This window comes from Perna viridis, chromosome 10, assembly GCF_037379345.1.
Source record: "Perna viridis isolate PV_CMFRI_1.1 ecotype Kerala chromosome 10, ASM3737934v1, whole genome shotgun sequence".
In the NCBI taxonomy this organism is placed as follows: Eukaryota; Metazoa; Mollusca; class Bivalvia; order Mytilida; family Mytilidae; genus Perna; species Perna viridis.
The window spans coordinates 5,088,444-5,160,532 of NC_142454.1; the positions used below are offsets into that span (position 1 = coordinate 5,088,444).

Below are 72,089 nucleotides of genomic sequence, written 5' to 3' on the forward strand. Positions count from 1 at the left end.
GCATTTCAAGTCCCATTCTTTTAGAATTGGAGGTGCAAGTGAGGCCAAAAGATTAGGCATTGATGATGAAACACTAAACATTTGGGGCCGCTGGTCTTCAGATGCCTATACAAAATACATTCGATCGAACTTATGAATTATACCTTTTAAATATGACTCACTAATGGTCTTAGAATTTTCTCTTATATTTTATAATTATGGTTTGCAGGTTCTAAGAATATTTGGTTTGTTGTTTCCTCTATCATCCATTGCACTGAATAAGAAGCTGCAGCGTGAATTGGAGGATCCAATCGTGGCCTTCAAAGACAAGGATTAAGAGTCACTTCGCTTGGTGAAAAGAGTATGACGTGGCCCATCTTAGGAAAGTTATGGAGAAATATCTATAGACCGGCACCCTCCTCTAGGTTACTTTCTTATACAGTTAGGATTCAATGATTTAGGTGTTATAATGTCTGAGAAGTTATTGAAAGACATTGAATGTGACTTATTTCGATTTCATGCACTTTACCCAAATATGGTTATGATATGGTCTGATATACTTATGAAAAGGTACTGGCATCATGCAGAGGTAGATGGGGGTGTTTTAGTAGAAAAAAAAACTAGAAAAAGACTTAATCTTATAGTTAAGAACTTAGTAATGAGTATAAAATTTAGAGTAGTAAGGCGTTGTAATATTAGAGCAAAAGAAATATCTTTGTACTGTTTTGACGGAACCCACTTGTCACAGAGTAATCAAGGGAACCAAGGTTATAGCAGTAATCAAAAGAATGCTATCCAGGGACAAAGACCAGACATAGAAAACAGACGTACACAACAAAGAGCACTAAGTAACTAAAAGCATACACAAAAAGCAACAAAAGCAAATGAGCAACTCGGACTCCACTAAAAAGCATGGACCAGCTGCACTGGTAGGGTAAGCGTCCTCTGCTTTTCTAGAAACACCCACCGAGCCAAGTCCGGGGTAGACGAAAGAAGAAAGGAAAACCATGACATGTTGAACAAATCAGTTTTAATGGCGCAGATGGATACACCATAACGACCCACGAGTTCATGATAACGACCATAAAACTTCTGTAGTGATGACTTCAATCTTGTAGCAACATAACCTTGTTCCAGAAGCCCATTTGTTCGAATTCTAGAGCGATACAAAAAGTCTGCGTAGTTTTGGCAAGCTCTGGCATAACGTATGAGTTGTGATATGAACACTCCATACGCAGGTGCGGAAGGGATGTTGCCACAGATGAATGGAAAGTTGACAATTCTGAAGAGTCATCACGTTTGTCGTAAAGTTCGGTGAATAATTTTTCTTTACTATCGATTTCTAAGTGTAGGTCAAAATATGAGGCTGACTTCACAGTGTCTGTAGTATTCTTTATCTCAAGTTCTTTGGGGGTAGATGCGATGTATCGAACCCCCAAAATTGGGATTGTTTAAAGATAATACGTCATCTATATAGCGGAAACTGAGATTAAAGGATCTAGCTAAACGATATTCTTTCCTTCGGATCAGATCAGCTATATAAAGGTCAGCCTCATAAGAGTGAAGGAATAGGTCAGCAAGTAAAGGAGCACATTTGTTCCCATTGGAATGCCGACCGTTTGTTGAAAAACGCGTCCACCACACTGAACAAATATGTTGTCGATTAAAAAATTCCAGCATTTTGTAAACATCTTCTTCTGTATGTTTGGAAGATGATTTGGAATTATTTTTTTAGAAAGTATGAGGAATCTCTACCACGAACTATATACTTGAATCTAGGTGTACTGTCTTTTTCGGAGAAAAACATCGATGTACAATGTTTTTAAGTCGAGTTTTAACTGAATATGGGGAAGGGAAGTATATAGTGTATAGTGTATAAATCATAGGTTTTAATGCTATTATAATCTGATAATAGTCTTGAACTGATTGTCTCCAAAAGATCTTTCGAAGTTTTCAAAGCTGAGTAATGAAATTCATCGAAATGATTTACAAGGTGCACTTGAAAGGTTTATTTTACCAGGAGGTCCTCTGGTTTTTCCAGCTTTGTAATCCTATTGATACATATATGCTTTGAGGCACGGATATGAATGTTGTTTTTTTTAGTGAGAGAATTGAAATCATTCATTTGGCGGTATGAGTCAAGATGAAGGGGTGGATCAATGTCCCTACATCGTAGGTTAGCAAACATAAATTATGATAGGGTACTTCTGTGTTTTCCCACTGAGTATTGCGGTCTCATCTGAATGTACCAGGTGGACTGGGTTCCTGAATTGCTCCAAATTCGGAGCGTAGACGTTATTCTTTGTTAAAAAGTGTATAGCATACCAAAGAGTTCTTGGGGGGAAAATTTGAGGTCGATGGTCTATTACGTCTCTCTATTGTGTGTAGAGGATTTTGGTTTTTACTGACGCCCAGTAATACACGGGCCAGCCACTGTTTGCACGGCGGTCCGTTACCTTCACCTTACCTTATCCTGCTTCCACAAAAAATAAGAACTGTCACCATTATTATATCATATTAATTTATATAATTATATCACGTCAAGAAAGTGAAATATAATATAACATTCACAATTGTATTTATGATGTACCTAGAAGTACATGTATATATATATATATATGCACAAGTAAGCTGCAGACAGGTTAGTAATCAGCTGCATAGTTTTGGCCTTGCTGGTTCATGTGTGGAGTTTTTGATTAATAGGGTTTATCAGCTAATAGATAAAGCGATTTAATCGAAGTGACAATAATGTGTGTTAAGTTTTAATTAAACGAAAAATGATTCCGTAACTGTTCCTGCCTTAATTAGTTTAATTTTTCATCCGGGTATTCAGTTACAATTTAAGCGATTTTTTAACTGAGCGAATGGGGTACCCCTGGTGTGTTACATGCTGGGGTTTGCAGGCTATAATATGGAAAACCTGACCGCAAACCATAGTGGTGCAGCGTGTTGGGAAAGATGCCACGTTCCTCGCACGTTAAAGAACCATACTGTGGTATTCTCCCGGAGTAGGAACCATAGGGCTCCGCCACAGGAGGCTAAATTGCCCAACCCTACCCACCTCTCCCTATTCCCAGTGGCAATCAAAATTTGTCGACCCCATTGTCCTTGTGTCCCATCCCTTCTTTTTCATTTCATCATCATTTCATGTTCATCGTCTGAATATAGCTGAAATATTGCTGCTCGGACGTTAAACTCAAACAAACAAACAAACAACTGAGCTCTCAATTTTGATCAGTGTGCACACGTGTAACTTGTTCAAACCACCCTCTCCCCTTTTTTTATCTCCTCCTACCTAATTTTGTGGGTTTTCTTTGTTAGAGCATTTGCTGCTGTTGTTCCTAATTATGTATTTCAGAAACGCAAGTTGATTATCTAACAACTGGAGTCTTTTATTGGATACACATCAGTCCATGTACAAGCCTGAGACTTGCACGGACCCAATGAGATCGGGAAAGCTCATGAAAGAGAAAGAATACTCAAAAAGGACCTTAATTTTACTGAATATACAATAAAACAGTCTAATACTCCTTTCTAATACATAGAACGATCATTGGTTTGTGCAACTCTTTCATTTTCAAATAAAACTTGTATATTAATACGTAAATCAGACAGATGGATTCTACATCTTTCAAGCTATAAAGTAACTTTTCCAGATAATCACTCGGGGAACTTTTTATTTTCATGTATACAGCTGTATTGAAGAGACTTATATCCAAATAATTGTTATTCATTCATTCATTTTGTTCTGATATTGTTAATGTTAAAAAATATTTTATATTAAATAGGTGTCATAGTAAAGGCGGGATGAGACAAGATGAAGGGGTGGATCATGTCCCTACATCGTACGTTAGCAAATATAAATACTATAAATATATATAAAAAGGAAGGTACTACTGTGTTTTCCCACTGAGTAGTGTGGTCTCATCTGAATGTACCAGGTGGACCATGTTCCTGAATTGTTTCCAGTTCGGAGCTCAGGCGTACTTTGTTGATTACTGTATAGCATACCAAAGAGTTCTTGGGGAATACTATTTGAAACGTATTTAGGTCGATGGTCTACTACATCTCTCTATTGTGTGTTTTACGTTGAGGATTTTGTTTTTTTCTGACGCCCAGTAATACACGGGCAAGCCACTGTATGCATGGAGGTCCGTTACCTCCACATTACTTCATCCAGTCTGCACAAAAAATTTGTATTGTATATTTAAGAAATAATTCGTGGAGGGGGTAGATTTGTACTCATTTTAACATGGGTACGGCATTTATTCGACTATTTAACACCGAGCGTTAAAATGAGTGCAAATCTACCTCCGGAAGGAAGTATTTCTTTTCTAATATGACAAATACGGTAATTTTTGTGACAAAAATTTCCTTAAGCATAGCCAAAATAACAGCTGTACCGTTTAACCTCCCCGTATGGAAGTTGGATTAAATTTGTATATTTATGTCGTCGTATGTGCTACATGTGTGTAACTATTTATATAATTGATTTCAACTAGATCACCTCTCAGCCGTGAGCGTTTTGTGTCGAAATGACAGCGAAAGAAAAGAGACAGTGCGCAGGTGCTAAACGTGGGGTTGTACCGACATATACTGATCGATGATATGAAGACGTCATTTTAGAATATTCATTAAATAGCTCTAGTTTAAATAGAACATCAAGTAACGCAACCAATGATAGAAACTGTTTTATGAACATAAATTTCCCGGAGCAGAATGCATGCAATATGGTTGAAGTGGTTCAATATCAAATCAGGAGATGAAACGTATGACTATTGACAAGTTATGTCAAGTTATTTTGAAATTATCGATTTATTGATATGTGATAAGGACAAATCAACCAGAGGCTCACACGAGTGGTGAATCGTTGACCAGGTTCATTTTCTCTAACAAAGACTTATGTCGGCCTTATCATAAGGGTCATTGAATAATTGAGTTATTTTATTTCTATCATGATTTTCTTGATGTTAGCTAAAAACTTAAATATATCGCCTTTAAGGAGTTGTCCTACAACTTTGTCTTGATAGGGATTATAGTATCCTTTTCATAAGTACGTTTAATCAATTGAACGCTTTTTATTATCTATACTGGTTACAAAATATTGGCAAACAACTGCAATACGTCATTGACCGCCTTACAGTTGCACAAAAACATAGCAAGGAATCCTTCAACAATTCCAACTTTATAGTGACTTTTGCAAAGTTATTCTACTGAAGAAGAGTGATCATCTATATTTTTCTATTTTTTTTTAGATTTAAATTGAAATGAGTGGCTTTAACCCTACAAAAAGACATAGCAGCCATGTTTTAACAGATTAAATATCTTTACTTAGATGTTGTGCAGGTTCACCTTAGAAACATCCGTGCCATCTCTCATTAAAATCTGTCATGTAGTTTCAGTTAATTAGATCTTTTAAGAAAAGTAAACAGACGACAACGACGGACACCAAGTGATTGCAATAGCTTACATTGCCTCTGGGTCGTGTGAAATATGGGACCAAAACAAAGAAAATACTATGAAAAAAGACATAATTAAGTATAAATAAATAAGCCAAACTTGAAGAGGTACGGGCCAAATATAGAAACTTTCTCTTTATGTATTTTTGATATTATGTTGATTAAGACCAACACCGTTAACCATTTGGAAACTATCGATACGTCAAAAATTAGTACTACTCGAGTACCTAGTAAAAATATTATTTGTGGATTTGTAATCCGATAGTAGTTTCATATAGCTTTATCCACCAAGCTAGGCTTTCAATCAATCATTATATCCGTTGAATTTTGACAGCACTTTCATACAACTTTCTTTAATAAGGTTTAATAGAGTCGGGGTCACTTTTCTATCTCTTTAATGATGCCACTTGCTTTTAGTACAATACAAATTATCGATCATATAAGTTTCTTTAAAGGGAAATGCAAAACAATTAAAAACAAAAACAAAAACAAAAACATAACTAAAAGCAAAACATAATAAAATAACAAAAATTATAAAAACAAAAGGCATAAGCAAAAGGAGTTCCCTATTAGCAAACAAAGTTACAATTAACATTTATGTATAAGTGCACATCCTGTATTACTTCCAATGCTTTGAAGTACTTTTATATCCATATCAGGTTCAAATGTTCAAGTACTTCAATACTTAATGCAGACTTTATTTTGTTCACTTTTTCGGTACTTATGTACCACTCCAGCATAGAATCATTCAAAATGTGAAACATTGTTGGAAAGCTGACATTCTTTTATTTTTGATAATTTGTTTTACATGTTATAGTAAACAGAAAACCCTTGGTCTTAGGCCAAATGAATTATATAGAAAGTACTGTAGATTTCTGTAAATGACACTGAAATACAATAGACATTATTTCGATGAATTATTTTCTGAGCCCAAACAGATGGGAATGAAAAATTATACACTTCATCATAATGACCCTTTAAACAACTTAACATCAACAATAAAAATCTATAGCCTTTTATGGCGTGTATCATGTATTGCAGAATTTGCAAGATTCTTACAAAGACTGCTAATGAAGATGATGAATATAGACAATAATGCCCACATGTACAATTTCTATGTTCCCATTGAAAAGGATATAATTCAAGTTGGCATGGCTGTTTTGAATGTAAGTAATCAAATTTATTTGATATATTTAATATTTTTTGTTTTCATTTAACATGTTACCACTTCATCATCATCGCTTGAAATGGATAGACCAATTCATGTTATAACTGAAACAAGTATCTTTACATTGTGGCCCCGTGCAGGTCCGGGTGATAAAAGAATAGGCCTGCAGCGCTCAGCTTGTCGTAAAAGGCGACTAAATAGTGCTCAGAACCCTAGCCGGGGGCTAGGGCGCTCTGCCCACAGAGCAACTGGGATGTGTGCCCCAGGTGGTTGAATGGGGTACCCCTGGTGTGTTACATGCTGGGGTTGTCAGGCTATAATACGGAAAACCTGACTGCAAACCATAGTGATGCACCGTGTTGGGAAATATGCCATGTTCCTCGCACGTTAAAGAATCCTACTGTGGTATTCTCCCGGAGTAGGAACCATAGGGCTCCGCCACAGGAGGCTAAATTGCCCGACCCTACCCACCTCTCCCTATTTCCAGTGGCAATCAAAATTTGTCGACCTCATTGTCCTTGTGGCCCATCCCTTTTTCATTTCATCATCATTTCATGTTCATTGTTTCATCAATTTCATGTTCATTGTCTGAATATAGCTGAAATATTGCTGCTCGGACGTTAAACCCAAACAAACAAACAAACTTTGCATTGTGGATATGAACTTTATAATGTTTATATAGTTATTTTGATCCGACTGTTTTAATTCTATCTATTTATTACATAAACCTTACGAATGAAAAGAAAGCTAGACCCAAATCAGTCCCAAAGCACATTTGTGGTAACATTCCAACACCGACAAAGTACATGTACCTCTATTGTTCACGCATTTTGTGGAGTTGATACTTTTTTTGGAAATTACAATTTAAAATATATTTGTAAGTGACATCTATTATAAGTTTTGTAATCACAGCTCTCTTAGTAGATCATGTGATTGAAGATCAAGTCAAGAGATAAAATACACGAATAACAGGTCATTTCCGATACGATTGTAATTTTCAATTCAATAATGCATGTTTAGAGCTATACCAATCAAAACAGGAAACAGAATATGACAATATGGTAAACAATGCTTAGGTACGGTATGAAAAATTTGGATACATAAATTAAAGCGACACTTTTGCAGTTGAAATTACAATCTTTACACTACCATTTTGTGTTGTCTTTTCATAATGAAGTATAACTATTAAAATGAGACGAACATTGACCTAATCTACAAAAGAAACATAAAACGAATATCATTGAACACACACACACACACACACACACACACACACACACACACACACACACAAAAACGACAACTACTGGACTACATGTTTCAGGCTTGGGACAGGCACATACAATATGTGGCGCGGTTGAACATATTTGTGAGTGCTCCTCCCCATAAATAGAGACAGCAGTTAGAAATTACTACAATAAAAACTATAAAAATTTGCTTAAATCGGATTTAACTCTTAAGATCGATACAGAATACAAACATTTTAACAAATAGGACAAAAGACAACGAGCTGAATCTTCCTCAATTAGTTGATTAAAGATGGTAAACAGACCTGCCTGGATGACTTATAATGTATAAATTTTCCAAATTAAAAAACGCCAAGTATTTTAAAAATACTTGGCGTGTTTTCAATTTGGAAAATTTATACAAACAAGTCGTCTTGTCAAAATAAAAAGTGGTTATTTGGTCGTAAAACACCGACAATACTATTCGTTTAGGGTTTTTTCACTTTTTTTGCGTAGTTAAGGGTTTCCATGTTATTGTTTTGTTTTATTTTGTCTAACCACGATATTCATACTTTTCCCTAGAATTTTCGTGATTTTTTTCCTCTCAAGAGTCAGCAAATAAACAAAACTGGTGAATCACCTCACAGGAATCATCGGAAGGAAGCTGCCAACCAATGAACTTAATGGGTATCGGATTGTCGGGTCATGTCGATGCTGCACAAACAAATAAACGTATTATATAAGTCTGAATGATTGCACAACGATATCGATAAAGATGTTTATACACTATAATAAAACATATAATGAGCACAATTGTCATTATGATTATTTTACATAGTCCATCCAAATATTTTCACACGAGTTTGTAATAATTGTCGAATAATGTCTAGGAAAGGGCCATTTAGTGTTAAATATTTATAAGCGTTCATACTGAAATTTCTTTATCAGTGACAACATAAATTTTCTTGAATTTTTTCCAAGGTCGAAAATGGCACTTTGTGAGCGATCGAAATTGTTCTCTCTATATCACTTTCTTAGACTAGATTAAGTAACAAAATTTTCGAAATGGATATGGGTAGTAAATTTTAAAAGTTGCAACATTCACCAAGGCATAAAGCGTAATCCGTTTTGATTTTCGTTGCAATCTACGAAATTGACATATTATCGTCTGTTTCACCTCAAAACTGTGAATGAAAACGTCCTCTTATGCTTTTTGTAAGAGGGCAATATGTTTTCTTTCGTCACCTAAAACCTCTGATAGCATTTCCTTCGACATTTTCAGATTTTGTTCCAGACACCGACTCGATCATACAGAATTTTAGTTTTTACGTCCTTTTAGCATTTTGATTGGTCATATTACATACTATATATACATTTTAGAATCGCCATTTTTGGTTCATTTTCGGTGCTATTAAATCTGATTTGGTAAGGACTGTGCTACATACATAACTTAAATTATGTTATCTCGCATGGAATTTCTGCTTAATGTTGTTGTTTTTGATTACTTGTAGGGTTTGATGAGGCGAAGGACGCGTCGAACATTCATTATAGTAATAGTCTCCTTTACAGTCATTGGTCTTCTCATTAAGTCTATAGAACACATGTTGCTTTTTAGGGACCAAGGAAGTTTCAATGGCATTTTTCTTGTTGATACCCCAGGTTGCAAAATTCCACAGATTGATCCATGGGATCCGTCACTTTTCTGGTATCTATATAGCGGTAGTGATTTGCGATGCGAAGTTAAGGAGGATATTGTTATTTCTAAAGGAAATAAAGTTATAATAAAATGGGAAGTAGTGCAGCGGGAGATACCTTCTCTAAAGTACTGTAAATATGATGTGATTTGGCGACCCCCAAATAAATTTACCAATAACAATTTTTTTTTATTAAGAATGAAAGTAAACATTTTACTTACAGCGCTGAAATTACAGATGAATTTATTAGAGTACAATGTTACGATCATGAGGATAGGGCCATATACATTAACGCATTTTCGTTCATAAACCCTAAGGCGGAAGTTGAGAAAAGATGCAAAGATAGTTTTAAACCTTTAGGTGCAAATCTTAACCACCTGAGCGTTTTAATGGTAGGAGTTGATTCTGTTTCTCGTAGTAATATGATTCGATATATGCCAAAAACAAGAGAATATTTATTACATGAAATGGCAGCATTGGAGTTTCAGGGCTATAACAAAGTAGCTGATAATATATTTTTGAATTTAATTCCAATGACAACGGGTAAATTTGTCCATGAACTTCCATAGAATGCTAGTATGGTCAATGTATCGTTCGACAAATTCGACTTTCTATGGAATAAATACTCAAGGAGAGGATATCGCACTCTGTATAGCGAGGACTCACCTTATGGTCAATTATTTGATTATCAAAAGGCAGGATTCAGGAAGCCGTCAGCAGATTATTTTGACCGTCCATTTTCTCTCGTTTTCGAAGAACTGAGATATGCTTGGAATGCAAATCATCATTGTGTACATGCTCGACCGGAAACTAACATTGTACTTGCTTATTCTAGACAGTTTGTGACATTGTTTAAATCATTGCCGTATTTTGACTTTTCTTTCATTACGCGGCTCACTCATGACGAAATATCTGCAGCTCGGAAAGCTGATAAACTGTATTTCGAGTTTCTGAGTAGATTAAACAAAGATAATATATTGAACAACACAATATTTATGTTCTATAGCGATCATGGTATAAGATTTGGTAAAATAAGACAAACGTTTGTAGGTAAAATGGAAGAAAGACTGCCATTTTTATTTTTCATTTTTCCTAAATGGTTCAAAACCAAGTACAGTAAAGTTTATCAGAATTTCAAAACTAATACAAAACGTCTTGTGACACCGTTTGATATCCACGAAACGATAGTAAATATTTTACACTTTCCAAAATATCACGCGAAGAGCAATCATAGAAGCTACAGCCTTTTCGAAAAAATACCACGTGACAGAACATGTGAAGATGCAGATATACTACTTCATTGGTGCACATGTTCCAGGCAAACTGTTCTATCTACAGACGACTCTACTGTCATCAAAGTAGCAAACAAATTCGTGAATAAACTGAACAAACAAACATCGCAATACAACCAGTGTGAAATTATGAAACTAAAAAAAGTAATCGTAGCTTCCAAACTAAAGACCTCGGATATATTGCTCAAATACATTAAAACTGAACATCATACAGAAAAGTCTAAGATAAAATATGGTGAAAAGGTTAAAACAAGTATTGACTATCAGCTAATGGTAGAAACTTATCCAGGAGAGGGAATATTTGAAGGCACTTTGCGATATGATGAAACGAAAAACGACATAATCATGCTTGGAGATTTCAGTCGTGTTCGTATGGGAAAACCTCACACTGTGTTCAAGGAATTGACCTTAAAAAGATATGTTACTGCAAAGTACAATTAACAGATTGACTTTAAAAATCCATCTCATGCAAATAGTACACCCCTTGAGTTGTTTAGGTTTCCTCACATACATTAAAGAACATGAAATGAATAAAATAACAAGTACATAGGAACAAAAATAAATGAGCCACCCGGACTCCAATAAAAACCAAAAACTGTCATTTTGGACCAAGTGCACCGGTACACAGTGTAGTAAGCGTCATATGCTTTTCTAGAAACAACCCCGAGTTCTAATATAACACCCCATTAATTTTGATTTGGGTGGTGATTTATCATTTGTTGTTTTCATTTGTTGATTTTACAGTTTTCTACAACATTTAACAAGTAAAGAGAAAATGCAGTAATACACCGGAGGCACTTTGTTGGTAACAAAAACTGTAATATATGCGGGAAGAACTTAAACGTTTTGTTTATTGCATAATTAAAAAAAAAACCACTGTTACATAAGGAGTCCGAGTTGCTCATTTACTTTTGTTACTTTGTATGTATGATTTTAGTTACTTTATGTTCTTTGGTGTGTATGTCTGTCTTCCATGTCTGGTCTTTGTACCTGGATTACATTCGTTTGATTACTGCTAGTGTCTGTAGTATCCTTTATCTCAAATTCTTTGAGGTTGATGTGATGTATCAAATCCCTAAAATTAGGAATGTTTAAAGACAATACGTCATCTACATAACTGAAATTAAAGGATCTAGCTAAACGATATTCTTTCTTTCGGATCAGATCAGCCATAAACGCAGCCTCATAAAAGTGAAGGAATAGTCAGCAAGTAGTGGAGCACAATTTGTCCCCACTGGAATACCGACCTTTTGTTGATAAACGACCCCACCACAATAGACAAACATGTTCTCAATTAAAAATTCCAGCATTTTGTAAACATCTTCTGTATATTTTGAAAATGATTTGGAGTTATTTCTTACAAAGTATGAGGAATCTCTACCAAGAACTATATATTTGTATCTAGTCTAGGTGTACCATCTTCTTTGGAAAAACAACGATGTATAATGTCTTGTTTTTAATTTTAACTGAGTATTCGTAATAGAAGTATACAGTAAAGTCATAGGTTTTAATGCTATTATATTCTAATAATAGTCTTGCACTAATTGTCTCCAAAAGATCTTTCGAATTTTTCAGGATCCACATTGAATTAATACCACTACGAGAGTAACAAGTGTTGTGGTAGGACTGCAAAACCTCTTTGACAGCAGTGAGTATAGAAGTTAAAAGTTTTGAAAGAGGTTTGGTGGTACATTTTGCAGATCCAGTTATGACACGTTATTTGTTTGGATTATTGTGGAGTTTAGGAATCCAGTACATAGACGGTAAATCATAGTCATCGTCCTTGGTAGAGATACCAAAAGAGGATAGTGCAGATTTATGGTTTTCCACAATTTCTTCTTTGGACAGTGTGATAGCAGTATAGGTTTTGTCATTGCTATTATTTTATACGTCTACCTCTGATAATAAACATTTGACGTAAAACGTTTTGCAGACAAAAACAATGTTGCTTTGGGCGTTGTCTGCTGGTACGACAAAATATTTGTCATGTATAGTAGACAATGTTTTTGCTACATCGGGGTCTTTGAACGCTGATGTAGCATTGGCACTCACTGACCTACATAAAACTTTCATTCGTTTCAAAATCAAAGACCTCACGGTCTTCAACCACTCTGACTGAGAATCAATGTCTTCTCGTTCTCGATTTATCCATTTTCTTGCGTAGTCCTCCACGACATCCATAAGAACTTTAAAGTTATAATTCCAATTTATGGAGCGCGGTTCACGGTACTTGGGACCTTTAGAAAGGATATTACGCAGAGAATCGTTTTCGATGATGGACAATTCTCCCGTAACGACGTGACCGGAAGGACAATATTTGAATGGAGAGTTTTGGCAAGAAAATTCAGGTGGTTTAGTCTTGAAGTCCTAAATCGCAAGGTTCTGCAATAGCTTTTTATAATTGAAAATTTTGGATGCAATGGGTGAAGTATAGGAATATGTTTGTTTGTTTGTTTGTTGGGGCTTAACGTCCGAGCAGCAATATTTCAGCTATATTCAGAAGATGAACATGAAATTGATGATACAATGAACATGAAATGATGATGAAATGAAAACAAGATGGGACACAAGGACAATGGGGTCGACAAATTTTGATAGCCACTGGGAATAGGGAGAGGTGGGTAGGATCGGGCAATTTGGCCTCCTGTGGCGGAGCCCTATGGTTCCTACTCCGGGAGAATACCACAGTATGGTTCTTTAACGTGCGAGGAACGTGACATCTTTCCCAACACGCTGCACCACTGTGGTTTGCAGTCAGGTTTTCCGTATTATAGCCTGACAACCCCAGCATGTAACACGCCAGGGGTACCCCATTCAACCTCCTGGGACACACATCCCAGTTGCTCTGTGGGCAGAGCGCCCTAGCCCCCGGCTAGGGTTCTGAGCACTATTTAGTCGCCTTTTACGACAAGCTGAGCGCTGCTGCAGGCCTATTCTTTTAACACCCGGACCTGCACGGGGCCACAATGTAAATATACTTGTTTCAGTTATAACATGAATTGGTCTATCCGTATTATAGCCTGACAACCCCAGCATGTAACACGCCAGGGGTACCCCATTCCAACACCTGGGGCACACATCCCAGTTGCTCTGTAGGGTTCTGAGCACTATTTGGTCCTTTTTTACGACAAGCTTAGCGCTGCTGCAGGCCTATTCTTATAACACCAGGACCTGCACGGGTCTATAGCAATATGAAATACTTGGTATGGATTTGTCTTTGAAATATTGAGGAATTTTGTTGGTAACGTTTTTGGTGAGAGAGTAATCAAAGGAACCAAGGTTATAGCGGTAATCAAAAGAATTTAATCCAGGGACAAAGACATGGAAAACAGACATACACAACAAAGAACATAAAGTAAATAAAATCATACATATAAAGTAATAAAAGTAAATGAGCAACTCGGACTCCATTAAAACTGGGAGCATGGATGGATGTGATGAAGGATGTCAGCCAAACTAATTGCTATATATCTTTGTTGACAAACGGTAGGGGAAGAAATTGACTTTCACACAAACTGGTTTAAAGAGTCTGTGGAAACCAATATCTAAAATGACGGCAACAAGTCTGTATAATGATGAGGTAGGGTCAGAAACAGGAGTGTCAAGACTTGTTTTGTAAAGAGAGTGTAATAGAGTGTAACAGAGTGAGAGGTATAGAATAGAGTTTGGTTCTAATGTGATGAAGTCCAAGAGGTTTTTGTAAAAAGATTCAGACAACAAGAGACAAATTACAATTTCATTAACTTTGATTAAACTAAATAAATAATGTGTTACAATTTACAGTAGTTATAATTACAAAAGTTACTTTTCAATATAAAGTCTGGAAAGTTTGCTAATCCGTCCAACTTTTGAATTCTGTTATAAAGCAGGAACCCCAAAGTTAATTTAAATAGTATTAGTCTGGCACAGAATAATTTCAAGCACTTAATCTAATCTGCAAAGGTGTCCTCAGACGTCCATTGTTAAAGAATGAATGTACTCACAAAACAGCATTCAGTCATTCATCAGTCAATTAGATTAAATCTAGAAAATCTAGAAATACTAAGAAAGTTCTAGAGCAATTTAGAAAACAATTAATCATTAATGAGTCAAATAAGCAATACTTGTTTGTTTAGAAAATCTAGAAAATTCTATTATTGAAATAATATGTTTACAAATGTGCCATCTTTATATTAAGTAATAAAGGTCAAATAGATCAGGCCAAGCAATATTATAATTATTACACATATACATAGTTTACAATTAATTTTTGGATTTAGATCTTCATATATATTTGATTCTAATGCTTATGTTAAAGGGTTGCTTCTAGAAACACGTTTACAGCATATCGAAATTTTCAATTTGTATGATTGGTACTTTTGCATTCCATATAAGTTTGCCCATAATCAGTTCATTTATCTTGATCTGATAACAAAGAAATTAGTTTTACCATAGTGATACCGCTTGAAGTTTTTTATGGAAACCAAAGTGAACAAGTTTTTGTAAGGATATAATAAAAGTATTTAATACTTATCACATCTTGTGCACACTTTTTGAATCAAGTAATGTGAAAGAGTAATCAAGGGAACCAAGGTTATAGCTGTAATCAAAAGAATGTAATCCAGGGACAAAGACCAGACATTGAAAACAGACATACACAACAAAGAACATAAAGTAACTAAAATCATACATACAAAGTAACAAAAGTAAATAAGCAACTCGGACTCCACTAAAACAGGGAGCATGGACCAGGTGCACCGGTAGGGTAAGCGTCCTCTGCTTTTCTAGAAACACCCGCCAAGTTGCTCATAAAAAGTCGTCCGGGGTAGACAAATGAGGAAAGGAAAACTATGACCCGTTGAATAAATCAGTTTTCATGGTGCTGATGGATACACCATAACGATCCACGAGTTCATGATGACGACCATAAAACTTCTGTAGTAATAACGTCAATTTTGTAGCAACATAACCCTGTTCCAGAAGCCTATTTGTTAGAGTTCTAGCGCGATACAAAACGTCTGCGTAGTTTTGGCAAGCTCTGGCATAACGTATGAGTTGTGATGTGAACACTCCATACGCAGGAGCCGAAGAAAATTAAGGGTCAATACAGCTTAATAACAATGTAGTTACAGTGTGCATGTGATGTTTATCTACAACTTTAAAAAAAAATATGCATTATTATTTTTCTTTCGTTGCCTTTGCAAAAATGTTATTTTGTCAGGCATACATTTTATTTAACACACAAAATATATTTTAAGAAGAAAAACTGTTTTAATTGTTCGAATTCCCAAAACGTTAGGTTGCTCTATTGGAACAAGGAAAGTAGGTATTACAAGTATGTGCAGTTCCCTTATTCTGCTGTACGAGTTACAGATCATTGATGCTTTGATTTCTTAATAAACCTTCAATTTTTATTGCAATCCATGTTATCTTGTTATTGTGAATGCTACTGTGTGTTATATTGTGTTTTAGCTAATTGAGGGACCCGACAAACGGCGAAATATCATTGTGTTTTGAATATGCATCTTGACTGTCGATATTATGTTATTTCGCATATGAAAATGTAGTAAATCGCGAAATCAATACACACTGAAAATAAACACTTTATACATGTCGAAACATATGAAATTGTTTCCACAATAAACTTGTGCAATTCTAATTAAAAAAAATTTTTTTTTATATTATTACTTACAGTTATACAAAGGCCATTCATGTTGGGATGGAGTGGTGTCACTGGCATAATGAACATGTCGTTTGTGAGCCTTTGACTACCTATCATACGTGTGTATACATGTCATACTCATTATCTCATGAAGATTGTCGTACATATTTTGATAATTCGAGTTAATTCTTTTACATTATCTATTGCATATCAGTATTTCCATGTGCATGTACCTAGTTCGAACGTTTGGTTATAGACGAATTACCATTTATTGATGTAACCCACGCATTTTAAGATAGAAATGTTTGCCGGATTAATCTCTCTTGTACATACGGTATTAACTATTAAGGTTACTTTTTGTAGCATAAGATCATAAATGGTTATGTCCTGATACTGGGAGAAGAAACCCCTTATATGGATTATTATTTTATTTCATCATTAATCAGAGTTACAAAAATAAACACTCAAATGTATTTACATTTTTAAAATGTCTATTGTCAATGTATAAAGGGAGAATTTACTGAATGGTGTTTTTTTTCTCATTACAACATAAATAGTAGAGGGTTAGGCATATGTTTACCCCCATATTTGATATTAAGTAGGGGTGTTAGGAGTTGTTATGTAGTATTGTTTTAAAGAATATGTTTTGATGAGACAAGCGTATTGAATGATTTAATATGTATCATACTTGTAAATAGTTTAAAACCTATTATGTCACTTAATCAAAGTACTTATGTACTGAGTCCATTACTATCGAACGAGAAACTAACTCGTGAAAGTAATATTGTTCGTTGGGTACCATTTTTTGTGGATTTCCTGGGTAAAGTAACCCCCGAAATGTGATTTCCAACAAAAAATCCACAAACTGGCACTTTTCTCCTTAGCGACAAACATTTATACCCACGAATAAAAGTATTTTCGCAGTATATTAAATTGACAGTATGGAAAATGAAAATCAGGTACTATTTAGAAACGAGATTCGTCTATGGTCCAAAGCATTCGCAATGGATTTTATAATTTCGGGCTGTCATATCTTTGAATGGAAATAGCCGTTACAATCTGTTCATGTCTTGTGATGTCGAAACCGAAAAATAAATAAAACCGAGATTTTCATTATGTCATTCCACTATTTCCAATTTATGTACTACGTTTACAACATGATACTTAGTTAAAAAATGATTACGCCCGATTATCAAAATTGATGGACACGTGACGCTGAATTGCATTACTATTGTTGATTATTACCGGGTTATACTGAATTTCAATATGACGGGAACTGCTTGGCGGAACAGCACATACCCTCCCTGAGCACTTGATGTCCCTCTCGACTTTTTTTGTAGGAGTTCATATGGCTAGGGCTTTAGCTTTTTTGTGACGTCTTGCTTCCCTTATCTTCAGTTTTTTATGTGTAATGTGTATTATTCGGTTCGCTGCATTGTATATAGATCGTCTTATGTTTTATGTGTTCACGTTTAGGCCATGTTTTTGTTTTATTTTGATGTATTTGAATCATCCCACTGCTGACGATTCGGTAATTTTTTGCCGATGTATCAGAAAGCAATCTGATCCGTACATACAACTGTTCATGTGTCTTATAACACAGTTACTTATATACATGTATATTTCTCGTTTGGACAATTGAACGAAATTTTATATTAATTGCATGACTTCGATAATACAAAATTGCGAATGTCTATAGAACTATTTTTCTCGGAAGGGGTTTACAAATCTCGTTTCAGATGATTACTTTGTCAATTCCAATCTACAATTTAACTTGATGATAACAAAACAATCATTTTCGATTTAATTGTTTACATTTTAAAATACTTTACTTTTTAAAATAAAATTGAGAAGTAGTCTTTATAGTGAGGTAACTGGAACAGGAACAGTCACATTCATTATCATATTACTGCATCTATGGTATGAAATATATCTAGCAAATAAACTCAAATATTATATGTTTGGTTTCAGAAGTAATCCGCAAATAAAAAAATATATACTACAAAAGCAATATTTTAACGAAATTTATGTTGGAACATAGGTTCCGACCATTCGACTCAATCCGGCGGAAACATTCTTTAAACGTAATGGTACCATGTACATGTTGTAACGATGAAAGGAAATTCTCAAATAAAGAAAATCAACTTAAGGTAGCGATAATTGATAAGTTTATTAATCGATTACGCAACTGCCATTATAGGTTGATCCACCGAAATGCTCTATCTGAACTTTGTACTTTTTTTTCAATGTAACAAAACATTTAAAAAATAAAAATAAGAGTGAGTGGGAATAAATAAATATGGAATATGTATAGATTGATGTAATGTGGCTATGGTGTATCATATATATCTGCAACAGGTTTGGTTTGGAATTTTATTGATTGACAAGACCCAAGTGGGTGCAGGTGACTAATGAATATGCACTGGATTAAAATTATTTTGTCGGACAATATTTAAAGTATCTAAAACTTAACACCCGAATGACTTTAATCCCATCAATATCTTTTTTTTATACTTATAAATATTATATCACAAAACAGCAAATTGATTATTTTTTTTCTGTTTTTATCGTTGAATATCTAAGGTTCCAGTATAGACGACAGTTAAAAATACTGACTGTGTCTTGTTTTATACATAAAAATTACATACTTCCCCTATCCTTTCGGAATTTCATACGGGCTGGGGGAGAGTGCAGTACCTATGATGAATTTTTATGTGATCTATACGTACTACAAACTCCTTAGTTATAATCAATTTACAGTATTTATATTTACATATGCCTATTACGCATTGTGAGCTTAAAAGATTCAATTCAAGTTATTAGTGAAAAAGATGTACTCTACCGAAATAGCATTAATACTTTTTAAAGTATACCATATTCGCAAACAAGTATATATATAGATTAGAGTCTGAAACACAAGATGTATTACGTATCTTTAAATCAGTGATCTACCATTCTTGCAAGAAATTTTAGGTCTAAAAGCAGTCAAGATAAATCTATATCTTTTCAGTCGTATTATATGACATTTGGACTGGACACTTTTGACTTGACTAACTCTGTACACGAACACCAGTGTCCGAAATATTTAACGTAATTGTTATGTAACAGCAGTTAAATTTGTGATATTTTTCTAAACAAATACACATGATGTGTCACGCACATACATGATATATTGAAAGGTTGATTGTCAGGCTTATGAAATTTAACAAAATGTGTTTCAGCATAACAGTTCCACTTTAAACAATGGTTTTAAGTTTTGGTTACTGTTCGTTAGTTTGTTTTATCAATATAATTTACAACCTTTCATTCTGTCCTTAGTGTCGTCAATGCTCTCCGTCTTAGTTTGGTGTCGGTTTCCAAATGTCATTGATAATGCAAAAGAAATACACTCAATGTCAAATAAGACAAGCTCAGAAATACGTGATTTATTTAAAAAAAAACCGACCAAACAAACAAACAAACAAACAAACAAAAAACAAAACAAAAAACAAACGAAAACCAAACAAAAAAACAAAAAACAAACGAAAACCTGTGTGTTTGCAATTTTATAAATTGAACATTTATGAGTTCTTGCTCGTTACGCCATATTCGTTTTGTTTTTGTACGAATGTTTCTTTTTATGAGTTAAGAAATGAAATAATGACTCTCTGATTTTGCTATTGTGTATAAGGGATTTGTGGGATAAATAAACACAAGTATTGATGTTCACTTTCTCTCATAAAAAAACTACCAAAGTAGTCTCCTAGAGAATCCCTAGTTTGAATAGTGACATGGGTTTTACTAGAATTAAAACTCTTGGTGTTGAGTAATTTTAATGGGGTTGATCGAAATTTAGAAGGTACATGTTTATCTCCCATTTCTTACAACGGCACGATTTTTTTTCTAAAAATAGCTTGCATTGAATTTATCATACTTGTATTTGTAATTTTACACTGATAAGTGTGTTTTAAAAACGTCAGTGTTTGCAGTTGTTTGTGATTAGATTTTTGGCAATTTTTTTTTGTGATACGCCTACACGTTTATTTGTTTTCATGATATCATAAAATATGGCAACAGATTAAGGTCGACGAAAATCAAACCTGTATTGAAAGCAACTTATAAATCGATTTGTTTATGAACATGTTATATCTATCAAATTGGCGTTTATAGAATAGAAAATTGAAGGCCCTACAAACAGTGATTTTCAGTTTTGAATATTAATTTATGTATAAAAAAAAGAGTAGCCATCAATAAAACAAAAGCTTCTTACGCAAAAATCTGAAACAATACAATGACAAAGAAGACAGAAAAAAAAAACACATAATATAACGAACTCAAATATAAAAGTCATAAATTTATAAGTGACTTAAATACTCAGAGTTCGTCTTAAAGAAAACATATAATACATAATTTAGGTACATGTATCCCTTTTTTCGCAGACAAAATACAGCAGAATAGAATGACTATTTGAAAATATGTTGTCATGGAGGAAAAATACAACCCCATATCGATCATAATTTATGATTTTGTACTTTATTTTGCTAATTTGCAAATAATTGTTGAAAACTTTTTATCTATTTTTTTAACACACTTCCTTTTATCGTTTTATTCTGAAAATATTAAGAAAAAATGACAATTTATATCTACAAAATGTATGTTGTGCAAAATCAATTTCCTTTTTTTTAAGCCTATAAGCATTCTCTGCCAAAATATATTGCTTTGTATGAGATTCACATCAAGTAAATTAAATGGCCAATCACGAAAAATTTGAACAGTATACAACTCACCACATAGTGTAGAACTGTACAAAGATCACATACACGCGATAATCAACCAAATGAGAAACAATGTGTGTCTGGGTAAATAGCTGTTAAAAAGGAGGAATAGTAAATCACGCAATGTTTATAAAGCTTAAATTAAAAAAACCTTATTTTTATCAATTCCTCATAAATATAAGTACTAAATCTATTAAAATAACATGTTTCATGATGTCTAGGCTCGTCCATTCAAATCGTATCGAAGCTATACCAGGATCTAATATATCTAAGGATAGTTATGTTTTAGCACCGAGACAAAACATTGACGCCATTCTAAAGTGTATTCATAATTTTTCTTCCTCGGTTCTCCCATTCACTGAATTTTAATTTATTTCATAAATAGATATGCACTTACATTGATAAACTCAATCTTCCCTTTGGTTCCTTTGAATAACTTTAAAAGGTTTACCGTAATTCATTGAAAGAACATATGGACATTCCAAATCTATCATAAATAAAATAAACAATATATTTAGTCGCGCACTCAGAGGGTGGGTTAAATATTGAATTCACCTTGTCGGACTGTCTGTGTTTCGTCGAAATTCTTTCGACTCCCAATTGATTGATTGATACAAACAATATATTGACACATTCAAACATAATTTTGCTTACTTTATTAAAGTGTACTTTATGGCGTTATAAATAACTTAAGCCTAGGAACAAGAAAGCCTGAATTACTCACCTGGATTGATAAGCAATATTATACCTTTTGAAAAAGCGGCCACTTTTTTTCTTTAATAAACAATTCTCACACTCATACAATCATATCTGTTTTCATTGGATTCTGTTCAGTAGTTTCTGGGGAGAAAACATCAGAAAGTTATAACATTGAAAATAGCAAAAACGATGTCGAAGAAGGGCAATAATTCCATCATGGCTTAACAGATTTACACTAAAGGTTTTCAATAGATAGACCTCATCATGCTGAACACTTTAACCGAATGCCAAAATTTGACTTAACCTAATGGTTTTGGGAATATATGCGAAAAGATTCTGTTTTACTCCTAAAATCTATTGTTTGTTACGGCAATCGTGTTTTTCAGCGGGTGTAGAAACCCTACATCAGAATGCAGAATACCTTTGGAAACATTCACACCAAGTTTGGTTTTTACTTGTTAAGTGGTTTAAGAAGAGAAGAGTTTTGAAAAAAAAATTGTTTACAACGACTGATGACAACGACGGACACAAAATGATGGCAATTAGTAATTAGATACAAAATGACAATACGAATTCTTGATACAATATTATTGCATTCCATTTTCTTTTTTAATGGTCTCGAACTTCCTACTGTTATAACAATGATCGACTAAGTATAGTATCAAACAATCAGCCTTACAGAATATAGTGACCATCACTTGCATTTAAATTCACAACAAATGCTAAACACTGGTAAATCACCTTTTTATATAATCTCAGTTACAAAATCATTTTTCCTAATGCAATTGTCCGTCGATTTTGTTACTCCTGTGACATTGTTGTATAGTAGCGTAAGGTCTGCGTGTACAGTGATTTTTTTTATTTCGGTGACTTTCTGTTATTAATAATTTGATTACAAACCACATTCACCACGACGGATTTGCATTATATTATCAATATATCATCTGTATTGTTTTGTACTGAAATGACGACTGATCTAACGATTATGACGCAAATGCATGCGAATGCTTTTTAATCACAACCGTTATATTCTCGCCGAAATGGAAAGGGGAGGTTTTGCTATCAATGGGGACGAGAAATCAAAGGTTTACAACAAATAATTACATCTCAAGATAATTTACCGAATTATTTTAGTCATCTTTATGCTTTTAAACTGTTGATACTAATTTAGATCAATTATTCCTAATTCAAATAAAGAAATAAATAAAGTATATAGACAAATAGACATAAAAAGTTATTAATAGAGGTAACAGAATAGAAGATGATTTAAAAGAAAATCACTTAATAAAATCTGGCATTAAAGAGGACGGAGAGTAAGTAATGTCTTATATATGTAGATGCATTGAAACGTAAATAGATCAAAGTCGTTCTGTAAAACGTGAATGAATATAGTCCATATAAAATTCAGATACCTATGGTGTTAAAAACCCCAGCATTTTTCTTTGTTGGACTTTAGATGCATTATTTCAACGTTACAATTGTCTTTTCTGTAATCAAATTTATACTTGTGTGAAAATCATACATTAATCTTATACTAAAATCAACCAAATCAAAGGAAATGAAGAACGTTATTTTTTATATAGATTCATCTCAAAAGTACAAGACCCTAATAAAAAACTAAGACTGGTTATGTGGTCTGTAACTGATCCATAATAAGAAATAAAAGTAAATTCTCTGGGGTTTTGGACATTCATGAATCGCCTCTTGTCTGATTTTCATAAAGACTGCTACTTAATATTTGCTGTATTCATCTTCAAACGTAAACAATATAGTGAATATATACTAGCTAACTAAGAGACAGTTGAACAGTAAAACCCCTTCTACAGTAACTACCATATTTAAATATAAATTGATAAGATGATTGACACACATATGTGTTTAAATAAACAATACAAAGTTTTCTTATGCATCATATTTATGAGTCTTCTTTACGCGTGTCCAATTACTGAATCGACAAATAAAGTGCAATAATTACTCAACACGTCCATTACAAAGCTTGGAGGTAGTATTAATAACCAATAAAGCACCATGACAATTGAGGTAATTCACTAAGCACCAATAATAAGTAAAACATATATATAAACACCGGTATTTGCTCATTACTAGAAAGCACATGTATGGTCAATGTATTCACAAATGACAATTTTAACTTTCATTAGCTCGACTTACTAAAAGAACGATATTTTTTATATATTAAAATTACACGTCTCTTTAAGTAAGAATAACATATATGCACAAAAAGACTGAGTTTAAATCAAAGAGATCATTGTTTTTTGCAATAGCATATCTTTTTCAAATCAATACCTTTAACACAATGTGACGTTGTTCCATACATATTAATTCGACTTATGTCACCAAGCATTTCAATACTATTTCTGTATTCATTAAAACGCATAGTGCCTTCAAAAACCCCCCCTCCAGGTGAGGTTTCGATCATCAGTTGAAAATCAATATTCGTTTTCACTTTCTTGCCAAATTGTATTTTTGACTCGTCCTTTTCATGTTCAGTTTTCATGTACTTGAGTAAAACGTCTGATGGCTTCATCTTTGTAGCCGACATTATCTTTTTTAATGTCAATACTTCACACTGACTTGATGTGGATATTTGATCGTTCAGTTCACTTACAAATTTATTCGCAACTTTTACGACCATGCGATCACTTGTTGACAAAACTGTCTGACTAGAACAAGTGCACCAATGAGGAAGAATACCAGCATCTTTACATGTCCTATTTATTGGCACCTCTTTGAAAAGGCTATAACTCCTATCGTTTCCTACTTTATAGTTGGAAAAATGTAATATATTCATTAATGTTTCGTGTATATCAAAAGGTGTCACAAGACGCTTTGTGTTGATTTTAAAATTATTATATATACTACTGTACATAGTTTTGAACCATTTAGGTAAAACGAAAAATAGAAATGGTAGTCTTTCTTCCATTTTCCCTACAAAGGTTTGTCTTAATTTACCGAATCGTATACCATGATCACTAAAAAACATGAGAATCGTGTTATTCAATGTGTCTGCTTTGCTTATACTTTTAAGAAACTCTAAATATAGTTTATCTGCTTTACGAGTGTTCGAAATTTTATCATGGGTAAGTCTAGTAATGAAAGCGAAATCGAAATATGGCATTGACTTAAACTTAGTCACAAACTGTTTGGAGTACTCAAGATTAATGCTTGTCTCTGGTCGAGCATGAATACAGTGATGATTTACATTCCATGCATAGTTAAGTTCCTCAAGTACAAGAGACAGAGGACGGTCAAAATAATCAGCAGACGGTTTGCTAAATCCTGCTTTTTGATAGTCAAATATTTGACCATAAGGTGAGTCCTCGCTGTAAAGAGTGCGATATCCTTTCCGTGAGTATTTATTCCAAAGGAAATCATATTTGTCAAACGATACGTTGACCATTTTAGCATTCCATGGTAGCTCATTGACAAATTTACCTGTTGTCATAGGTACAATGTTCAGAAATGTATTGTCGGCAACTTTGTTATAACCAACGAACTCTAATGCCTCCATCTCATGCAATAAATATTCCCTCGTTTTAGGCATGTATCGAATCATATTGCTTCGTGAGACAGAATCAACACCAACCATTAAAACACTCAGATGATTTAGATTTTCATTTAAAGGTCTAAAGTTATGTTTACATTTTTTTTCAACGTCTGGTTTAATGTGCACAAAGGAGAATGCATTTATGTATATTGCACGATGTTCGCTGTCATAACATTGAACCCTTACAAATTCGTCAGTAATTTCAACACTGTCAGTAAACGGTTGACTTTCATTTCTTATCACAAAAAAATTATTATGAGTATGTTTATTTGGAGGTCTCCAAATAACATCATATTTGCAATATGATAGCGTTGGCATTGTTCGCTTAACTACAGACTTGTTTATGATGATTTTAGTTCCACGGGAAATAACAATGTCCTCTTGAACTTCACATCTCAAGTCGCTTCCACTTTTCAAATACCAATATATCGAAGGGTCCCAAGGGTTAGTCCGAGGGATTTTGCATCCAGGTGTGTCCACAAGTAGAACTTCCTTATTTCCATCTTCAGTCCATATAAATGACAAAACTTTCAGCCTTATTTCAATTGAAGCCATTAAAAGCACAAACACACCCATAAGGGAAACTATAAGTGTGATCAATCTCTTTCGTGTTCTCCGCATTTTCATACACTGAAAGTATAATTTTAAATATTTTTTTTCAAATTATAAGATACTTGTTTTGTATCATTACTATCCTACATATTGTATCCATCTACTATTGTAGTAATGCAAAAATATACATATATTCATTAAAAAATAGATTGCTAAAAATGAATCGCTTGAATTATTGCGACATGACATATACCTAACAAATTCTAACCTGTGTATATGCATCTGCAAGCATAAACTTACATTTTATAAACGACAATTTTATATATATTTTTTTAAATTAAGTTATTCTCAATAGTCTAGTTTGAACGAAACCCAGGTTATTTCGCAATACATGTTTATAAAATTGAAGTATTTATTTGATATATCACTGTAACTTTACTTTACGTAGATACATATGCTTTTGGCAAACATAATCTTAACTCTTGAGTCACAATCGTAAACAGTTGTAATTCCATTAAAAACCCAATCTAAAACCATGATTTATCGTGTGACGTGTTGGAAATACAGAAATGTATATGTCCCCTGAGAGATGCTTGAACTTTTTATATAATAACTATATATAATATAAATATAACAATATATAATAAATTTTTTTATTAAAACTGAAATGGTAACAAGCCGGTTCAAGCATTCCAATAAGTACAAGATACAAAAATATATAATGAAAGAAAAATGAACATTAAATATGTACAAAGTGATACATTTGTTCATAATGGTGTTTTAAGAAATAAAAAGTAGTCAAAAGGTGTCTCAGACAAGGAGAGAAAAACAGGGCATAAATAAGAAAAAAAGGATAAAAAATAAAGTATCTTTCCTAAATACATAATCATTCTATCAGTTTATCAATTTAAACACAAAAAGAATGTGTTAAGTGCTTCAACTAAATGATAAAGACAACTAGTATGAGATAAGAGCATATAAATATATATTATAAACAACCTTTGAATCTGGTAGTAATGGTTTACCGTTACTAAGATATATATTTAGTAAAAATGAACAGTTTGCACAAATATATGTTTTTGGTTTCTTTTAGTTCACCCAAGTGAAACATAGCGCCACTAATCTAAATAAGAACCTCTATTGTTGGATGGCGGAAATACAAATAATATTCAATTGAAACTGTTGGAATGCGCATGAAGGACAACCCGAAAAATTACTCATACATTATCAAACTTGTTTAAACTAGGTTGAAAATGATCTTGGTGGGAATTCTCTCTCACTTTTAAATTTGGGTCTACATATTTGGTTCTAATGCAGCTGATGAGAGGTTACTCGTTGAAACACGTATGCAGCATATCAAGATTGGCAACATATATGATTGGTATTTTTATATTCAAATAAGACTTTGTTTTAGCTTGGCGGAAATAAAACATGAAATTCAACAATTTTCAAAACTATGGAAAATAAAACTGAAAAATGTGTTGCCTAATTGCATGATTGACAGTTTTCTTATTTATATACACACTGAAATCACCTTACAAAATAACTCTTACCCTTATGGCATTTTATGCATTTATTTTTGAACATACATATAACATGAAAAACTTATAAAGTTAAATCGATCAACTTACACACTGTTGTTGTGATAAAAAAGGAAACACATCAAGAATGTTTCAACACCTAATACTATGGAACACATTTCATATTAACGTACACAGACCTACAAACTTAACTACCTCAAAAATAAATCAAATAATAATTGAATCTTCCTAAATTAATGAGCCTAACCTTTAAGATGAAGTTAATCTAATGTTTACGTACGTGATCCACGTATTAAGGTCATATCAAAAACTCCACAATTCGCGCCTTGTAGGATTTGACATGTATATGACTTTAAAGTATTTTTGTTTATATATAATGTTGTTGTATGTTCAGTCTTCCTCCTTTCCAAAAGTTACATCAGTATGGACTGCTTAAGTTACCACCTTACATATTATACTTTTAATTGCAATAGTATATTTATTTACATGTTAAATGTTCGACGCGTATGTAGGATTCATAAAAACACCACAATTATTGAGAATGTGTTGTATACGCTTTTGCACATTTGATGGCCACGTACACAACAAAGTACTATTATATGACTTCATAATTCGATCCCTTGTCAAAATGTTTAGGCTTTCCGCTGAGTATGTGCTTAATACCTTATGCTTAGAACCATTCTAGTGTATGCTTGTGACCTAGTTAAATATGTATAGTTTTTGTTTTAACTTAAAATGAAAGTAAAATCTGCATTTTGAAATGTGTTAAAGTATAGAGATTTTTTTATTGTGTAAACTTATTTAACATCTTATAATTACCCGTGTGAAGTGGTATTTCTCCGTTTGCACTACATCGATGTTTTAAAATTAGTTATTATAATCTTTTTGAAACACAGTAAGCAGAATTCGTTTCAAAAGCTACACATTATTAAGGTCGGTATTTAATCTACATCTGTTTAAACGGATACGTTCTTTCTCCATATCAGCTTATCTAAAAGTCAATATAAATGTGCAACCAGACAGTGCGATATTTGTGTGGGAAGTTAGAGTAATTAAGGGAATCAAGGTTATAGCGGTAATCAAAAGAATGTAATCTAGGGACAAAGACCAGACATGGAAAACAGACATACAAAACAAAGAACATAAAGTAACAAAAATCATACATACAAAGTAACAAAAGTAAATGAGCAACTCGGACTCCACTAAAACTGGGAGCATGGACAGGTGCATCTGTAGGGTAAGCGTCCTATGCTTTTCTAGAAACACCCGCCGAATTGCTCATAAAAAGTCAAGTCCGGGGTAGACAAACGAGGAACGGAAAACTATGACCCGTTGAATAAATCAATTTTCATGGTGCTGATGGATACGCCATAACGATCCGCGAGTTCATGATGACGACCATAAAACTTCTGTAGTGATAACTTTAATCTTGTAGCAACATAACCCTGTTCCAGAAGCCTGTTCTAGCGCGATACAAAAAGTCTGCGTAGTTTCGGCAAGCTCTGGCAGAACGTATGAGTTGTGATATGAACACTCCATACGCAGGAGCCAAAGGGATGTTGCCACTGATGAAAGGAAAGTTGACAATTCTGAATGAAACGTCATCATGCTTGTCGTAAAGTTTGGTCAATAGTTTTCCTTTACCATCGATTTCTAAGTATAGGTCAAGATATGAGGCTGACTTCACAGTGTCTATAGTATTCTTTATCTCAAGTTCTTCTGGGTAGATGCGATGTATCAAATCCCCGAAATTAGGATTGTTTAAAGATAATACGTCATCTATATAGCGGAAACTGAGACTGAAGGATCTAGCCAAGCGATATTCTTTCTTTCTGAAGTTATTTCGCCTTAAATGTTTAATTTTAATATTTTCAATTATGGAAAAAGTGCTACAAGGTCTGCATATAATATGAGATACAATTCAACCTATCTTACTCCATGCATTTAAAATATTCTAGCTTACCAGTTTTACATGTTAAATATATTAAATGAGGCCACCGTTAATGTTTAGAAATAAAACTGTCACAAGTAATTTAAATATCTATAAAGGTTAAATTGCGAAAAGTTATATCGACTAAGTTCCATATTCAAACTTAATCTTAATAATTTGCAAAAAAGAAGGTTCATATAAGCCTGGAAGCTGTTGAATTTGATTTTTAGGATTTAATTAAAATGGTATATCTTTTTAATTTGTTCGATAATAATGATAACTATTAGAAAGAAGAACGGATATGGTGACTTGCAACACATGTACCATCGTATAACCAAAAATCAAAATGATAAATACTTTCAGAGGTCGCAAAATGGTTTTTAACAAGTGTAAACACACCTTTAAGCAAGCTCAGGAAATCCCCGTCAACTATAGTAATACAATTCACGGATTAATAAAACGTTATATTCAGATACCACTCAGGAAGAATAATTGTGTAATGATTTCATTGTTTTAAGTGAAAGTACATGAACATTCATTTTTTTTAAATTTCTGTTTCGTATTACGAAAATTCAAATAATGTCATGAACAGTAATAACGAAAGTAAATATTAATAAAGTGTTGATACACAAGTTCATGAATTAAAAATCATTAGTTGTCACATATTTGGAAGTAATATGGACGTTTCCCCCCCTAATGAGAACGGTAGTTGCCCGCCACTATCAACTCGTCCTCAAATGTAAATTCAACTATAAAGAAAGTGACTTTATTATAAATATATAATTAAAACATGAAAAACAAATACAGTCAAACATGACTTTATATAGTCATTAAGATTTAATTTGTAATGTTTAAATATGTAATAAAATGATAATGACATTACATTATTCCATATCGTCCCTTGCATGACCCCTTTACTCCTATTATCCCTCGGGTAAAGCTCCTGGGCTTAATATGGAAGTTTTTTTTGTTAATACACGAGCCAATATTAAAAACAAATGAGTTGTCGGTCTTTTCTATTAGTTTATAATGAATTCTAGCCTCATGACTACAATTAATTAAGAAATATAAGAATAAATATTCATGTGGCTTAAATCTTTATTTATACTTTTCACAATTAATCTGTAAGAAAAGGGCCAGACCTACTTATTCATATTTCTTGTGTACTGTAGTCCGTTTGTATGTTATGTGTTATTTACTTTAAAACGATGCATCTATTATATTATTTGTAAATTTCAAGTAAAAGTTTATTTTGATATTTGCAATAAGTGGTAAATTAAAAACTAAGTACGGGGACATACATTAAGTGGAGTAGCAGGATAGGTCATCGTGGGCACCCCATATAAAAGCAGCTGGTTTATCTATATTTACTGATTAGCAAGAACAGATGTTCGTTCTGAGCCATACCATAAGAACAAAAATTAGTGGGATGAAATGAAGATATAAACGATTTCATCTGCCTATTAATGATCTTATTTCAATAAATTGCGACTGTTAGTTAGAGAATTTGGTACGATTAGAAATACGTAGGAATTCATGTTAAGTGCAATATTGTGTAGACATATTGTTTCTAGCAATTTGTCGATTTTTCCAAATTACTTGAATTTTGTAAAGATCCGATCCAACGTAAAAGGACATTATATTTGCATTTGGAAATAATTATGTACATTGTGGTTGCATAAATTTATTTCAGTTAAGAAGAAAACAAAACGTATTTTGTTATCATAATCTATTAGAATAGTTAAACGACCACGTCACGAAAATTGATAACGTTTTAAAATTTATGAGATATATACATTATACTAAATTCAATTTATTACTGAAGCTGAAAAGAAAGATTTGACAACTACTCACTCAAACAGAAGAAAACTTACTTAGATAGGTCTGTGAAAAAAAGTAATCACGATTGCATTCACTTCACCTTATTAGCTTAACAACATAACCATCCATTGAATGACCGCACTCAATTTGACTGGGACGCATTCTACACGACACTATAGATGAATAAATAGTAAAAGAAAGCAAACCCAATATGGGTTCCCTTGCGCACACTTATCAAATGCATTTATGGGAACTATTTATTAGAAAGAATAACCACAACGCCCGTGGTGCACACTGATAACATGCAACCAGGTTAGTTTCAAGTGTGCACAACTGACATTAAGATTTTATTTTGAATAGACAGAAAAATATAACAGTCCTTCCTCGTGATTTGATTTATATACCAAGGTTTAAAGGAGTAAATAATTTAGTACTCCTCAGGTCTTCTCGCCATTAGAGTTTGACTTACAAATAAGAAAAAATATTTGTTATTTTTTGACATGTGAACAAATTAGCAATTTCTTTTAACAAGTATTAGAATGCTAGTTGCATTATCCATATTTATTTTAGGTATTTCCCGTTTTTTAAGACCAAATTATTTCTTTTCTACATCTACTTTAATATGATCTACTGTTGTTCTTTTTTTAAAGATATCATCATGTATATTCCATACTCCTATTCAACTTGATATTTGACTATAAGAACAAAAACATGAAACAGGGAAATCAAATAGAAGAAGGAGTCATTGATGTTTAAAATAAAATAAATCATTACATATAAGCAACATTATAAGCAAATACATAGAACTAAATAAATAAATAAATAAATAATAAATAAATAAATAAATATTGTATATATTTGTGTAATTTCATAAAGCAGATATTTGTATTTATACTCAATTAAAACGCTGTATGTTTACTTTTATCTCTGTTTTGTATGCATTCCACTTTTACTGATGACATATCGATTTTCTTCATACAAGTTTTTTTTTTAAATTACAAAACATTGATTTATGGTGTCACATTATCTTAACCTTGTTTTGGTAAATCTTTTTATTTTAAATTCCTACACCTGATATGCCATACAAATAGGACAAAATAAACAAAGTAGAAAAATACATGCAGCTTGTATGCCTTTATCAAAGTAAACATACGCAATTTTTCGCGAATTCATTGTACAATATAAATGTAGCAGCGGCATTTTGGACAAAACCGACAAATACCGTAAGCGAGTCAAAAACATATTTTGGTAACGTGTGAAAATTACGTGACCAGGAATTTTTTACAGAACCGCAATTTATTTAGCATACTATAATGAATTTATGCAACAAACCGTTTTATTGTGAAATAAAAAAGTTATACATATGCCGAAGTCCTTCGGTAGAAGAGCCGGTCGATGAGTATCGTGGTTCATTTTTTGCCAGCGAATAAAAAAAAATAAAAAAGTGAAATCTTACATTAAAAAAAGTGTAATGTGCGAAAAATTTTATTCAATCGTTATATCTTATATGTTACAATGATTAATATTCCATATTGTATAGCCGAGTTAGTCACTGAGCATTATATGGACGGAGCGACATCTTATTTATGTAAAATGTAAAACCAGAACTATGAATGGCTAAAAACATTCTGATAGAAGTCGAAATTTTTCGACATGGAAGTCGACGATTGCGCAAATGCAGAAGCGCTGTTTTGTCTTTAAATACGTCGATGGATACGATTTCATATCTATCTTTTTATTTAATAATAATTTAGAAATTAATGATTGTGTAGAAATGTATTAAGCTTTCTACACATCCAAGAAAGTGTCACTCATTTTATTCTATAGCAACATTGCGGTGCAGAATGAGTTCTGTCCATCATTGGCATAGCCTAAAATCATATTATTTCAGGGGTACATTGGAACATGCTCACGGTTTTTAATCATTGTATTTGACTATTTTAAAACGAATCGAATATAATGTTGGGCAAAAGAAAACACTTATCTACTACTGTACTGTTGATTTAAGTTGATCGTCTTTACCGTTATCGCAAATCAAACATACATTTACTTAAGAGAGATTCAGATAAGAGACTCGTGAACTTGTAAGAGGATGTTTCTAGCTTAATAAAGAATTAAAATACATTTTAACTACCTTATAAGTACTTGTTTAATTATTTAATAATATACAGCCAGGTCGTCTCGAGTTAACAAAGGTGTAAAACCTTTGAACTGATGATCCAAGAATCATATTTCAAAAAACAATAAGAAGGTCCTTTGGAATTTCTGAAAATTGTAATACTTAGGCAAAAGAGCATTACCGACCTAAATATACCATATTTAGTCTGCAATTGTAACATAAGTCTATACATGGCATTGTTTAAATAAAAGCGTTTTTACGTATTTTTCTTGTTAAACATCATAATTATGTAGGAACATTAAAGTGTCTGATGTCTGAACAATTTGCTGAAGTATTTCCTAAAAAGTGTTTGTGGAAAAAACAATAAACGACGCATCAATTATGCACCGAACAACATGATATTATAATTATATATGTATAATGTTTTTGTTCAATACCGCTTACCTCTACATAATGTTTGTCTAATATGAGAAAGAAAAATGCAAAAAAAAAAACAACCAACCAACGCCTAACAGTCTTTTTTTGCGTATTACATTAAAATATACATGTATGCTGCTGTGTTTTGATATTTTCGGTTTATTCTATGCGCATGTATGCTACAAATGTACATGTATTAAAGACTAAAAAAATTATCTTATATTGCTACATTTTGTTTACGCGCATATTACTTAATATTGATATTCATGTTAGAATCAGTGGATTTAATTAACCTGACAATACATGTATATAGCTTTGGCTGCCACTTGTAATTTTTACTAGATAACTAAATTTTTATTGTATGTGTTATAATTACTTTATGTGACTTTAGCATGATTTTTACCTTAAAATGAATATTTTTTAAAATTTTGCGCAGTATTGATCTGGCATAATAAAGGCTGTTTGCTCTCTCTCTTAATATTATTGGCATAATTTGCAACTATTGCTACCAATTCTTCATTGATTTACCGTGATACTGAATTCAAATATCACAAGGCAGTAAATGTTTGCCTTGCATGTTCGTAGATCATTATAATATTCTTTTAACAAAGAGCAATATTTTCTTATGACCGACAGATTATTCTAATTTTTGCTGAGATCAGCGTTCCTTCTACATGTAAATGTTTAATCCTCGATGTTTAAAATGGTGATTAAACTGACTGTTTGAAGGTATTTTCTGTTATACTTTGTTTAACAAAAGCGTCCCAGGCGTTGACCAATTTAAATCGACCACTGTATCCATGACTAGTTATCACTTGCGCCAATGACTTAATTGATACAGGGTAATGTGCGAACTTTTTTTGGTGGTGTAAATTTAATCGTAGCACATGAGCAAGCATTCCAATGTAGATATCGTCGATGTGAAAATGGTCCACATGAGGAGCTATCGTTATCATTTTTTTCAAAACTTCCGGCGTAGTGAAAATACTCCCGCCGTGAAAATATGTCGGCCAGAAAAAAAATTTGTATTGTTTGTAAGACACATACCATTTAGAATTTGGATTTCTTCTCGGAGTGCACCAATAACATTTATTACCTACCATCCACAAGGGATTAGTAGGAAAGCCTTCAACGAAATCAATGAACGATATTAAATTTTTTAAATTGACAAAATAATCATCGTCAACGAGAAGCACATATTTTGCTCCCATACAATTTTGCGAAATCCATTTAAATATCATTAAAGTTTTGAATATGTTGTTATCATATTTATCAGAAAATGACCCTTGAACTATATCCGAATAAAGATGATACTCCTCATTCAACAGTTGCATCGCATACGTTGTATCTCCGACGAAAAATAAAATCTTGATACTTTGGTGCGTAATATTTCCCCATGTATTCCGGATGGCCAATCGCTGGTCAAAATCTCCAATGTAGGACTTAATAGCTATTATAATCGAATCATCTTTCTTGTGTAAAGAATCGCAAACGTTCAATGGACCTCTAATGATCTGTACTTTTGACGGGTAAGGGTTGATAACAAGTTTGTTTGTTGATTCCATGATATTTTCGATTAATTCAATGCTTGTACCACTATACTGAAGTGACATTTTGTTGAAAGTGAAACATCCCAGAAACGACACAACAATACACAGGAATATGTACTGTTTTATTCTTACTTTTCGTAGTTTTGAAACCATTGATATTGGCCTCAAAACTCCTGCATCAAATTTCTGAAAGGATAAAATAAATACCATGCAAAAGATAATACATCTGTACATGTTCCAATGATCCAACAATTTAATCTAATGAATGTAATAAGATGTAATGTCATTGTTTGAATACTTGGGATATTGTCTCAAGTGGTACCTTAAATTCAATGAACTTGGAAGTACAACACGTACTACACTACGAGGGATAGTATTACAAATGTATATGTAATTCGGGATCTTCTTATTGGATAATGTACGGGCTAATATTCACTGCAAGTGTTCTACATAACCGGAGCCACCATCTACTAACGTTATAAACGGGCATCGTTGCTCCCGAGTCGACTTAAAGTAGGACAATATTCCGTTTAACTTCGACTTTGTAGATTTTGATGATCATGGGTCATATCGTCATATCAGTATACGAATTGTTAAATTCTAAATGCGAATTCCACACAAGACAGATGTTATTAACTATGTGAAACTATGACAGCAAGACAGTTATCTTATCGACATTTTACTATATGTACGAATCCAAAGGTTTCCTGGAATATTACTGTTGAAGCAGGAAGGTAGATCCAAATCACCACCCTGTACAAACAGATCTAAACCAGGTCTGTTTATAAACCCGTTTGAAAGTGTCATATTTTGAATGATACAATAAAGATAATTCCTTCATACTCCACGTCGTATCATCTGTTTGTTCCTGATAATAAAGTAGAATTCTTTCCTGTATTTTTAGTCAGCAAGCCATTTGATTGAGTACGTGTGATTTGTAGTTCCATGGAAACATTGAGTTCTGCAAGAGTCACTTGGTGGATGAAGGCGGATGAATCCTCATTTTTCCTCACTTTTCCTTTCGAAGCGTAACATCGCACGAATTCGTGAATACACCATAGAAGACGCATGCAAAACTCTGGTATGCTCGTTAATACATTTGAAACATCAAGATGAACTAAAATGTGAACTTCCTAATTATGAAATTCAAAGGTTACAACGAGTGCAAAATTAGGACAGCGAGATTAAAATCAAGAACAAGGAAATCGAATTATATAAACACAAGTTTTACTATCTAAATACTAGGTGATTTTTACATCTTGTATAGATTATGTAGGAAATGTTCACCTATTATAAAATCAACTGGTACATAAACTGTCTTAACAAAATGAATTTGAACGATTAAAAGACATTTTTGCATCATTTCAATTTGCTTTTGTTACTTTGTATGTATGATTTTAGTTACTTTATGTTCTTCGTTGTGGATGTCTGTTTTCCGTGTCTGGTCTTTGTCCCTGGATTACATTCTTTGATTACCGCTATAACCTTGCTTCCCTTGATCACTCTCTCAAACACTATTTGTTCAAACTTCTCTATGGTTTGGCATGATGACAGAAAATAATGCTCTGTGTGATAGGTTTGATATACCTTAACGACACCAACTTGTCAATCAAAATTATAAGGAAATAGATTTGACAGAGCCATTGCCTCCAAAAACAACGCCACCTTACCAAATGATTTGATATACAGTACACACTCTGTGTTTTTATAAAATGAAATAGAGAACTCATCTTTTTGAATATACTTTCTTTGGTTGTTTAGAACTGTGATATATTTGTGATCACATTTAAATCTGTGGTTACTATGTTTTATTTTAGCATATGATTTTTAATTGACAGTTTGATATTTCATCTTCCATAATGTCTCTTTATTTGTTTTGAATTATGTATTTTCTAAATTTTGAATTTAATTTGTTTTCTTTTTTAATACTAATTAGAAAATTTTATGACTTTTTATTTGATCTCTTTGAATCACGATATTTTGAAACTTGTATAATATTATAATCTCTCTTATTTCAACTTTTATCTTAATCCGTTATTTTATCACCAGTTTTGGTACAATATATTTGTGACATATTTTTCATTTTCAAACCTTTACTCTTTTAATATATCTCTATATTTGTTTATTTCTACTTTTTAATTTATTTATAATGGTTGTTGAATTATGCAATGTGCAGCGCTTTGACTACAGTCAAAACAAATAAATGACCGACGGATTCATGTTAGGTTTGAGAGTGAATGGTTCAATTCTATATTTTAATAAATTCCGAAAAAGCAATGTTTAATCCTATGATAAATACTAGTAATGATATATTTTTGATCAATGATACCGCAGGTGAAATTTTACAAATGCAAGTTCGTTTAAGAATGTTTTCCCCCATAATAAATTATTTCGTGAAAAGTCTTCAGAATTCAATATCTCCAATATGGATCCTTCGGCACATATTGGACGTATAAAGTATAAAAAACATGATGGTGCAGAACTTTTCACGGCGATATTTGTTGATTTTCAATGACAGTAATGACACGAATATTTGGGTACAAAATGGAATTCTCACTGTAAATGGTTTTAATCACGTTAAAGTATAATAGCAAAGACTTCGCACCAGGCATATGTACTTTGAAAACTAAATATCGTCAAAAACTACTCACGCGTCAATAATCGTATAGATGCATCAAAAGTGGATCTGTCAACTATTATGATCGCACATTACCAACCAAAAACGAATAAAATATCTTGCAACTATCTTATAAATTTAGACGATAATTTCTGAATCAATATTTTTGCATTTTACCGTTAACGAACAAAAAAGGTTAATTAATAATTCAACACAACAATATAGCATATGTATAACGGAAAAGCGTCGATTGTTCGGTTGGTTTTTTTCTAAACCACGAATCGCCTCTACCATAGGCAGTCACAAAATTTTTTAGGGACTAGTACTTAAAATGAAAAAAATGTAGCTGTTTTATGCATATTGAATTTGTGCACCTCATATTATGGAACACTTTTATAAATTTTCACTACTTTCAAGTTTTAACAGTTATGCAAACATAGTTACATACTTAATGAAATTGTGACCAACGCTTAACTTTTTTTCCTGCCTAGTTCTTTCAGTGTTAATTGAAATATAATAATTGATCACTAAGACCCAGGTACAAAAGGTATGTTATTGGACATATCAATAATTCAATGGGAAGTTATTGGAACATGTGTGTTTGTTATAAAACCCGCTTATCATACATACATCTACTTTTAAAAAATCAGAGATATTTTCCCTAATCCCACTTCTATATGAGTAGAATAACTTTTCAAATACGGAAATCGCAAATTGAATTGAATGGGTTGTGTAACAAGGCATTAGCCGTCTTCAATGTCTATCAATTTAAGTATTGTTGAGTTGAAGGCTAATTCGATCTTCCAGTGTAATTGGTTTTTAGCTTTATTTTCTCCGTGTATCTTGGTGTTCCATCCGAGTTAACGGGGTCTTGAGGTTATTAATTTTACTACAATATATTTTGCGTTCTTGTTATTTGGTTAAATTATGACTGATTTAATTTGTGTGAGATGGAAATAAGCCTGTCAAATAATTTTTCGTGACCTTGAAGGAGTAATTAAGAGAATCAAGGTTCTAATGGAAATCAAAAGAATGTAATCCAGGGACAAAGACCAGACATGGAAAACAGACAAGCACAACAAAGAAAAGAAAATAACCAAAATAATACATGCAAAGTACATGTAACAAACGTAAATGAGTAACTCGAACTCAACTAAAAACTGGGAGCATGGACCAGGTAAACCGGTAGGGTATATACGTTGGTGCACGTATTGCTTTTCATCATGTCGGTTCTTCTTTCCATTCTTAAGTTTATAACTGTATATTGGCTATAGTCGCGTTAACTGAATTTCGACTTAACTTCGTGCATGTTGTACATCGTAAAATAACTCTTATAAGGCTTGTATTTCGCAAGGTGACCTAGTAAATTCACGAGAAAGGATCTTTCCCCGATTTTAAAACCATGGCACGGGACAAAGATGGAGTAAAGACTGTAATCTTATCAACATAATCTTCTTATGCGTAACTATTGTAATATGACCTTTGACCATTTCTTTATCGTGATAATATAGAAAATTCTGATAAATGTACACCAAAATGATGTACCCGGAGATAGCAAATTTAACCCATATCGGTCGTAAGTTTTGAAGGCTTCAACTGTAGAAATTCATAATCATTAGTATGGTTAGAATGAGATTTGCAAGCACTATATTATATTTAAAGAAAACACAATGTACGTAGTACTATTAACATTTGCTACAATGTTGTCTCGATCTTTCTGAAGTGTTTATAGATATCTTGAAATACAGCTGTTACATTTATGTGTATATAGAAGTAATAATGGAGAAACTCTACTTACCGTACTTAGTGCGTTGTAAGACATATAAGTAAGTTCTTATTTTACATCATGCATAAATTATACAAAACTTAAAATACTTAAAACAACACTGAAGTTAATATGTCATTGTTGCTTATTTAAAGTCAATGTGATAAGTCAGTGTTACTATAATTTGTATAAAGTACATTAGCGGTACTACAGTTATTATGAAAAGGTTACATTGTGTAAAATACCAAATAAAATAGAAAAAAATAAATGTTACCTTTGGGTGTGTGGACTGGCCTAATTTCAATTCGTCCAGCTGTTACTTTTAATTTCCTGATAAGAGATTACAGAAAGCTACATTGATTTTTGTTTTAAAAACGGGTTCATGTTTGACAGGTTTTATCGACCCAAGATAGAGATTTCAATATTTCGATTGTGCTAAAAGTATCATATGCCAAGACAAAAATGGCATTCACGTGATTGGTCTTTAGTTTCGCAAGATTTCAGGTTCTCTTATTAGAAGTATTATATAATTAGAATAGCTATGATGTATATGTCAAAGAGACAACAACCTTACGGGGATGAAAATATCGGCCTAAGGCCACCAATTCGTCTTCAATGAACGAGAAGGGGGTCATCATAACGCGGGACATCTTGCAGCTGGCCTTAAAACATCATGGTACAGCGAAATAGTTGGTCATATATACTCAATTAACATAAAAAAATAAACTAAAGGTGAAAACGAAACAAGACATACAGAGGCCAAAAATTCCTTACTTGGATCAGGTGCAAAACATGTGGCGGGGTTAAAATACCCAGGCGTGATCATAACCCTCCCCCTTTGAAATTTGGCCACTGTGGAAAAATATTACACAATCAAACACACCAAATAATCAGTTCAAAAAGGTCTGAGACCTTTGTTACAACAGAAATAAAGTATCATCAATTTAACTTTTATAAATGTGCGCATTGGTTTGATAAGTTTCTTTTTAGATGTATCTAGGTAGGAGCGACATATTTTCAAGAATCTGAAGTTTTATACAAAACGAACCACTAACAACCGGTTTCCTCATTACTCCTCATGTAAAAACTTAAATTGACGTTTTGCTTTTTATACCACAATTTTTAATTCGATAGATGTATTTGGTTAAAAAGCCGTCATCACATATAACGAGAATGAGTATGGTGAATATGTCAAAATATGACAAACATCTGTGGATTAGATTAGATATAGCATGAGTTGAAGGAGGAATCGTCGTAAAACAAAATAACAGAACGAAACTCCTTTCTTCTTAACGCATACATGTATACTAAATATGCACACAAATCATATACGTATATCATGAATTATTCACATACAAGGTCAATGCTTTTAATAATAAAAAAACAAAGCATTTCATCATGTTTTTTACGAAAGTTTAAGTACATTATTTGTTAATATTAAAAAAACAAAAACAAAAAAAAATAAAACAAAAAAACAAAAAACAAAAAACAAAAAAAAAACGAACAAACAAATATGGATTTAAGGTTCAGCTAAAGTCAATATCTAGGAAATTCCTTAATAAAATGTTTTCACCCACAGTTTTATTAAAACATTCAAATTAGCGCATATACATTGCTAAACGCGTCATTATATGGATTTATCGCACAAGCACAAGTCAAATTTAGAAAAAAAACTGTCTTTTTTTTAAACTTCTATATTACATTAACAACAAAAGTGTAAACAACATATTTTAGAATAAATTTACAGCTGTCTAAAGCAAAATTTGAAGTCTGAAATTCATATAGTCTTGTCTCTAAATGCATTATGCAGTTTAAGGTAGCATTAATTTTCTTGAATTTCCTTAAATTTAGATGAATTGATATAATTTATGTCATGGTCAAACTAAATACCAACACCGATAAACATGAAATGGTAAAAATTTCATTCAAATCTGGCAATTTGCTAGCTTGCACTGTACTAGATATTTGGGCTACAATATATTTACATATTTGAATTTCCGAAGAAAAATCTGTCCTTGAAAATCTGTACATTCATTTTAAAATTTAGTGTTTACACTTAACATACTTTGTGAAGGAAGGAAACATGCACATATAAAGACTACTATATAAAGAAGCATTAAGAAAAGTTTCTTGAACATATTAATTGCATTCTTGACATCTTGACTAAAATTATCTTGACAATAAATGTCCTAAATTTTGACTTAATCAAAAACTTAAAATCAGGCAAAAGAAAACTCAAAATTTCAATTTTAAATAATTTCGTTCTATGTAAGCAGTCACATTGATTATTTTTTTTCCATACATATAAAATACATAAGAAATCGTATGTGATTGCGGGATAGTAAAATATGAAACTTATTTATTTTAAATGATAAATTAGGAAATAAGTTGTACTTTTACTTTCATTTGTGTAAAGCCCTTAAATGCCATGTAAAGTTTAAGAGTTTCCTGTTTATTTAAAATTCATTTAAATTGATACAGTTTTATAATATTGTTTTTGATATGTTTATTAACCTCTTTTCCCATGTGTACTGTGTATATTTATCAAGGGTTGCCCTACACAAGTGTCGTGTTCCTGATAATACACTCAGTGATTACATTTTGTTTATCAATTTAGTTTGAACATTTTTTGGTTGCTACATTCTAGATCGTTCCTTTGATTGATTAACATGATGAAGTTATTATTTTTTTTCATAACCTTGACTTACGTCTATAGAAATTATCAGTATATAACTACTTGAGATTTTTAACTAAAATTAATCTCATACTATAGTACATGAAAATCGCTCAATGCATCACAAACTTCATATAGCACGAATGTTGATGCTAAAATACAATGGTAAAACGTCTTCATAGGATAATAAAATACTAAGAACTTCAGATATTGAGGTATGTTACAATGCCAATATAAAGTGTCTCGCAGAAGACACCTTTCTTCCGCGCTTGAATACAATTAATTTGCATTCTTTATTTTGTAATTCTCCGTGTCTTAATCATAGATTTAAAATAGTGGAAAACTCATACCCAGTTCACAACAGCTGAAGTTAAGATCCTTTCCAAAGAAAAAATATTCTAAATGAAATAAAATAATAACACAGTCTATGTATATTTGCAAACTGATTTCAGGATCCAAGCTTATTTACAGATAACGAAGAGGATTGGTTAATCTTATACTACAATGTATATTATCTAAAGACTGATATACATATATACACAAAGTTAATCTGACAGAAGACTGAATGACTGGTAATGTTTTTGTCCTTTGTCATATTTCATGCATTTTACGACGAAAAAGATTTATTAGTCTATTGAACAGATCCTTCTCTGTACTAGTCCAACACGTGGATTTTCTTGTGCTAGATCAGAGACCGCAGGCAGACATGCCACCCCAGTCGGACACATTTTTCATATTCCGACCCAACCTGTTGACACTCTGTCCTCTTAAGTACTACGTGACCTAGCGACTACCATTTTGAAAGTCTTTAGCGTAGTCGAACGGGGATAGGGCCCTTTAGCCATTAAGAATCATAGAAAACATAACTCTGTCAGTATATTAGGATTGTAAATGATATACATTTATGGATTATTTTTTAACACTTCCTTGTATCGTTAATTTTCGTTGCCCACTACTGTCGCGTAATTATTTTTCCTAAAAAATCTTGTAAATATACTAATTTGTAATGTAACAAGTATGTTTTTTTTCTGTGTACTTCAGTTCAATAAGGGTTTACCAGAATAAATGATATATGTAACCGAAAAGTGTAAAGTTGATCGAAAGTAATGACGTCACAACCCTAAAAAAACATTGTGTGATAATTTACGATCAAATTTACACTAACGACTTTTTGTGAAATCAAAGTCAAAGCATAAAACAGAAACAATGGGGGACTGTGTACTTTCACACGAGCAAACCATAATTAATTTACGTTTTAATTGAGACTACCACGTCATCTTAAACCTGAGATCCAAATACCTTTTTTTTTCTTATTACTCAAAATTAATTAGGGAGTTTGGTCGCTTATAAATATATTTATAACAGACGATGGAAATGAATTTTGTGTTTTAAATCTTCAATGGTGAAAGAAAATTGCACGATTCCACTTTTTATCAGACAGAAAAAGAAATATTAGTGAACTACTTATGCCATGTTTACAAACTAGCTAAAGGAGCAGAAGGGAAGTTTAAAAAAAAACGTCATCATTTGATTACATGTGCAGGACTTAACGTTTCGTGGAGAAACTATAAGTGTACTTTTTTGGCGAGCGACTCACGTCGACGTATGATCTCTCTCTAATTTTTAAAGTATATTATAAATACAAATAGAAGTACTTTCCTGTGACACTAATAAACATTGAGTAATGAAGAATGTTTATTAGTTTATTTTATACATTTCAAGACGACTAGAACGATTTACTGGCCAATCGAACAGGCTCTGTTCTGAAACAGTCCAACATTTTAACATACGTAAAATCATCTTACTCAAAGCTAGTAAATTCATAGTAAAAGATTCTGTGCTCATATTCTACCAGTATGCATCTCGATCTTTTTTTTATTTCAATATTGATCATAATTCATTTTTTTTTGCACCTGGTCCATGCTCTAATGCTCTAATGCTCCCAGTTTTTAGTGGAGTCCGAGTTGCTCATTTACTCTTGTTACTTTGCATGTATTATTTTGTTCATTTTATGTTCTGTGTTGTGTATGTATGTTTTCCATGTTTGGTCATTGTTCCTGGATTACATTCTTTTGATTTCCGCGAGAATCTTGGTTCTCTTGATTACTCTTTCAATGTTAAATAATCTGTGACTACTTAATTATCATTATCCTTCGTTCTTCAATACCTCTTAACCTTCCTTAGCGTTCTTTCTTACTGTTCCAGGTTTCTGTTCCGTAACAATTATTTTGGTATTACCTATTTGAAACGGCTGTGATTTTCCATTTTTAACCTATTCGTGGATTCCCAATATTGCTTTCCCTATTCTGATTTTAATGTATTATAATATTTTACCCTTAATGAGTATGATAGTGCCCTAAAAACAAAATCAGATACGACCTCAGCTGTTTGATTGATCACTGTTACGCCTGGTGTGTTAAATTGTAAAGGTAAAGAAATATACCCCATCGGGGGGGGGGGGTACTTCCTTTATGCGAGTATATACAGATGTGCTGCTGGAATGGGTCAGTTTTTTTTTCTACAGTTGAAATATATGATTGGGTCATAATTTTTTTTCAGTGCCTATGCCAATGGGTTGTTATTTCTGAGGTATACTATATCGGTTTGTAATATATCTATAATTTTAATGTATAATATATCGCTAAGATAAACTTTCCAATTATCAGCAATTAATCTTCAAGTAGTGTCTGCTTCAGCTGCAAGCCATGGGGAAAACTTAATATATAAGGTAACGAAATGATAAATTACAGATATTTTGGATTTGGTCAAAAGATTTAGCAGCCATGTACCCTCTTATCAAATTCCTTGTTAGTTACACAGCAGTAGAATATATGAATGGTTAAGTATTTCACGTTGAAAAATACATGAATGCAGACGTGACCCCCCTACATACCATTCCATATTTCCAGATTTTATATGAAAATAACAGTAATTTATCCCTGCATCCTTTACTATACTGCAGATTTGTCGGTCGGTCTTTTCTTGCCTTCTGAATTGTAAACAAGGATACAAATATGTGCCTCATCCGAAATCTTAAAAAAGTTTTTAAGATTAAATTGTCAATATTAACATCTTATCGTAGTTGATTCCACAACAACTAAACAAATACTAACAGATATGTGTCCACTAAACTAGTCGTTAATCTAACGTCTTCAAGGTCAAATGGCAAACCCCTATATATAGTACCAAAAACACCCTGAACCTGGATCAATGCACTGTAAGAGCATAATCTGCGTGTATGTTGATCAAAAGTAGCCGAAATAAATAAAGTTGAGAATGTGTACTTTATAATCACATTTAAAATTTAGTACAAAAGTAAGTGTATGAATACCGTTCACATGTGTGAGTAATTTGATTCACTACTGTCAGTTAGCAGAAAAGGTAAAAATGTGGATATTCAGTAAAATTTTTTCAAGTCAATTTTCTAAACAATTTTTACTATCTTCGTACCACTAGAATAATGATTTTAAAAACTTTTTTCCCATGCTTTGCGATGATATTCAACATTAGGACGTCAATTGTCCTGGGAATTCACAGCGAAACTTTGAAAATTACTTTTTTAACGTCTGAAATAATGGTAACGTTAGAAGTGGTTAGTGATACCCAACACTGATTTTACTTCCCCTACATTTCACTTTGAAACGCTTTTGCCCATTCAGGAGCATTGTGACTATTTCATTTCTTTTTCCCATTTTATTCTTAACTTCGTCATTCCATTTTGATTTGTACTTCTTTGTGATTGTGGGTTCGGTATTTTTGTCACCCTCGGACAAGGTGAGCTAAAAAGGAAAAAAAAGATGGAGCCAATTAAAGGCGTGAAACGGTATTATCTGTTTTATTCCCTTCATTATGGCATCATATATTCAAAACAACATTTTTGAAAGAATATGGTTAATAGTAGCACTTTTATATTTCGAATGTTAAAATAGACAACCCGGAATGTTGGTTGAATATCACCATTTGCAATATCAAAACCACGTATAATATTTTGCCATCATATTATAAATTGAGACAGTAATTTCTGAATCAAAATTTTGCATTTCACCGTTAACAAATAATAAAGGTAAAATCATATTTCAACACGACACGACGCATAAAGATAGAGAATATGTATAACTGAAAAGCATGAATTATTCGGCTGGTTTTTACCATGAATCACCTCTACCATAGGCAGTGTGAACTCTGTACAAACTATATATGCAAAAATAGTTGAATACTTAATTAAATTGAAACCAACGCTACAGTTGTTTTACCTGCAATTGATATGCTCTCCAAAATATAGTAAGTGATCATTAAGATCCAGGCATGTTATCAGCCTTGATCAAAATTCAATGGAAATTTATTTGATTTTTTTTTTCTAAAAAAAAACTACACTTATCTACTTTAACGAAATATCAGAGATATTATCCCCTAACGCAGCCCCTACTATATGACTAGATTAACTTTTCTAAGAAATCACAAATTGAATTGGACGGGTTTTGTAACCAGGCATTGGTCGTCTTCAACGGAGTCTGTCTATCAATTTAAGTATTTTTTTTCACTTGAAGGCTAATTCGACCTTCCAATGTCATTGGTTTTTAGTTTTATTTTCTCATTGTATCTTTGTGTTCGGTCTGAATTTACGGGGTCTTGAGGTTATTCACTTTTACTACAATACATTTTGCTTTCTAGTTTTTTGGTTAAATTGTGACTGCTTTAATTTGTGTGAGATGGAAATAAGTTTGTCGAATATTTTTTTTCGTGACCTTGATGGAGTAATCAAGAGAACCAAGATTCCATGGAAATCACAAGAATGTAATCCAGGGACAAATACTAGACACGGAAAAGAGACAAACACAACAAAGAAAAGAAAATAACCAAAATAAAGCATACACAGTACATGTAATAAACGTAAATGAGCAACTCGGACTCAACTAAAAACTGGAAGCGTGGACCAGGTGCACCGGTAGGGTATATACGTTGAAGGTTATACGTTGGAGCATGAGTTGCCTTTCCATTCTTATGCATATAAATGCATATTGGCTATAGTCGGTGTTTACTAAACTTTGACTTAACGTCTTGCATGTTGTACATCGTCCAGTAACTCTAATAAGGCTTCGCCACGTGACCTTGGGAATTTACGAGAAAGGGATCCTCCCCCCTTTTTTTAAAACCATAGGAAGAGGAATGATTGTTAATATAGTAAAGACAACGGTATTATCAACAAAATTTTCTTATACGGAACTATAATTAAATGAACCATTTCTTCACCATAATAATAAAGAAATTTTAATAATTGCAAATTAAAAAAATCGGTTGTCAGTTTTGAATGCTTCAATAGTAGAAAATCAAGCCTAGGAGATTACAAGCTCTAATTTTTTTTAAAAGAAAACACAAAACACATATGCAAAACATAAAAGACTAAAAACAAAACAAAACTAGTAATAGGTAGATTATTATGTCAAAGCTTTCATCAATTGACATCCTATTTAGAAGAATATGCTAATGTTGCTTATGGAAAGTTAATGTGTTAAATCAGTGTTACTATAAATAGCTTGAGCGGTACTACAGTTATTATGACAAAGTTACATTGTGGAAAATACAAAATGAAATACAAAAAAGTGTTGCCTTTGGATGTGTGGGGCCAATTTCAATTCATCCAACCGTTACTTTCAATTTCCTGATAAAAGATCACAGATCGCTACATAGATTAGTTATCAAACCGGTTAACATAATGACAGGCATTATTGAACCAAGATAGAGATTTCAATATTTCAATTGTGCTAAAAGTGTCATATGCCAAGACAAAAATGGCATTGACGAGATTGGCCTCCATTTAGAAGTATTGTTTATTAGTATTATCAATTTAACTTAAAAGTTGTGTGCGTATTTGTTTACTTTTGTTTTCTTTTCTAGATATGTCTAGATATGGGCGACACATTTTCAAGTATCTGAAGTTTTAGACAAACCGAACCACTAACCACTGGGTCCCTTATTACTCAAATGTAAAAGCAACCATATCATATTGTCGGCGTGCTTTGCAGCTCGTGTACATGCTACTCATGTTTTTGACATAAAAAAGATAAATTATGTATTAAACTTCAATTGACGTGTTTTTGGTATACCCGATAAAAACTGATTTAAAGTAAAGCAAAGGAAAGGGTAAGGTTCGGTTATGGCCAATTTTGGACACAAAATGTGAAATTGTTCAAAATAAAGATTTTTATCGTTTTTGTACACATAAGTGTTTACACCAGCTAGTTTGATCATATTTAGGCCAAAACAGAAAGGCATCTCGTCTTTGTAGAACCAAAAAATTACGTAATCATTATGATGAAAAATCAATAAAATCTCAACATTTCAGCATATTTTTGACGGTTTTTGTGAAAAAAAAAACATGTTCATTCTTGATCTTTACATATATTCCGTAGTATTGTAAGATACAACATATATGTCAATATTTTGGATAAACACGGATGCGGCCACTCCCGTATTAGGTAAAAATCATAGAAAAACAGGTGCAAAAATGCAACAAAATTGAAGATTTCACTAATATGTTAATTTTCACCGCTATTAGGTCAACAACATTCATGATATCGCAAAAATTGGCTGACATGTATTTTCTACAACCATTATCCTTTCAAATGAACTACATGTAACTAGTATAGACCAAAACAAATCTTTCAAAAATGGAGAATACTGGGGCCAAAATAGGGCCTTACCGAACTTACTAGTATTTACGTCCCGTGTACACGACCTAATTAGGTAACATTTTTTTTCTCGATGCATTTAAGGAATAACTGTTATATTTTCCGGTCTATGAGGAAAAATCCTCAATCACGTGGTGCACGCTAAATAACCTGCTACAAGTGTGCACCACGGACATTTATTTTTTAAAGACCGCAAAATTATAACAACCATTAATAGTTTAATTTCAGTATCAAAATTTAAGGAATTAATCAGAAAAAGATTGATGACGTCTTAGTCACATTACAAAATTTGGTCTATGAGACGATAGACAAAAAAAAATATCCTGTAAGAAAGCGTGTTACTTCTGAAATTAAATTGTATACAGTCAAATACAAATAAGAAAAATGAATTTTATTTTGTTTATATTGCGTGTGATTTCGGGTTGTTACTTATTTTTTTTAATGAAGAATGGCAAATGGGAGATATATGTAAGTTATGTGCGTAACGCCCTCAAAAGCTGAGTAAATTTCCAGAGTGTTCTGTTTATTCAGAATTCATTTAAATCGATTCAATTTCAAAATATCCCTTTAGATGCATTATAAAACTCTCTTTCCATGTGTACAGTGTATATTTATCAAAGGTTGGTCTACACAAGTGTCACTGTTCCTGATAAGACATACATGTACACTGATAACATGTTTGTTTATCAATTTAATTTGAAAATTTTTGGTTGCTACGGAGCTAGTAGTTTGTTCAATTAAGATCTTGCTGAACGTTCCCTTGATTGGTTGATATGATGGAGTTAAAATGTTGTTAAAATTTTATTTTGTTTGCTGACGTATAAAGTAGTGATCGGGATATAACGTCCTTCAAATTTTTAACTTAGGTTAAATAGTACATGTACATCGCAAAATACATTATAATTACATTCATATGGTACTAAAGCTGATGCAAAATTTCGACGGTAAAATGTTTTTGTTTTTGTTTTTTTTTTTTACAATTGTTTTTTTACAAACTTTTTTTTACAAACTTTAAGTGTACTTTTATAAGATAATTAACTGATAAAGGTTTGAATACAGTTAATAGTAAACAGTCTTTCCTAATTTCAATGACAAGTAAATATAGTCAAATAAAAATATTGAATTAAAATAAATTTCGTTAATATCATCATATTAAGATAAGCTAATACTAGCATTTATTTAAATCATCCAGCAATTGTTAGTTACCCCTTATGTCATCCCAAATTGACATACATATACTGTTGGTGCGCATAACAATGTCAATTTCAAAATAACCTTCAATGCTGGAAATTTTAAAATCCGACCGTGTTATATTTACTATAACCATCTTTGTCCTGTCTGAAGTCTAATATTTTAAAATACACAGTCAAGGTGTCTCGCCAAAGACACTTTTCTTTCGCTCTTGAATACTATAAACATGCATTTTTCATTTTAAATGTGTTACTATTCTATACATATATTTAAAGTAGTTGAAAATTCATACCCTGTTCAAAGCAGATGAAGTAAAAATCCTTTCCAAAGGTATAACTGACCTAATTACACAGCCTGTATCTGTAAGATTTAAATTTTATCTCCAACTTTAGGTTAGTTAATATACTCTTTCAGATACAAGGATATTTCGTTAATCTTACACTATTCTAGTAATATCTACAAATAGATTTTGATAATTGTTTAATGTCCTTTGTCAGATATTCATACAATTAAGGACGAGAACGATTAACTTATCAATCGAACAGACCCTGCTTCGGCGACATACAGAACCAGATTTTTATTGTGCTTGCTCACAAAGGCAATAGACCACAAGTGGGCATGCCATACCACTCGGACGCATTTTTCTCCCGGCCAACCAATCGCCACTGTATCCCCTCAGATAATGCGTGACTTAGTGATTCAGGGCCGATCCTGATATTTTGAAAAGGAATGATTTTGTTTGTTTGTTTGTTGGGGATTAACGTCCGAGCAGCAATATTTCAGCTATATTCAGACGATGAACATGAAAAGGATGATAAAAGGAACATGACATGATGATGAAATGAAAAAAAAAGGATGGGACACAAGGATAATAGGGTCGACAAATTTTGATTGCAACTAGAAAAAGGGGGATGGGTGAAGTCGGGTAATTTAGCCTCCTGTGGCGGTTCCTACTCCTACCGAATACCACAGCAGGGTTCTTTAACGTGCGAGGAACATGTAACATGTCAGGGGTACTCCATTCCACCACCTGGGGCACACATCCCAGTTGCTCTGTGGGCAGAGCGCCTGGCCACTGTCTAGGTTTCTGAGCACTATTTAGTCGCCTTTTAAGACAAGCTTAGCGCTGCTGCAGGCCTGTACTTTTAACAACCGGACTTGCACGGGGCGAAAAGTCATGATGCCAGCCGAGGTTCCTCAGAAAAAAAGGGGTGCTAGGACATTAAGTGCCATTTTTTTTCCGTCAATTTTCCACAAAAAAAGGAGTGCCAAATTTCTTCACCCCTCCCCCTTTTCTTGAGTCACTGCTGAGTCCGGGGATCGAAATACTCGAAGCAAAGATGCTTCACTGGGACCAACGAGGCACGAACAGAAAATAGAATGACCCTCATATTGATCAATTTTTTTTCATATCAAAGGAAACCACGATAATGTGGCTTAAAATAAACTTGGTATACAAATCGATATCATACATGTGTACAATTCAAAGCCTTACAGATTAAACAAAACAAAACAATCGAAACTCCGAAAAATGTGTTAGTATATTAGGATCGAATACGATACGTTGATTATTTCTAGCACTTCATTTTCTCACTTATGAGACAAGAAAATTCCTATTAGCTGTGATTACCTTATCTCACCCACGGGTTGAGACAGAACACGTGCGCTTGAAAATCGGAATTTTTAGTTTCAGTGTAATAGATATCTCCAATAGACGAAGTACAAAGATATTTTCAATCGGCAAAGGGTCGATCAGAATATGATTTTACAGTTCCTTAAGATTGCAACCAAATTTTGCACAACATGAAAGTGTTATCTCCTTTTTTTCAGTGAATTTCAATGCTTTTTATGTACTGTATTTCTCTTTAAACGTTGCGGTAATCAAATACCAACATTTAACTTTAAGAAATGGTGTAGTTGTGCCACCCATTGACTAAATTTTGCGTTGAAACTCTCTTAATCGGAAAACAAACCAACCGTTCAGTGTCAATACAGTAAAGATGCCTATTTATTTTAGACGCATAATTAACCATTTAGCTAGAAATGAAACCATGCGAGATTATAAATAGTCACCAATTATAAAATTGAAATATAAAGAGGAATGCTGAGTACCAATTGGAAAAGCTGTCTTTAGATATTTCATGCAGGCTTTGGTGGACAAAAGGGAATGTGGTTCCGATCAAGAAACTTGTATAAAGGAAAGGGCCTCAGGGTATTATTTGCCGCTCATATTTGGGCCATTTGTTTAAAAAGAGTATCATACATGTAACCCCCGAAACAACCTGACGTATCACCCATGCACATTTTCTACGGTAACCGCCTCGTAATAAATTAAAATGAAATTTTGCATAGACGATAGCATAAGAATTTCGATAATGCATTTCTCGGGAACTTTGTCATTTTTTGGTCTTGATTTATTGCTTTTTTTCTATTAATTCTAATCCTGTTTGACTATTTTGGTCATGTGTACGTTATTATAACAGAGTTTTAGGTGCATGGCAAATGTTTCTGCACTATAAACGATTGTTGAAATTATATTCTAAGTCATTTACGAGTATGTTAATGTACTTGTACGGGAAACAATGGGTTAAGAAACTAAGTGCTTTTATATGACACATAGGTGTCTATGGAATAACTTATAGCACTTGAGCTATAAAGCTGAGACATGTAGCTAGTTGATATGATGATGCATTTTAGGACATGATTTATTTTAATAATTGTGACTTAAGTTTGAATAATTTAACACACAGTTTCGACCTGGAGGTCGATACATTGATATCAAACCTGAAAATTACGCAAACGGGTACACTGTTACATTTACGATGTATCATGATTTTTTTATGTGTATGTGTTTTTTTTAAAGCTCTTCGTGCTCAGAATGCTGAATTTTAAAATTAAACAGAGAGTTCAATATTAACTATTTATAACAATAAGCTTAGTTGAGATACTGTAACATATGAATTCGATCTCCGTACTTTCCAGTCCATGGGTTGGGAGGGTCCACAGTGTACACCCCCAACTCATCAACTTCATGGTGATTTTTAGGTACCTTAATACCTCCCATTATCGAATCAAGTTGTCGCCAAAGAATATTCTCGGATTCTTTTTCAGTATAAGCCTATATTTGTACCCAACTGGACTCAATTGTTTGAGCGTCTAAGCCTTTTTGGGGTAGCATGTGATGGCAAACTAAGCATCGTAGGTATCATCGTATAGCCCAATAAGTCAGGTTTACAATGGTACCAGAAAAAATGTGGTAACAATTAAGATTTTGCAGTAAAATGAAAAAATGTTACCCCACCCCGCCGAAAAATCGCTTAAATTGACATATTTTTCAATGTCAAAACCCTTAAAGTATTTATGCTTCAGTAAAAATGGCTTATATGGTATTTTCTGTTTATTACTATCACAATTCATACTTCTGGGGTCCTTTTGATGACTTGTGGCGATTTTCATAGTCAGAATTTATATTGAGCTATGCACCATCTGTGTAACAAGATGATTGACTGAGATATCCACTATATTTTTCAATATTTGAATTGATGTTCCCATGTCTATTCCTTCCCAATGCACATTATTCATATTTGCCAGATCTATTATAGTACTCCCATCGTACGGCGTATAGCTCATAAGTTCTCAACATCGTTCATCAACATGTTTAATACAAACGTCATGTGCTATTGTGCATGTATCGTGCAGCAATAATCAAAAAACAATTTCGAAGTCTTTCTTAATGTGTTATTAATGTATACCAAATACCAAATGTATTTTCTAGGCCTAGGAATATATGCTTTAAAGTGGCGGCTTAAAATGGCTTACAATAGCTTAAAGTGGCTTAAAGTGGACTTACAATCTCAATTTTTGACCGATATTCCTTTAAGTTTGTTTATAGTCTTCCTTCGTGCATTGCTTTACGTGTACTACATGAAAAAGGGATAACATACTAACCCTGAACATGTCTTAGAGCAGATACCAATTTCAACTTACTCAACTTTATATTTAAAAGCTAATTATTGATTCATTCTACCCAGGCTGGTCGTTGTTAAAAATAAACACTTTGAATAGGGAAACATAACTATAAAGTCAATTAAGATAATTTGGTCCATATTCTTCATCTTTAATAATATAAGCAGCTTTAAGAAGAGTGATCAGAGTTGTCACAGATTTTTCATTCGTGATAAAAAAAATGGACCCTCATCGTCTGATAATGTGATGTCTGAAATATGTCGCGATACATTTATGGACGGTAAGATAAAACTTCGCTCAATTATGGGATAGGTAGTGATTTATTCCAGTACTAGTCCATATAAGATTCGGACACTGCCTATGATACTGGGGCTCTACAAAACCTAGCCGACTAAACAATGCTTTTCGGTCTTCAGATGCTACATTTCTAATGTTACTATAGTTTGCTTTTTTCTGTATTCAAATCTTTACTTTTGAGAAAACAATACATTCCTCTCACACTGAAATCATCTTAATCAAAGCGAATTTAGAACAATAAATCTTGCAAAGTACTAATTACATGTACAATTTATATAAATTTTATCTCAAAAGTACAACACCCAAATGAAAAACTAAGACTGGTTATGTGGTCTGTAACTTATTATGAATAAGAAATGAAAGTGAATTCTGTGGGTTTTGACATGCATGAATCACTTCTGTCTGATATTTTAAAGACTGCTTCTTAAGATCAGCTGGGCTATAGTTGTATAAATGTTCTTTTTCCAGGAGTTAACTTAAAGCTAATGTTTTATATTGGTTCCATGCATATATATCATGCAAATTGAAGGGTTATGGTACTAAAGCATATACCATCCATTAAACCCGGGTTTTACCCACCTTTCATTCTGAAGTACCTATACCAAGTCAGGACAGTTGCGGCGGTTTTCCAACTGTCCGGTTTTTACCCTGATGTTGTCAATTGTCATACGTACTTTCCTTTCAGAGCATTCCTTTTCACTACTGCCTAGATTTTATCAGTTGGGTAATTCTGTTTTTACTGTCATGCATGTAAAAGGGACTCAGAACTTTTTAACTGATTTTAGGTGTGTTTAATTGTGTAATATTTTTCCACAGTGGTCAGATTTTTAAGAGGGAGGGTTTTGATCAGGCCAAGTACTGTTTTGCGCCTGTCTCAAGTCAGGAATTTCTTACCTCTGTTTATTTTGTTTCGTTTTCACCTTTAGTTTATTGTTTATGTGACTTGAGTATATATATGCTGCTCTTTCGCTGTACCCGTGTATAATGATGTTTTGGGGGCCAGCTACAGCCTGCCCTGTGGTATGAAGATTTTCGTCCTCGTTCAATTAAAGACCAATGGGTGGCCTTGGGCTGTCATTTTCATTCCGATGGGGTTGTTGTCTCTTTGACATCTACACCATACCTATTCTCGTTGTAACTTTATGTATATAATCTTAGTATAGTACTTTTTCTTTTTTTAAACAATTATTTCGTACTACAGAATTGCAGCAATAAAATGTGTGAGCTTAATTCGTTTAATCAACAACATTACGTATCACAACCAGGTCGAAATCTGAACGCTTATTTTCATGCCTCAAACGTGTTTCTTGAGTTCTATTTAAACTAATGCCAGTTTGTTCTATGATTTTTATAATTCTCGAAATTAAAAGTTGACTCATTTTATAAGAAATTTATTTTCTGTTCCGTGAATGGTACGTTGTGTGAAAGTGAACCGTTTATGTTGTTCGGTACATGTTTTTACGATATGTATATGTTAAAAACAAACCTGACGAAGATAATCTTTGATTACCACTCGAGTCTTGGTTTCCTTGACAACCATTCGGTTTACTGTTTTGTGTTTGACATTTTATTATTATTAATATTTATTATCTTCAATGCTGTTTTCTATAAACAATTGAATTCACACGAATATACTGTTCAAAATTCAATTCTCGAACTTATTGGTAAACACTCATTAGTCGAGATTTGCTGAAAGAAGTATATAATCGATTCGTGACAAATAAATGAACTTTTATATTTTTACTCGTGAGTACTTTTCTAGAAACAAAATACAAGAAAAGGCTGCAATTGCGGAGCTTGAAACTATCTATAAATGCGCTAGTAAATATTGTCATAAAATAGGTAGCCATTATAGCATTCTGAAAACAATATTCATAAAACAAAGGACGCCTTACTTAAACCAGGTCTTACATTTATACAATATTGAGCACAGGTAGAAAGTATCCACGAGGGAAGTGCGGAAATGTAAATATAATAATAACTTGTTTTTCTATTCAATACCTTGCAATTTCAGTTCTAAACTTCGAGCTTTAAAAATCAGGCAGCTGCTACCCGTGAAAATAACAAGACCGGGGACAGAAACCTAGACACCTGTCAGTGTTAATAAATATCATTAAATTACCATCACATATATTACACCTGACAATGTTTAAATGGTTTACTGCATTAAGGAGTACACCCACCAACTTTCAAATCTTTTAATTTAAATGTGTGACCCTGAATGTACATGTACATTTTTGTAATACACTCTATGGTTGCTGTTTAAATTTTAACTTAGTAACAATTATTTCACAGTTTGAATCTCTCTGTCTCTCTCTCTCGCTCTTTGACTACTGAAATCTTAAAAGCAATTCAGTGTCTATTTCCGAAAGAGTATAGGACACTTGTATTTCCGATGTATCTTGGATGTTCCACGTAAGGAGTCGATATAATGATGTTTGTTGTATGTTTTTGTTTTTACCCTTTATTTCCTTTATCTTTAGTTTTATGTCCATCCTTAGTCTCTTTCTGTAAATGCCTATGTATTTGTTGTTGTTTTTCTTCAACAAATGAACTCGAGATAAAGTTAGATCCTTACGATGCACACCCAGGTAGCACGAACCTATTTCGAAACATTTTTTAGAGTTTATCGGTAGTTTGCAAAAACATTTTCAGCAGAACATTTTAAAATCGTTTTTAAACTTTAAGACAATAGAGACTATATATAATTACATTATTATTTAACAATTTAAAAATTGACCGAACAAGAATATTATACCCACGCATTATACATGTACATGCAATACTAGTCTTCTTAATTTGTCATGAATATTTGATTTACAATAAATTCATCCCAGTTTACTGTTCCTTGTCTTTCATTTAACCAACATCGATGATATATAGATAAAGGCCTCTCCACAGAAATAATAAAATAATAGTGTAAATGGTGTTCCACATGCTGTTACTGAAATAGGTTAGAGCAAATCTTTATCAGTGTGCGTATTGTCTTATACACATGTGCAATGAGTACACACTATTTTGAAGACAATTTAAAGAACTGGATCTTTCCAACAAGATGTAAGTACAGTTCTTCCTCTTAAGATAGTTAAAAACTGTATACCAAAGTACTTTTAATAATACTATAATCTGCGTAACCTTGTTTTATAAACATAGCTGGTCAATTAATCATTTTACAATTCCTAGTCAGTAGACAACGTCACGCTGTGAAGAAAAACACACTCAAGTGATTTCTGATTTGTTTTTATTTTGTTTTTGTAATGCCCCGGAAATTTGTACTGCTCCGGAAAATTTACGTGTTTCTCCGTTTCCAGTTTTGTATAATATTGATTCAATTTCATGTCCGGAACATAATGACGCAATCAAAATTTATATCAAGCAATTAGGTGTTGACCCCGCACGGAGTAAGTTTTATACTTTAAATTTGATAATTTTCTTATGATAGATAAGTGTCTCGGTGAATTAATTGATATGTTTATGTTACCGAACTTTGTATAAATATTTGTATTTTGAGCGTCACAAAGAACGACCTAGATATTAACCCGGTCACTAGTTTTTACATACAAACTTGGTACTTTTAATGTATCTGTCAAAGGGAACAACTATCTTCTGAATGAGTAATCAAGGGAATCAAGGTTATAGCGGTAATCAAAAGAATGTGATCCAAGGACAAAAACCAGACATTGAAAACAGACATACACAACAAAGAACATAAAGTAACTAAAATCATACATACAAAGTAACAAAAGTAAATGAGCAACTAGGACTCCACTAAAAACAGGGAGTATGGACCAGGTGCACCGGTAGGGTAAGCGTCCTCTGCTTTTCTAGAAACACCCGTCGAGTTGCTCATAAAAAAGTCAAGTCCGGGGTAGACAAACGAGGGAAGGAAAACTATGACCCATATAGACGTTTGTTGTCAACAGATTACAATTATTTTGAGTTGTGTATTTTCCAACAGTTTTGCATTAAAGATGTATGTTTAAAACACTTTTCATTGTCATGATAGTTGTATAAATATTGTGATTTAGTTTATGAGTACTTAGGCTGATATTTTTCATTGAATCTGGCAAGAACAATTATTTTGAAACTTTGCAAGTTATTTTCAGAATTTATAACATTACTTCATGTCCTGCATGTATAGAAAGCCAAATTGACAGAAACATTGGACCATGTACACTACATATATTGTCAAAATTGGATTCATAATATTATATATGTTATGTTAGTTTTGAATATTATGATTTGTTTGTATATTTTTGTTTGAAAAATTGTTTTTTGTTTATTGTAGGTTTTTACCCTCTCCGTTTGTTTGGATCGAGCTAATACATTTCACAGTAGTTTTGATTATATAACGCTTGTCATTTGAAATTTATTTCTTTATAAGAATTAAACATGATCCCTCTCTTTTGCAGGGGATAAGGATTACAAAAGAAGCTCATACCCAATGATTTAAAAAACCAAGATGATTAATTTTTTCAAGGTAAGTTTTATATAGTGATGAGAATCTGATTGGACCATGACAAGTGATCATGGCATTTGTTAGTCTTATCGTGTGTCTGTTCATTCATTTGACTGCAGTATGCAATAACTGTTTTACATAAATCAGTAGCGGATCTAGAAACTCCGAAAAGGTGGGGGAAATATGGCCTTTGAGGGGCTCACTATTTGTAGTATCATTAATTTTCTATAAAATCAATTTCTTTTTTCAAATATAGAGGGGACCTGGGCCCCTCTTGGATCCACCTCTTGTTTTGCTGAACTTCGATGAAGTTTTAATTATAGAACGCATGTATGAAGTTTGGTTCCATGTATATCCACTTCCTGCTTGAAAAGGACATATATTTTAAAGGTGTACATAGCTCTGCTCACAACAATTTCAACTTAAAAAATCAATTCATGGTTTTTCAAAGTGCAAATAAAATCTTGATACAAAACAGCATGTTTTAATCTAGCAGACAATAGTATTTCCATGATGGACCCATACAAGTGTGGCAAAAAAAAGTAATATGTAATTGATAGTATGTATATTTTTTTCCTTCAGTTTTTCAATTATAACTACTGTAGGTATATATATCGTTACAATACCATTAATCCTGTCTTTTTTTTTCAGGAAACCAAAGAACGGAAATGGACGCTGCTTGAGATGTCTGAAGATGAATAAGTGAACTGACAAAACCTATCGTTGAAATTTCGTTGGTTTGTTGTTACACCTACCAAATACTGTAGCAATATATGAGTAATCAAGGGAACCAAGCGGTATTCTAAAGAATGTAAAACAGGGACAAAGACCAGATTTGGAAAACAGACATAAAAATAAAGAAATACAGTACATACAAAATAGCATAATCAAATGAGCAACTTGAACTCCATTAAGCCTGTGAGCATAGACCAGGTTGGCCGGTAAGGTAAGCGTCCTTTGCTTTTCTAGAAACACCCGCCGAGTTGCTCATAAAAATCAAGTCCGGGGTAGACGATAGAGAAAAGAAAAACTATTACACCTTGAACAAATCAGTTTTCATGGCGCAGATGGATACACCGTAGCCATCCAGGAGTTCATGATGACGACCATAAAACTTCTGTAGTGATGACTTCGACCTTGTAGTAACATAACCCTTTTCAAGAAGCCTATTTGTTAGAATTATAGCGCGATACAAAAAGTCTGCGTAGTTTCGACAAGCTATGGCTTAAGTATGAGTTGTAAATATGAACACTCCATACACAGTTGTTGTAGGGATGTTGCCACAGATCAAAGGAAACTTGACAATTCTAAATGAAATGTCATCACGTTTGTCGTGAAGTTTGGTCAATATTTTTCCTTTCCGATCGATTTGCAAGTACGTCAATATATCAAGATATGAGGCCGACCTCACAGTGTCTGTAATATCCTTTATCTCAAGTTCTTTGGGGTAGATGTGATGTATCAAATCCCCGAAATTAAAGCGTGTCCAGCAGACTGGACAAATATGTTGTCGATTACAAATTCCAACATTTTGTAAACATCTTCTGTATATTTGGAAGATGATTTGGAATTATTTTTACAAAGTATGAAGAATCTGTAAAAGAGCTATATATTTGCATCTAGGTGTACCATCTTTTTTGGAAAAACAACAATGTATAATGTTTTTAAGTCGGGATTTTAACTGAGTATGGGGAATAGAAGTATACAGTGTTGAAAAAGCATAGGTTTTAATGCTATTATATTCTGATAATAGTCTTTAAATAATTGTCTCTAAAAGATCTTTCGAATTTTTTAGGATCCACATTGAATTAATACTACTACGGGAGTAACAAGTGTTGTGGTAGAACCATTTTTGACAACTGTGAATATGAAAGTCAAAAGTTTTGAAAGAGGTTTGGTCGTGCGTTTTGCTGATCCAGCCATGTAACGTTGTTTGTATGGATTCTTGTGGAGTTTAGGAATCCAGTAAATAGACGGTAAACCACAATCATCATCCTTAGTAGAGAGACCAAAAGAGGATAGCATAGATTTATGGTTTCCCACAATCTCTTCTTTGGAGAGTGTGGTAGCAAACGGTAGTGGAAGAAGTGATCGTTTTTCTTCATCTTGGCTTTTCACACAAACTGGTTTAAAGAGTATGTGGAAACCAATATCCAAAATGATGGCAACAAGTCTGTATAATGATTTGGTAGGTTCAGAAACAGGAGTGTCAAGACTTGTTTTGTAAAAGGAGTGTTGAAGAGTGAGAGGTATAACATAGAGTTTGTTTCTAATTTGATGAAGTCCAAGAGGTTTTTGTTTAAAAGGAAGGAGACCATCTATTGAGACATCATGTAACTTAGGTGACGTATAGTGGCGATGGCCATTACTCCTTTCCCGTCTTGGATTTTTGTCAAATAAATTCATCACATTTATGCCATTGTTATATTGGCTTGAAAGGTTTCCTATACTTTTGCATCCGTAAGGTATTGCAGTACCAGTACCAGTACTTTTCTTTTTTCCCTACAATAGTGTTTACTTAGAACGGAACTGTTCGTAGGATGTTTTTTTTTCTATTTTGTTGATTAAAATGTTGATAAACTGTCGGGAATTTGGTAGTATATATTCCCGACCGATGACGGCACATTCTTTTGTTTAATCGTTCTTGTGTTTCATCGACATATACTTGACCATATTTGTTGCATTCTAATCCATATAAAAAGTTTGTTGATTTGCAACTCAAGTCATCGTGACTTCTTCTATGGAAGGTTGTGTTTGTAAGAGAACTAGGTAAGTAAGAGTCGGTTATGAAAATGTTGCATGTTTTGCAATTTTTAATACACATTTTGATAAAGTACAATGTGATTCGTCATCGTTGTAGTCAAAAATATATAAAGTGATGGACCATGGTTTAACTATTTTGAAATAGTCAGAATTTTTGTACTGGAATAGATGGTCTGCAAAAGCTTTACAAATTCCTTATCTCTTGTTAAAACTGTTGTATGTATATGTCATTTTTGCATTAAAATATTCATTATTTAGATTGTTTTGAAAACAAAATGTCATTGAAAAACATTATATCATTATAGTGAATGATTATTGAAAATCGTTTTATAACATTTCTGCAACCATACAGAAAGAGTTGCCCCTAAATACTCTAGTAATATAAAATAAGCTAAAGTGAAAACTGAACACAACATACAGAGGACAGAAATTTCTAGGTTGTGACAAAAATGCAGTGGAGGAGGTAAAGTACTTTGACGTGATGAAGTTTGATGTGAGTGTTCCAATTAAGTTGAAACTATGCTTTTTAGAAAAAAAACAATTGTTTGGAATCGAGTTTAGGTAAACAAGTAACTAAAATATTACAAACAAAGTAGCAAAAGCAATAAGTAACTCGGACTTCACTAAATTCTGGGAGCATGGGCAGGTACACAGGTGGGCTAAGCTTATTGATTTTGAAAAAGCTTTTAATATGGTTGAATGGTATTTCATAGCAGGTGCTCTCAAGTTCTATGGTTTTGGCTCGTCATTATGTAATAGAGTCAAAGCCTTTTATACTGCAAAAGCTGAAAAGTGTTGAAACAAACAATGGCCACATGTCTGAATTTTTTTGGGTTAGAGGTGTTACATATTTTATTTGTGTTAGAGCCTCTGGGGCATCACTAAAATGACCCGATGTAACCCACTTTCAAGATAGATGAAAATTAGTACTTACGCAGCCAGTCTGCTGACGACTCAACGCTAATTCTTGATGACAATACAAATTCCTTGGCATAGATTATTTTCGGTTCATTCTCTGCTTGTGCTAGACTTAGGATAAATTTCGACAAGACCGATGCAATATGGGTCGGTTCAAGTAAGGAAGTAGTAAAATATTACTTCCTGAGAAGAAACTTTATGGAATACATCAGGGAAATTGAAAATCGTAGCCTTATATTTTGATATCTTTGCTATTGATAAAATGGTAAGTAATTATATTGATACGCTGAAGAAGCTGAATTATGTCTTGGAAAGCTGGACTTATAGGATACACTGATAGGAAAGAGAGCTGTTGCAAAAACAGTACCTCTCCCTATTCTAGTGCAAACATTTACTGTTTTACCCAATCCCCTTTAAATATTCTGATAAAAATTCAGTACACCTTTTATAAGTTTCTTTGGAATCCAGACAAAGTTATAAGAAATATTGATGTTGATATACTAGAGGAGCGTAGATTGAACTTTCGGCATATTTCCTCATTTTGCAAATCTTTCAAGATGTCGTGGTTCAAACAACTGATAGGCCCCTTGAATGTTTCTCCATTTAAAGTACTCCTTCTCAACTCTTTTGAAAAATACGGCGGAGACAAGTTATCATATCTTAATAGAGACTGTTTGGAGTACATTTCTGCAAGGCTCAACACAAATTTGAAAGAGATCTTACTGAATTTTTCAGAATTACCAAAAATCTATGATAACGGAAATACTCCTAATTTAGAATCTATCTTGAGTCAACCCATATGGCTGAACTCGCGTATTGAAGTCACTTAAAAAGATATAAAGCTAATGCAAGAACAACATATTTTTGTAAAAAAAAGAAAGTTGTATTCATAGTTTTTATGAATGCATGGACGGTAGGAATATATGGATTGCATTAGTACCTCTTTTTTAAGTCTTGTAGTTATGATATATCTAAAATTTCTTCATTAGAAGACATTAATATAGAAGTGAAACCTGTTTCGATGATAGCTCAATATTTTATTATAAATGTAAATGTACTAGAACAAAACCCTTTTTGGTTAATTTTTGGAATATTTGAAATATAATATTGATTGATTGTTGAGGTTTAACACCCGAGCAGCAATATGTTAGCTATATTCAGGCGATGAACATGAAATGGATGATAAAATGAACATATGATCATGAAATGAAAAATGGGATGGGACACAGGGAAAATGGGGTCGACATATGTTGATTGCCACTGGAGATAGGGAGAAGTGGATAGGGTCGGGCAATTTAACCCCCTGTGGCGGAGCCCTATGGTTTCTAATCCGGGAGATAACTACAGCAGGGTTCTTTAACGTGCGAGGAACGTGACATTTTTCCAAACACGTTGCACCACTAGGGTTTGCGGTCAGATTTACCGTATTATGGCCTGACGACCCAAGCATGTACCATGCCAGGGTTACCCCATTCCACTACCTGGGACACACAACCCAGTTGCTCTGCTACGGGCCTATTCTTTATACACCCGGACCCGCGCTGGGCAAAATATAACAGTAAACTTGAAAATATGTCTTTATTAATGTTTCCGTATGCAAAGAATTTTTTTTACAAAACAAACGGCAAAAAATGAGTATGTCCTGCGTGTAGATACTTAATACATGTATCAGTAAAATACCGTCATCAATTAGTATCTAAACATTAAAATGTTGTATACAGTTAATATATTGCATGTATGAATGTATGTATGGGAAGGTGTTTTTTATGTTGTGTGCACTATGTACCTGATTCTGCCCTATATTCTAAAAATATATAAAAAAATACACTAAAGCATATTTTTCGGCCTAAGAGGAAATAACTTCAATCACTTAGTGCACACTGAATATAACCTGCATAACATATTATTTTCAAGTGTACACCACGGGCATTGAGGTCGATGACGTCACACCATATTACAAAATGGGGTCTATGAGGTGATGAACATTTGTTATCCAATCTGAAAGAGTGTTACATCTGAAATTAAATATTATCGTATAACCTTACAAATGGTCACCAAAATATCTATTCAGTCATCCTCAATAATGTAGCTCCTCGACAAGAGTAACAAAAAATCGCACAAGGACAATATCATTCCGTTTACGAAAGTCTCATCAATCCAATATTGACTAATTTAACTACGATATTGAAAAAAAAATAGCATAAACCATCGGACAATACCAACTACATGACGATTACTTTTATTTGAATAACATTTGACATTGTATTATTTTTTTTCCGCTTTTAGCCAATATCTTGAAAACAATGATAACTTAATAAGAAACTTTCAATATATGAGACGATGTTTATTGTAATGACTTTCGATTGGGTTGAAGCCATGCTCTTTCATACAATCAGTATTACAATTATTAACAATTTCAGATTTTAAAGTACGGTCATGATGTCTCCATTAAATGTTTGTGTACTTTATTTTCATTAAGCTTTTTTTCTATTGATATTAATTTCTTATTTCAATTTAACGTCTAAAAGTTTAGAATTATTGTCATAAATTTAGGCGTAGAGGTAACAGTTTTGACATTAAATACATTAAATACCATTTCTGACGAACGTTGTATGCAAGCAATATTATTTAAGCATTCCCTCCAATAGATGTTCAGAATGTTACGATTGGAATTATGATTAGTGGTATAACAAGACTTAAACAAGTTATAATCTATTTTCAGTTTTTTTTTAACTGAGTGGAAATTTATTTCTTTTTTTTAAAAAAAGATTAATATTTATGTAAAAATTGCTTATTACAATACCACCCATAATCAAAGGTCTTTGCCATAAACTTTTGCTTACATATTATCTTTAATCAATCCTAATTTCGGGGATATGATACATCGCATCTACGCCAAAGAACTTGAGATAAAGGATACTACAGACACTGTGAAGTCGGCCTCATATCTTGATCTACACTTAGAAATCAATGGTAAAGGAAAACTAGTGATCAAACTTTACAACAAACGTTATGACTTTTCATTCAGAATTGTCAACTTTTCTTTGATCTGTGGCAACATCCCTTCAGCACCTGCATATCACAAATCATACGTTATGCCAGAGCTTGCCGAAACTTCGCAGACTTTTTGTACGCTTAACCTACCGGTGTAACTGGTCCATGCTCATAGTTTTAGTGGAGTCCGAGTTGCTCATTTGCTTTTGTTACTTTGTATGTATGATTTTAGTTACTTTATGTTCTTTGTTGTGTATGTCTGTTTTCCATGTCTGGTCTTTGTCCCTGGATTACATTCTTTTGATTACCGCTATAACCCTGGTTCCCTTGATTACTCTTTTTAATCATTTCACACTAATCATTAACGAAGCTTTGGCCTTGAGCATATTTTAAAACTGCGAGATATTTTTCTCTATTTCGATGAAAATAAAACTGGTGGCTTGACCAATGCCATCATTTACCGAGTAAGCAGTGGAATGTATCACTTTTATCTAAATGAATGACTTCAAACTAAACTAGCACTATCAGTGTTGTGTTGCAACAATTAAGATATTTTCGACAGAGGATATAAATTACTTTCGTAAATCACCAATGATCTTTATCAAATAATTCAGTCTTTCGTCGTACCCAATTTTCCTGTATCAGTCAATTCAAGACTAAGGTACAAACATCGGCCAAACAAAAGACAAGAATGTGAAAACAGAAAACAAAAACAATCGACATATACATGTACATTGCAGGTAAGCAAATGGTATAAATTACATATAAAATCTGAAGATAATGACAACAAGACGTAACGAAAAAAACTAAAGCACTAGCAATATGACATCCCCAAAAAATATTCAGTGAAAACAGGTGCTCTGGAAGCGCATGCATGTCCTGCTCTGTCAGCGGCACCTGTCATATTGCGAGTTAGTGCAATCCGATATTAGACTAGCAACAACAATGCACTCCCCGAGTCACAAAAGAGTCACATAAAAAATCACACTTGGACAATATCATTCCCTTTACGAAAGTATCATCAATCCAATATAAACAAATTTAATTCATACATTAAAAAACATGAAACATGGGACAGTACCAACTACATGACGAATACTCTTATTTGAATAAAATGTGACATTAAATATTTTTTATTATCAAGTTTCTACGTATTGTATCTGTCGTAGATGCACTGAGTGTATAATTGAGAACAAATGAACGAACACAGCAAAATGAACACCCCCCGTCCCACAAAAAAAAAAATACCTTAGAAAATAAATGTCCCTTTAAACTTTACAATTTCGATGCCGCTCCAATAACAATATATTTACAAAGGAGTGCTTCTTGTCTTGATTTATCCTGTTAATTGCTTTTTACAATAACATATCTTTTTTAGTTCAATACCTTTAACACAATGGGAGGTTTTTCCGTACATATTGATTCGACTTAAATCTCCAAGAATGCTAGGATGATTTTTATGCTCGTCTTTACGTATGGTTCCTTCAAACCTTGCTCCTCCTGGTGAAGTTTCTATCATTATTTGGTAATCTATAAATGTTTTGACTTTTTCGCCAAATTGTATTTTTGAATCAATTTTACTATGTTCAGTTTTGATATACTTAAGTAATACATCTGACGGCTTCATTTTTGTAGCTGAAATTATTCTCTTCAACGTCAACATTTCACACTGACTATATGAGAACAATTTCTCGTTCAGTTTACTCACAAACAAGTTTGTTACATTAATTACAGTAGGGTCATCCGTCGATAGAATGGTTTGTTGTGAGCACGTACACCAGTGTGGTAGTATGTCTGCATCTTTACAAGTCCTATCTAGAGGTATTTCATTAAAAATACTGTAACTTCTATTGCTATTGATTTCATAATTCGGAAAATGTAAAATATTTTTTAACGTTTCGTAAATATCGAATGGTGTAACAAGCCGTTTTGTATTAATAAGTAAATTCTTGTAAATATGACTATAACTGGTTTTGAACCATTTAGGAAATACAAAAAATAAAAATGGTAGTCTTTCTTCTATTTTGCCTACAAATGTCTGTCTAAAATCACCAAATCTTATGCCATGGTCGCTATAAAACATAAATATTGTGTTGTTCAATATATTATCTTTGTTTATTCTACTCAGAAACTCGAAATATAGTTTATCAGCTTTTCGTGTATTAGAAATTTCGTCATGAGTGAGTCTTGTTATGAAGGCAAAGTTGAAGTATGGTAGTGATTTAAACTTAGTAACAAAATGTTGTGAATACGAAAGTACAATGCTAGTTTCAGGACGAGCATGTAGACAATGATGATTAGTATTCCAACCATGTTGTAATTCTTCAAGAACAAGAAATAATGGACGGTCAAAATAATCCGCGGACGGCTTGCTGAATCCTGCCTTTTGATAATCAAAAATTTGACCATAAGGTGAGTCTTCACTGTAAAGAGTGCGATATCCCTTCCTTGCGTACTCATTCCATAAAAAGTCAAATCTGTCAAAAGTGGTATTGACCATGCTAGCATTCCATGGGAGTTCATGGACATATTTACCCGTTGTCATTGGAACTATATTCAAAAAAGTATTATCAGCAACTTTATTATATGCAAGGAATTCCAAAGCAGACATGTTTTTGAGTAAATATTCTCTTGTTTTCGGCATGTATCGAATCATATTACTACGTGATACCGAATCAACCCCTACCATTAAAACGCTCAGGTGGGTGAGATTGTCATTTAAGTTTTTGAAATTGTCTTTGCATCGTTTCTCTACTTCCGGCTTAAAATGTACAAACGAGAATGCATTAATGTAAACAGTTCTTTTTTTCTTATCATAACATTGTACTCTTATAAATTCGTCTGTGATTTCTTCGCTGTCCGTAAATTCTTTACTTTCGTTTTTTAAAACAAAAAAATTGTTATGGGTATTTTGATTTGGAGGTCTCCATATTACTTTGTAATTACAGTTTGAAAAATAAGGCATTAATCTTCGAACTGCAGCTTTATTGATGATTATTTTATTTCCTCGGGAAATAACAACGTCCTCTTTTACTCGGCATTGTAACTCACTACCGCTGTGCAAATACCGTTTAACTGATTGGTCCCATGGTTCCGTCCGAGGGATTTTACAACCTGGTGTGTCTATAAGTAAAATGTTATTTCGAACTTCCATTTTCCTAAAAAGTGTTAAAATATGTAGTCTATTTCCGAAGCCAACAATCGAAATGATAATAAATGCAAATATCACAAGCATTAATTTCAGCGTTTGAAGTGTCCTTCGCGCTGTCCGGCACTGAAAAAAAAGCAAAAATGATTATAATGATAAGAAAAAGAGTATAAATGGTCTAACATACATACATATATATTTTATTTAGTGTACATGTAAAAGGTACATCTACGAACTATGTGTTAAATGTATTCACTAAGTCACCTCTGTGGAGAAGATTGGTGAAAAAAAACTTTTTATTTATAACAATAAAATGAAGTTTCTTAGAGTAATCAAGGGAACCAATGTATGATGTTTTTGAGTCGGGATATTAAGTGCGTTTGAGAAATAAAAGTATAAAGACAAATCTGAAAATAATCTTGAATTGAGGGTTTCCAGAAGATCCACATTGAATTAATACGACTACAGAAGTAAAACGTTCCGTGGTACAATCAGAAACCCTATTTGACAGCTGTGAGTAAAGAAATTAACTTTTGGAAAGAGGTTTGTTAGTATATTTTGTAGACGTAGCTATGTGCGTTGTTTGTATGATTTCTTGTTGAGTTAAGGAATCAAGTATACAGAGGGTAGATCAGAATCGTCGCGTTTGTTACAGATACTAAAAGAGAATAACACAAGTTAATGGTTTTCCACTATCTCTTCTTTTGAAGAGTTTGGTAGTAGTATAGGTTTTATTATGGTTATTATTTTCTACGTCTATCTCTGATAATAAACATTAAATGTAATACATTTGGCAGACAAGAACAATGTTGTTTTGGGTTTAAACTGCTGGTACGATAATATATTTGTCATGTATAGTAGGAAATGTTTTAACTGGATCGGGTTCTTTGAAAACTGACGTAGTATTGGCACTCATTGATGTGTTTAAATCTTTCATTACTTTCAAACATTGAAGATCTGACAGCATTTACCCCCCTCTGACGATGAATCAATGTCAACTTGTTCCCGTTTTGATCCATTTTCTTGTATAATCCTCCTCGGCATTCATAAGAATTTTTTAGTTACAATTCCAGCTTATGGAACATGGTTCACGGTAATTGTGACCCACAGAAAGGACATTAAGTGAATATTCGTTTTCTATGATGTTTAAACCTTCAATATTGATCAAATTTGAATGGAGAGTTTTTGCAAAAAACTGTCTGGTGGTATAGCCTTGAAGTCCTAAATCTGGAGGTTCTGAAATAGCCTTATTTAGTAGAAAATTTTGCTGCAATAAGTGCTGGGTGAAATATAAAGATATAAGAAAATCGTCTCTCGAGATTGACACGAAAAGAGGACGACTTCGCAAATGAGAAGGAAAGAGGATACCTAAGGCTAAAAAAGACATCATGCGTCGAAATAGTAGGACGGCTTGCTTAAAGTTTTGCACTTAAAAGGTATGAATGACATTTTTTTGCCGTTTATACCAATCCCTGAATACTTTGATATATATTTAGTCAATTTCAGTTGACGAAATGATCCATACGATAAGGCCTAAAAGAGGTACTCATTGGTTAAAGTTGTATGACAAAACCATCGACTACATCACTTACGACAGACTTGGATAATGTAACAATCAACAAATATTCCATTAGCTATAGGACAACACTCTTGGCACGATCTGCGGGAATTTTGAAGCACCATTTTAATCGCAGATAGACAATAATTCATAGGTTTTATAAGTCAGATTGACAAAAAAAAAAAAGAAAAAAAAAAGAAAAAAAAAGAAAAAAAAACGAATTTAGCCTTAATATTATGGAATTTGATTTGATGCGTTTCAGATTCTGACTTTGTACAATTATCATTTCTATATTGTCATATTTAAAACAAAAACATTATGTAACAATCACTTTTGGGACAATCAAAACTACCATCTCTTTATAGCCGTAGTATGCTCACATTTGCCATGGCGACTTTCAAATTAATTAATTAACTTGTCCATTGTTCTTGTATGATTCTGTAACTTTAACAAAAATAGCTATAATTTCAGAAATGTTTATACTGTTGAAGTACCCCGATCTAATGCTAGTCTATTAAAAGTCTTTCAGATATACGGCATTACAGGTATGTAACTATCTTTCAAATGAAGCCAGAACTTTGACCTCATATAGTAACAGTTGATGTAGGGGATAAAAATGTATGTTCTGTTTTACATTTGATGTGTATTGACTTTAGTCCCTTTACATGCTTTTTGTTGCTCGTAGCGACGCATGCCACACCGGCACCAAATAGTCTGTATTGGAGGCCATGACTTTTTGTGCTGATTGGTTATTTGGTTATAACAGGGTTATGTTGCTACGAGATTGAAGTCATCACTACAGAAGTTTTATGATCCTCATCATGAATTCGTGGATCTTTATGGTGTATCCATCTGCACCATGACAACTGATTTGTTCAACGTGTCATATTTTTCCTTTCCTCTTTCTTGACTTTTTATGAGCAACTCGGTGGGTGTTTCTAGAAAAGCATGGGACGTTTACCCTACCTGTGCACATGGTTTATGTCCCAGGTTTTAGTGGAGTCCTAGTCGCTCATTTACTTTTGTTACTTTGTATTTATTGATTTTGTTACTTATTTTTCTTTTTTATGTTTGTCTGTTTTCCATGTCTGGTCTTTGTCCATGGATTACATTTTTTAATTACCGCTATAACCTTGGTTTCCTTGATTAATCTTCCATGTCTGGTCTTCGTCCTTGGATTACATTCTTTTGATTACCGCTATAACCTTGGTTCGTTTAATTACTCTTTAATAATGTTACAAAAATGGAAGAATGACAAATATCTGGACAATAAGTGAAATTCATTTATTCTCGTATGTTTAAAAAATATTGATTACTTCAATAGTATTAGGCAGTGGTATATATTTCCTAAAGAATGATGTTACGTAAATAAAATTCATAAACTCTGCTATTTAGTCTAGACGCCTAAACACCTACAAGTTATAACCCACAAATCTTATCAAAACTTTAGATAAAGGCACTTTAAAGTGACGAACGATAACTTAATTGTTTATTTTGCCATGCACAACGTAACTATCCTATAAAAAGCCAAAACATCAATTATGATGTTTGCGGTATTAATATCGAAAGATTATATGATCCATATATTTGATATTTTCCAACTTATGTTTAAGCACCAGTAACACCCCAACGATTATACTGGA

The 72,089-nt window shown here is 32.9% G+C and overlaps 3 protein-coding genes, 1 long non-coding RNA gene and 1 pseudogene across 13 annotated transcripts in view; 2 read left to right on the top strand and 3 right to left on the bottom strand.

Annotated features, from left to right (window-relative positions):
- The first annotated feature begins 226 nt into the window (after positions 1–226).
- LOC148604247 (uncharacterized) lies at positions 227–18,006 on the top strand (annotated as a pseudogene). The gene is made up of 3 exons (XR_015915994.1): positions 227–5,546; positions 6,480–6,604; positions 9,344–18,006. The product of XR_015915994.1 is annotated as an uncharacterized LOC148604247 (transcript).
- Positions 18,007–19,854: 1,848 nt separating this feature from the next.
- On the bottom strand, positions 19,855–50,790 carry LOC148604248 (uncharacterized). 8 transcript variants are annotated; one of them, XM_088549328.1, is made up of 5 exons: positions 50,636–50,789; positions 48,071–48,122; positions 40,064–40,119; positions 24,217–26,107; positions 19,855–22,053 (listed from the first exon to the last, which is right to left on the bottom strand). In XM_088549328.1, the coding sequence occupies exons 4-5, from the start codon at positions 26,102–26,104 to the stop codon at positions 22,010–22,012; spliced, it is 1,932 nt and encodes a 643-aa protein (XP_088405454.1). In that variant the 5' UTR covers positions 26,105–26,107; positions 40,064–40,119; positions 48,071–48,122; positions 50,636–50,789; the 3' UTR covers positions 19,855–22,009. The 8 variants fall into 8 exon arrangements, 7 of the variants coding, with proteins under 7 accessions (XP_088405454.1, XP_088405457.1, XP_088405455.1 ...); XM_088549331.1 differs by lacking the exons at positions 48,071–48,122; positions 50,636–50,789 and adding an exon at positions 42,814–42,967 and having other exon boundaries at positions 19,855–21,305; positions 21,962–22,053; XM_088549329.1 differs by lacking the exon at positions 48,071–48,122.
- Positions 30,253–39,906, bottom strand: LOC148604249 (beta-1,4-mannosylglycolipid beta-1,3-N-acetylglucosaminyltransferase brn-like). The gene is made up of 2 exons (XM_088549335.1): positions 39,823–39,906; positions 30,253–35,593 (listed from the first exon to the last, which is right to left on the bottom strand). The coding sequence occupies exons 1-2, from the start codon at positions 39,844–39,846 to the stop codon at positions 34,568–34,570; spliced, it is 1,050 nt and encodes a 349-aa protein (XP_088405461.1). The 5' UTR covers positions 39,847–39,906; the 3' UTR covers positions 30,253–34,567.
- Positions 50,791–57,573: 6,783 nt separating the features above from the next.
- On the top strand, positions 57,574–59,794 carry LOC148604250 (uncharacterized). 2 transcript variants are annotated; one of them, XR_015915996.1, is made up of 3 exons: positions 57,574–57,663; positions 59,019–59,086; positions 59,717–59,794. It is a non-coding gene; the product is annotated as an uncharacterized LOC148604250 (long non-coding RNA). The 2 variants fall into 2 exon arrangements; XR_015915997.1 differs by lacking the exon at positions 57,574–57,663 and adding an exon at positions 57,859–58,007.
- Positions 59,795–66,765: 6,971 nt separating this feature from the next.
- Positions 66,766–72,089, bottom strand: part of LOC148604251 (uncharacterized) — a 7,586-nt gene continuing 2,262 nt past the window's right edge. The window contains exon 2 of the mRNA XM_088549326.1: positions 66,766–69,014. Coding sequence (XP_088405452.1) covers positions 67,077–69,014 — 1,938 coding nt within the window. The 3' untranslated portion in view covers positions 66,766–67,076. The remainder of the gene's footprint in view (positions 69,015–72,089) is intronic.

Excerpts from the sequence above, each read along its gene's own strand:
- LOC148604249 (XM_088549335.1), bottom strand. The coding sequence starts at position 39,846 with ATGTCTTACAACGCACTAAGTACG. Across the intron at positions 35,594-39,822 it reads CTTACAACGCACTAAGTACG|AAATTTGATGCAGGAGTTTT; the intron begins GTAAGTAGAGTT and ends TTATCCTTTCAG.
- LOC148604248 (XM_088549333.1), bottom strand. The coding sequence starts at position 26,104 with ATGAAAATGCGGAGAACACGAAAGAGATTGATCACACTTATAGTTTCC. Across the intron at positions 22,054-24,216 it reads AACGTCACATTGTGTTAAAG|AAACTACTGAACAGAATCCA; the intron begins GTATTGATTTGA and ends TTTTCTCCCCAG.